The sequence below is a fragment of the Leuciscus leuciscus genome, assembly GCF_965113295.1.
Source record: "Leuciscus leuciscus genome assembly, chromosome: 4".
NCBI classification, from domain to species: Eukaryota; Metazoa; Chordata; class Actinopteri; order Cypriniformes; family Leuciscidae; genus Leuciscus; species Leuciscus leuciscus.
The window spans coordinates 49757445-49829533 of NC_138728.1; the positions used below are offsets into that span (position 1 = coordinate 49757445).

General features: G+C 40.3%; 2 protein-coding genes and 1 long non-coding RNA gene across 5 annotated transcripts; all 3 read right to left on the reverse strand.

Moving 5' to 3' along the window:
- Window positions 1-7587: 7587 nt before the first annotated feature.
- Window positions 7588-17013, reverse strand: LOC309497071. The gene is made up of 3 exons (XR_014205350.1): window positions 16974-17013; window positions 8354-8487; window positions 7588-7816 (listed from the first exon to the last, which is right to left on the reverse strand). It is a non-coding gene; the product is annotated as an uncharacterized lncRNA (long non-coding RNA).
- A 10685-nt stretch (window positions 17014-27698) lies between these two features.
- LOC309497049 (uncharacterized protein) lies at window positions 27699-53622 on the reverse strand. Of its 3 annotated transcripts, XR_014205319.1 has the most exons (5): window positions 53361-53622; window positions 52036-52139; window positions 51530-51649; window positions 50607-50700; window positions 27699-27844 (listed from the first exon to the last, which is right to left on the reverse strand). XR_014205319.1 is itself a non-coding variant. In XM_082167310.1 (4 exons), exons 1-4 carry the CDS (start codon window positions 53518-53520, stop codon window positions 50668-50670), a joined length of 417 nt encoding a protein of 138 aa, XP_082023436.1. In that variant the 5' UTR covers window positions 53521-53622; the 3' UTR covers window positions 49666-50667. The 3 variants fall into 3 exon arrangements, 1 of the variants encoding a protein (XP_082023436.1); XM_082167310.1 differs by lacking the exon at window positions 27699-27844 and having other exon boundaries at window positions 49666-50700; XR_014205320.1 differs by lacking the exons at window positions 50607-50700; window positions 51530-51649; window positions 52036-52139; window positions 53361-53622 and adding an exon at window positions 31748-32625.
- Window positions 53623-54601: 979 nt separating this feature from the next.
- LOC309496441 (uncharacterized protein) lies at window positions 54602-60364 on the reverse strand (the record flags this gene model as incomplete). Its single annotated transcript, XM_082166432.1, has 7 exons — window positions 59737-60364; window positions 58355-58546; window positions 56338-56454; window positions 55730-55951; window positions 55444-55538; window positions 55246-55296; window positions 54602-55003 (listed from the first exon to the last, which is right to left on the reverse strand). The coding sequence occupies exons 1-7, from the start codon at window positions 59840-59842 to the stop codon at window positions 54602-54604; spliced, it is 1185 nt and encodes a 394-aa protein (XP_082022558.1). The 5' UTR covers window positions 59843-60364.
- Between the last annotated feature and the right edge of the window lie 11725 nt (window positions 60365-72089).

Here is a 72089-nt window from a genome sequence, read left to right on the forward strand (position 1 = left end):
ATTTCCCAAATGTCACCAACAGAAATACAATTTTTTTTGTCTGAATTTGATGCATGAGTGAATCAGCTTCTAGTTTCGTTTGGCCACTTGTTTCGGAGAACTCCGCCAGCGTTTCTAAAATTACATCAAATAACGTCAGTACTTTGCCGATGGAGCCAGATTTTGAGCTCCACCTTGTATCTGTAGATCGTTCAAGTTCAAGACACCTTCTGTGAGGATAAAGCTCCTTCTGGATCTCTAAAAAACGGGCATGCCTGTGCGCACCAGTCATGAAAGTGTGCAAAGAGTTCACAGTATCAAAAAAAGTATTGACATGGCCAGATACCTTCGTTGCGGTGCAGAGAACTAAATTCAGCCTGTGCGAGTTGCAATGCACGTACAAGGCATTTGGAAAAGTACGCTTTAGAATCAAGTGCACCCCACCCTTGTTACCTGACATAACAGAAGCCCCATCAAAGCCAAAGCCAACGCAAAGAGATGGATCCAACTGTAATGGCTCAATGACTTGCAAAATCTTAGCAGAAATCCCATTAGCACTCATATCTCCCGTTTCAACGAATCCAACCGCTCTCTCTTTAACTTTGCCTGCATGAACGTATCTTACACACACAGCCACCAGCTCGCGTTTTGAAATGTCCTTGCATTCATCCGCCATAATTGCGTAGTAGGTGTATGGTGTCTCATGCAACTCAGACTTGATCTTTCGTAGAAGTAGCGAGGCTGCACATTCAAGTAACTCGTTCTGAATTTCTGCACTCATTAGTCTGGCGTTTTTTGGTATCTCCTGGAGACGATTTTGCACGTTTGGGTCATGCTTGGCAATTAAGCTAAACAGTTCCAAAAAATTGCCCTTATTTAAGGCCTCTTCATTTTCCCTGTGGCCACGTAAAGCAATGCCTTGTTTTGCACAGAACATAACAATGTCAATGACCACTTTGACGTGTTCGCGGTTTTTCTCCACAAACGTGCGGTCATCCCGAAAGAGCTGGTTTAAAACAGTACCATGGGTTTTACGGGTTGCTTTATATGACTCATATTTACAAATGGAAAGGGAATGAGATTTGCTGGCTTGGTGTCTGATGCATGACCTGCGGAGGTGTTTCCAGTCTGTGAATCCATCGCAGATGAATGCTTTTTCTGCGCATGGATCGGGAAAATGCCGACATGCTTTGCAAAACACAGCATTATTTGTTGAACTATATTCAAGCCATGTAAACTCATTGTACCATTTTGGGGAAAAGCAACGATTCTTTCCGGCAAACTCAGTGTAAGGAAATGTGGTCATCACTGGTTGTGAAGGCGGTTCATCAATTGCAGACAAATCATTGGGCATTATGCCGATCTGTGTCGTGGAAGTCTCACCGCTACACTCCTGTGATGAAATAGGCGTTTCTGTGTCCTGAGAAGCCTCAGGTGCCACTTCACTCGCTGTCGCAGAAGCAGACTCAGATGATGTAGATGACACATTTTCTCTTTCTCGCCGTGCTTTTTTGAAAAAGGCTAATATTGTACTTTGCGCGGCAGCTGCCATTGTCACCGAATATTAATGAACTCTCAAGCGAAGATGACAGCGTAAGTTACGCACAACACGTGACATAGGCTATCAAATCAAGTTTGAAAACAGCCGCATTTTACCGCGCAGCATTTTGATTGGTCAATCTATCAATCAGACTGACAAATCAACATTTTCTTATTTTAAGCAATCGGAAATCTGAGGGGGCCGGACATGTAAATGAGGGGGCCAAGGCCCACCCAGGCCCCCTCGTGGCTACGCCACTGCTTTGTGGTAAGCCACATCTCTCAACAGCTTCACTGAAGAAGGCAAGGGTAGTGGAGGCCTTGTTGTTATTGGCAACACCAAGATACATTATCTACAGGAATAATACAGAACAACTCATCATACACAAAATCAAACCTTTTAATTTTCTAGGTTTGATTAAGTTATATATACTCGTGCGCAATTTTTGTGAGCAAAAAGTAAACAAAAATAACGACTTTATTCAACTATTCATTTCGTTCTCTCTGGGCCTCGAGTTAGTTCACGTAGTAAAACAGCGCAGCGCTTCTGTGTTGTACATCACACGCATCACACATATGACCAGCGTCAGCCAATAGTGAGCCTACGTGTGACGTACAACACAGAAGCGCTGCGCTGTTTTACTACGTGAACTCACTCGAGGATTTCATCAAAAATATCTTAATTTGTGTTCCGAAGATGAACAAAAGTCTTACGGGGTTGGAACAACATGAGGGTGAGTAATTACTGACAGAATTTTCATTTTTTGGTGAACTAACCCTTTAAGTTCAAATCAAATACTTCCAAACTGCCCATACTACTTCTGAATAGGATGTCTAAGTTACTTCATAAATTGTATGAAAATTATGGAAATATATGGTTCAGATTGCACAAACCATATATGGCAATGGAGGCACCCTTATATGGTCAGTAATGGAGCTTGGATGTCATCTAGTGAAAAACTTTGGTACTGCGCCCAAACAAAATCTCACTGAAAGCAAATTTTTTTAAGATATCAACCTCAAATTTGTTCAGATGTTTGGCTTATTATTTTTTTAGTTTTAGAGTCAAACATATTTTGTAAAATATATATATTATTATAAAAATTATATTTTTACATTGTGTATTTTCCTATATTTTTTATTTATTTTTCACTTTCAAAATGTATTCCACTTCTACAATTATCTGCCAAATGTCTTCTTAAAAACAAGACCAAACATATGTCTATATTCCAAAGAATGCTTAAATTTCAACCATTTAAGTTAAGACAGGCTACTTTATTTTCATGTCTATGTGAAAAAGGGGGAGCAAGTTAAGGGGTTAAGTAATTGTTATGCTACTGTTAAGATATACTGCAAAAAAAGGCCTGCATCAAATAATTATCAGTACCTTCCTGGAGAAGCCATCAATTCCTCCGAATATCACCATATTGTACCTTAATAGAGAAAGTGAAAAAAAGTGTATAGACATCCATAACCTTACTTTTATATAGAACTAGCCCTGCAATAGATTTGTTTGAAAAACACAACCAACCTTATAAGTTTGTGGTTTGTGTCGATATGCATTAGTGATCTGGGGCCTGGGACAGAGTATGTCCTGCGTACCACACACCGCAACTCTGACATCCTTGATACAATCCCTGCAGTGTCAACTCTGTGCATTGATGCACGGACCCTCCGCCACTGAACTCGATGTCCCCGAGCCCGCAACAGTCCCAACATCATGCGATACTCAGCATGTGGGTTGCTGGAGTGAATGTCTGACACCAGGACGTCAAGTTCATCATCAGTTAAGTCACTGTACAGACCCCTCACAGATAATCCCCAATCACTCATACGTCTCTGCAGCGTCCACCTAGAAACCCCTACAAAATTGGCAATGCACTTCACAGATAGGCCCATACTAAGAAGCTCAGCCACATATTCCTCGGATATAATAACTCTGGGGCGGCCACTATTTCCCCTTTCCAGGGAAACTGTTATACATGTTTCCTTGTCATTTTGCTCAGAGACTAGGTGATGTAACTCCGTAAGGGCATCATACACTGCTTGAGGGATCTGAAGTTGGCTTGACACTGCGCTGAGTACAACAAGCTCCTGTGAACATACAAACTCCAAATAATCTAGATCCAGAGGGGCACGATCAAGGCAACTTGATAGTCGGATGTAGAGCCTGTCAAGTAAATGACTGAGTAGCATTTCCTAGAGAGAACAAAACTATATTAAAAAAACAATCCTTCTAGCATCTCAACAATGTTGGCTGCCTAAATAATACATATATGCCAATAAACAATTATTAAAACAAACATGACTGGACTATAATAATTTATAAGTTTTGCATAAGTCAAACCTGAAATAAAAATACTGGAATTATGTTATAGTCATGGCACAGAGAAACAATGATAAATATGACCAAACATTATTGCACTCAGTCTAGCTTAGTTTTTTGAGGAAGCGCCTGTTTCTAAGTGGTTAAGCATCTGTTGCAGGTCAGCTGATTTGTGACACTGCAGGGCACATGGGAGTGAACTAACTATTCTTAAACTATGTAAATAATGATTTTATATTTCATGGAACACCAATTTGCAGTAATTTTGGATTTAAAACATGCTTTAAATCGCATTGGCTTTATAGAATGTTAATTAACCTGCTCTGTGACTCACTGCAGCTTCCAATTATGCCTACTGGGCAAATAAAATACCTTTACTTTACTATGGTATTCCTATAAATGTTATCATCCACCAAAAACAAACCAAACCAAAAGAAAGAAAAACATTGCACACATTTGATATGATATGATACTGACCTGCGAAGACCCACTCTGTTCTGTCATTTTTCTATAAGGTAAAGCAGAAGAGAATATAAGGAATACATCGTTTAATGAGAGTATCTTTTATGAGACGATTTAATAGCAAACTTAACAGTACAGATACGTTAGGCTAGCATTAGCGTTAGTGTAACTTACATTTCGTGAAACAATAAAGGCTAACCCAACTAAGAAACAATGATGATTACCAACTTAGCCGACCAGAGCACATATTAAAACTACTTAAACAAATGTATAACGGTGAATGATTGCAGGGGGAAGATAAGAAGAAGAAAAAACATACCTTTATTGGTTCCTCACATCGCCACCGCGGGAAGATGGTCACGGTTTTTTTTCCGCAGTTATCATTTTGGTTGGGAGATGTATCAGCCTTTAGGTATGCCACAAGTGCTGTTCGGAGCAGTGATGGAGTACTCGAGTCCTGGACTCGGACTCGAGTCCCTATTCTCTGGACTCGAGTCCGACTCGAGATTCTATTCTCTGGACTCGTGACTTGACTTGGACTCTTGGACTGATGACTCGTGCTTGGACTCGGACTCGAGGATATATAAAATCGGACTTGAGCATTCATCAAATGAATGACGTTGGATGAAGTTTCTAACCAAATAGGTAATAACATTTTGATTTAAGATGTTACACTTTTCCTGTTTCGGGCTCCAAGACCGGCCGGGATCTCTTTTTTCCCGCATATAAGAACGAGCAGAGAGAAAGCCCCGGCCGCGTGCGCACTCACCATCTTCAAACAACACGAGCGCTCTCTTGCTCCCTCTCCCTCACGCATATTAATCAAAATGACGAAAATGTCTAATTATGTCAATTAATCCAAAAAAAGAAAATGGAACTGAAGCTGTTTATGCACTGGTTTCAGAACTAAGAGTAGCCTATATGCTAATACCCAGCAAACACAGAACGTTGGCGCAACGTACCCAACCTTCTAACAACGTTTTAACAACATGGCCAAAAGGTTGCTATAACTACGTTGTGTGGTGAAAGTTGTTACAGCGTTGTCACAATGTTGACATTAGCTGTGTCTGAAACCGCTCACTCGTTCACTCATTCACTAATCCTGGCTACATGGTGAATGGCAGTTGAGTGCACTACATCAGCAAAGAGTGAACGAAAATGAGTGAGCGAATTCGTATCGTGTATTTTATATTGTGTGCGTGTGTGAAAGCGGTTAACGATAACGGCTGGTGTTACCACGGCTCGCGGGTGCAGATCTGGCGGTCCGCGGCATTCTGCTCACCGGCCCACGGGCAGGTTGCTGACGAATGCCTCAACAATTTCCCACTTGTGGTCCATGCTCATTTTATTCATGAAGTTATAGTTAATCCTTAATTTTAATAACATTTAATGTATTTTCTTAATATCCACAACAAGTGAAAATTAAAAAGTGATGGTCAGCAAACCAGAAAGTGCACCACGCCACCGGTCTGATGCATGGACCGGTGCATGGTCTGCTCTTGGACCACCATCATATTCAGTTTATTAACTTGCCATGAATTATTACACAAATGTTCATGAGTGAGTGAGACTGCTGAACACTGTGTCGCAGGAAGAAGGATCTGAAGTGCCGGTGTTTCGGCAATAAAAACCCGCCGAACTGATCCGAAACCATGCAGCCCAATTTTTATCCACCCGCCCAAATTTTTGCCCGCAAAATAGATAGCAAAACCGCCCAATTTGCAGCCCTGACTGTGTAGCCTAGACTAGAGCACACGGCAGAAAGGGTAGGGAGGGAGCGAGAGACCTTGCGTGCATGTGCATGTGAGCTCATTTTTTGAGATATCAACCTAAAATGTGGATTTTTTGGAATTGGATTGTGGAACACAACTTGTTCAGATTTTTTGCTTTTATTTTCTTGCAGTTATAGAGTAAAATATATTTTGTAATATATATATAGGCTATTTTATATAAAATATAAATAATTATATTTTTAAATTAGTACATTTAAATGAACTCAAACTTATATAACTTTTGTTCTGTTTCACTTTCATAATTTATTTCACTTAAACAATAATTTGGCAAATGTCTTCTTTAAAACAAGACCAACCATAGGTCTATATTCCAAAGCATTCTTGAATTACAACCATTTAAAGGAACCGTATGTAAGAAATGTATTTCAATTAATAATAAAATGGCCCTGATATGTCACTAGACATTAAGAAATCATGTTCATTTCAAATACTTATATCACTGACAACAGTAGTCCGGCCAGGATTTTGTCATTTAAAAAGTGAAGTTGCAGCCCTCAACTGATGTTGATGTTGTCATGTTGTGTTTTGACCTGATGCTCCACCCTCCACCTATCTACCAATCACGAAGCCAGTAGTGTTTCGGCATCCGGGTTGCCAGCTCTGCTCTAGTTACCACAGCTGCAGCTACAAACGTGTCGGATAAAAAATATCTAACATTACGAAACCTAAAAGACCTCGTTATGAATCCGAAATACGTCGTGACAAAGTCCGAAATAATAAAGTCCGGGGGACTGTTTCTGGGGGACGAGTCTGAGGGAAGAACAGGAGACAAATGTAAGAAGAATGCAGAAGACAAAAGGTAGGTAAAATAAAAAGTGAACCCCCAGAAACAGTCTCTGCAATAATAATCTCTGCAATAATAATTAATAAAGGCTGGTTTAAAGTACTTCTTCCTGCCTCTAATATAATTGCTGACATAATAACAACCCATTGTGACATATGACCTGGACATGTTCTTGACAGTTTCTGTGAAATTCACCCTTTAAGTGATTTGTAAATTAATTTAATTATTTTACCCCATTTCAACTTTCTTTCCCTTTTACTATTTGGTTGTTCCATCATTCCAGCACTTTTTCTCCTCTCCTCTCCTATTTCCATTTTCTTTAATGAATTATTAAGAAATATTAATTAAATATTATTCAGATGGCAATAAAATCACAGACTAGCCCCTCTAAATGATGAAAATGCCTTACAACCCCATGAGAAACAATTACCGGCCAACTAAGGCTTTAGATGTTTTTGGTCCATGGATGATGTCAGCGCAACGCATTAGATGTGGCCTGCATGAGCGTGAGAGCTGTGATATTTTTTATCATAATTACTGATATAATGTTATCGTCCAGATACGAAACTTACACACTAAGGTGTCTACACACTGTAGCACTCATCCCACCTGCCACACACACACACACACACACACACACACACACACACACTCACCCGAAGTTGGCCGCCATTGTGCTTATTGAAAGATTTACAGATTGCACCAGGTTCTCCAGCTGCTCATGGTAGCCCCCCACATCTTCCAGCAGGACCTGCAGAACACTGCGGGGGAACCCAATGAGTCCATTGTTGAAGACATGCTGGCCCCGATTAGCTCGATTGTAAGAACCAGTCAGCTTGTGACTAGAATTAATGGCATTTAGGGCCTCCTGGGCGTTGTTTCTGAGCCGAGCCTCAAGCTGAGATTTGGATTCAATAATCCTACAGGTCGGTCCTGTCAGAAAACAGAGCGTGACATGCAAACGCTCACACAGCAATTTATTAGGTACTGGTTCTGTATTTAAAGCTGCAGTCCATTACGTTTGGTTCTCTGGCGGTTCATAACCAAAACTGCATGTGTCATGTGTAAGAACATTGTAGCCGGAGCTGCTTCTCTCTGTTTATGTCTATGACGAGTCACGCAGGTACTGGGATACTCCGCAGGGACGCCGACCTGAACCAGTATAAAATAGTCTGAATATAATAACTTATTATAGATGTACAGTAGTGATTCAGGATAGGATAAAAACACGGTTTGGAAAATGGATTCATGATGTACTCACTCATTATATACATTTTGTAAATTTTAAACACAAAAAGGTTTTGGACTGCAGCTTTAATGTGTGCGTAGAACAAAACTAAGATTGTGAGATGGGAGAATTGGTAGGTAGTTCCTTTAGTTCAGAGCACATTCACACACACACACATTTTTATATTAGTGTTCCTCACTCTTAGTGTATGTTTGTGAGATTTGTGTATTGGTGTATCTCACCCTTATGCAGAATCTCAATATGGGGCTGGGGGTGGGGGGTTATGATTAATACAACTCCGAAAGCTGCCAAAATCGGCATTAAAAAAGGGTGCGCCATGGTGTCAGTCAGATCCTTTTCTGGTCAGCAAGTTTATCTGTGTAAAAAACATAATATTTCACCAAATAGACCAAGAAATGTGCATTCATATTTTTGACTGAAGAATAGTGTTGATGATAGCAGGGGCATTTCTAGAGTCTGATCACTACTGGGTCATAGGCCCCCCAAGAATGTTCCAGAAGTACGTATAAATTTGTACGTACAATTGTTAAACAATAATAATCTATTTAAGCAATTGTTTTTCATACATTTTTATGTGTCTTATGGTGCTCCTGCCCCTTAAGGCAGTGCGCTGGGAAAAGAAAAAAACGGAGAGAAGAGAAGCGAGTTGTATGCTAGTTAGGCGGCTGTTCATGCCAAGGGGGTAATCCAGCACCCGGAAAGCGTACCTTCCCTGGGGGCCGCCATTGGTTAGCAAGCCATCACCTGCTGTTAGCATTCCATTGACTCCCATTCATTTTGGTGTCACTTTGACAGCAAATAACTTTGCATCTGAGGCGTTTAAAGACTCTATTTATCCATTGTTTATTTCTAAAGAAACACAACAATGTATAAAAGGCTCCATTACCTTGTATCTTACGTTATGGCCCCGTAGAAGCAGTTTTTGTAAAAATAGGCTAAAGATTGCGTCATAACCACGCGACTCTCTGTCGCTCAGTAGAGAAATAATCGTATAGACAGGAGCAGAAGCTCGCAGGCAATCGGGGGGGACGTGGAGGCATAAAGTCCGATAAAGTTTGAGTCTGCGCAGTACGCTCAGCCATCAGGAAGTGAGTGCTTCTAACTGTCTTCACTTTTCTCCTTTGAAAGTCTACGGGGTCGCTGTGTCCATTTATTACTGTCTATGGTTCATGCTGTTATGCCGATGCTTCTGATTAAAAAAGAAACGTGAATTACCACCATTGTAACCCGTGTTTTATTTATGTTACCCACGGTGAAGAGACAGGAGTTATCGCCGATACGGCATCAAGAAATAAGGGTTACAGACTGGTGGCAGCGGTTTCACATTTACATTTACATTTAGTCATTTAGCAGACGCTTTTGTCCAAAGCGACTTACAAATTGGGACTAAATTAAGCAAGTCATCGTGAAGAGGCAAAAAACAACGCCAGAAGTGCTCAAAATACGAAGTTCAGGCATTATTCAGAGTAGCATAAGCCCGATAAGCGAGAATTTACAGGAAAATATATATATAAATTTTTTATTTATTTTATTTTTATTTATTTTCTTATGAGGTTAAGTCCAAATTATGATGAGTCCGCCATTGCTATGGAAAGATTTAGAAGGTTCATAGCAGGTCTTGACCATGTTCTCCAAGCAAAATGTCATGAGCATGGCGCTGTAGCAAATTAGCTCTATGAAATATTAATAATCAATAATAACTGGTTATAATTGATTATGAATATTTGGATCAGTTAATATAATTAACTTACTGTCGTAAATTAATATTACAATCAATTAACCTGTTTGTCCCGTGAACACTCAGGATTAATTGTTTATTAACTCTAAGAAATGTACATTTCCGGGGCATGGGAAATGTCTTTCTTAATTTACAGCACTACTAAGAGCAGTAGCAAAGATCTTAAATGATTATTGACTCCAGTTATGAGCTTGAGACACGGACAACTTTACGTGTGACATGAACAAGATTTTATTAGTCTAAACACTTAAACTACTCTAACATACACACACATACATGCATACAGTTTACCAAGGGAAAGAGAGCTGAAGCAGAATACAGGAAAGCAAGAAATTATAGCATTGTTTGAAATTCAGCAGATCAACAGCCTTGAGCAAACCATCAGTTTAGTTCTAACACGCCACTGTCACCGTCCCGTATACGGGACGCCTAAGTTTACGTCACTATATTACAATTAAATCATAATTTAATCATGACAAACTATATATTGTTGGAAAAGTCTAAGACTCCTTAATAGATATTTCAGCACTGTTTTTTGTTACAATTTATGCAGGAACAGTAATAGATGAATTTATGACAAGAGCGCACCTCAAAAAATCTACATCATAACAGGAGTTCTGGCGTTTGTCACAAAAAGTCGACGCACACACTTTTAATAATTGAAACTTTGGTTTTCTTGCTAAAAGTTCATAATAAAACATTTAATCTAGTATTTGTCAATAAAAAAATATAAAATAATATTATCTTCTAAAAAGTATAACATGTATATTATCCTCTAAAATATTATATTATATATTTTTATCGCCTTTTTTATTACATTACATATTTTAGTAGTTATCATAAATTAGGTATCATTTGAAAGCTTACGATCTCAGAATTCATCCTGTGAAAACTGTTTTGAAATTGGACATTGTGTTACCATAGAAACGGTACTCTAAATTATTTTATCAGGCTCCTCCCCTTTTGGGCATCATTATGTTTCATAATTTATGCTAAAAATATTTTCTAATCTTGACAAAACACATATTGTCAGAAAGGTCTGAGTCTCAAGGTTCCATATTTTGTGACAGAAGTGATATTTGGACAGAAATGTATTCATTTGTTATGTTAGAATGCATACAGTTAAATTCAATGGAATTCAATGACACCCGGTGGCTATTTTTGGTAATACGCCTAAACAAAATCTCATGGGAACTTCAATTTTTGTGATATCAACTTCAAATTTGGAACACAACTTGGTTAGATATATGGCTTTCATTTTATAGTAATTTTTTTGTAAAACATATTTTGTAAAATATATATTTTATATAAAAGAAAAATATTAAATAAATTATATTTGATTTAATGTAAATTTAAACTTTCATAACTTTTTCATACTTAAATTTTTCTGGAGCTGTGTGAGCCAATGAGAAGATTTCCCTTTGGAGGGAAATTTTTACGACCCATTGTCCCTTTGAACATGCAATTTGATTGGATGTTTAACACAAGAATCTTTAAGATGCTTATAATACTAATGCGTCACAAAGTTAGCAGAATGTAATGTAAATTAACAAAACGGGGATGAAGATTGGAGTTTATAGATACCAAAAATGCCACACATTTGATTTGGTTAACCATATTATCCAAAGTCTGAAATATTAACCCAATAGAGTTTACAAGAATACAAAAGACAACCACATTAAAGGAAAATCATGAGATCGGAAAATTAGATACATGTTTACACATTTCTCAAATGGTTATATATAGAATATATAGAATTAACAGGGTTTATTTCTCCTTCTCAGTGAGAATTAAGTAAGAGTCGCAGCTTTCTGGACATTCTTTTGGATCGTAAAATCCTCTTATCAGTCTCAGTGTGTCCTGTAACAAGACACCGCGTTCTGCCAGTGTGTTAGCTTAATTTGGGATGTTAGTTTTTGGGGGAAGTTTCACAGGCATTTGTTGGGAGAGTGAGTTTGCTGGATTATTCATTAAATAAATGAATAATTTGTGTGTGTCTGATTGGTCCAGACGTTACAGCGCTACTAGCCTAGAAGAAGCATTGGCTATTGCTTGTAAGTGGGAACGAGCACAGGAAGGTCTCAGGCTTGCACTCCTTTCCCATCTCAGTCAAAAGACCAGCCTGACACTAAATTCATCAGCAACTTCACCCAGTGGTGAATTGCTTTCTGCGATGGTGTCCGCAAAGACTGCGTCATCTGGGGACATTTCATCAGAAATCATGACTGCAATAAAGCAACTAACTGCTGATGTTAAGATTTTCAGGATGGAAGTCGGTCACTTAAAAAGACAATATGATCACAGTTTTCAACATGCTTCCTCCAGTCAGAAAGACTACTCACCTGAACATGGTAGAGATAAACATTGTTACTCCCCGGTCTCATCCCAAAGGAGATATCCATCCTTACCTGCATTATCTCCACATCGTCGAGATGACCCGTATTCCTCCATCCATCGAGATGGTGACAGACAGCGAGGCTATAGAGATCACCACTTGAGCCCATCTCCACATTATAAAGAACGCCACGTCAGCCTGTCTCCACATCATCGAAATTGTCACGCCAGCCTACCTCCACATTATTGTGCTCAACATGCCAGCCCTACTTCTCATCGTCATAGCCAACGTGTCAGCCCGACATCTGATCATCGCTTACATCACACCTCTCATCATCAGGATCGTCATGTGACAGAATTGCCCTCCAACAAGTTTTCTGGTGAGAGATATGGCCCACGATCTTCTAGTGACCATCTACCCTCGTCTGGTGATCATCATGTCAGTTTCGACGATGGGGATGTTGATCTGTAGGGAAACATCTGGTAGCAGGTACTATGGGCCAAGTATCTGCTGAGTCTATGAGCGGGCCCAAACAAACTGAACAGGTAACTTCTGTTACTCCCACACCTTATGTTTTTGCTATCATTGAGAACATTGCTGTACAAGCATTTGTAGACACAGGCTCAGAAATATCCTTGATCAGTGAAACACCGAGAATGTCGATTCCCTCTCTCGTGAAAAATCAGTGACTGATGACTATCTAGACACTCTTGGTATGTTGCCTATTACTATTAGGGTGGGTGAGGAAGTGTTCTCCCATAATGTCCAGGTGGTAAGAAATGCTACACCGACTATACAGCATATAGTCCCTATTAGGAGTAGTGCTGTGACTCTAGAGCCCATTATGATCCCTGCCAGGTCATTGTTAGAATTTTAGACCCTGAAATACAGACAATGCTTTTGTAGCACGTACATTAACCTCTGTAAAAGCAGGTGTGACTTGTGTTCGAGCTATGAATCCGACAAGTGAGGATTTTCATGTTCCCTGTGGCACGAGGCTTCCATTCTTTACTCTCTCAACCAGGTGAAGAATACACAATGTTGGAACCCACAGTAGCTCAGATACAGACTCAGATTGATCCCTGCCCAAACCCCAAGGTAGACCTCGGTCAATCTGCATTTGAAAGAGAACAACAGATTCAACTATTCAATTCAATTCAATTCAAATTTATTTGTATAGCGCTTTTCACAATACATATTGTTTCAAAGCAGCTTTACAGAAAGTGCATTTCAGAAATGTACATAGAAAAAAACAGTTAGTTAATCATGTATTAATTTAGGGCATAACATATCGCCGGCGTGGAGTCGTCTCTTCACAGGCGTGGAGTCGTCTCTTCACAGGCTTCGAGTCGTCTCTGCACGGGTGTTGGGGCATCTGAAGTTTCCATGAGAGGCTAGGGACTATGATTTTCAAATATGCAGATATCTTCAGTGCAAATGATTATGACTATGGTCGTACAGATTTAGTCAAGCACACCATCCGTACTGGGGATGCGCAGCCCATTAAGAAGAGGGCTTATAGAACATTGCCACACATATGAGCTGAGATAGACAGGCAAGTTCAGCAGCTCCTTTCTCATGATGTCATCGAAGAAAGCTGTAGTCCCTTGGCTTCCCCTGTCGTCTTAGTAAAAAAGAAAGATGGCAGTTACAGGTTCTGCATTGATTTCAGGAAGCTTAACACAGTCACTGTAAAAAACTCGTATCCCTTACCCCGACCATCAGACGCTCTAGACAGCTTGTCAGGTGCATGTTGGTTTAGTACAATAGATTTGTCAAATGGATATTGGCAAGTTGACCTAGACTCTAATGATAGGGAGAAAGCAGCATTCAATACAGGCAGTGCTTTATATCAATTCAAGGTTATGCCGATGGGTCTCTCCTCCAACTTTCCAACGACTGATGGAGCTGGTGCTTCGTGGACTTAATTGGAAAGTCTGTCTTGTTTACCTTGATCATGTATTGGTGTTCAGTCGGACTTAGCGTTGCGGGTTAGTATTACAAGTATTACATGGTTTACCTTTTGCTGCTGCATATCTTGACGGTATTGTCATTTACAGTAACTCCTGGGAGGAACATGTGCAGCATCTCAGAAAAGTCTTGCAGCGTCTTCAGAATGCCGGCCTAACTTTCAACCCCACCAAGTGTGCTGTAGCTAAACAAGAGTCTGAATACCTTGGCTATGTCATTGGCCAGGGTGTTGTGCGACCGCAGGTGAAGAAAGTTCAAGCCTTGGAGAAGTGTGTGGTGCTCCAGACACGTAAGGACCTGCAATCTTTTTTGGATATGGCTGGATTTTACCATCGCTTTGTTCCTAACTTCTCCAGCAGGGCTGCTCCACTAATGGACATGGTGAGGGCACGTTGCCCGAACCAACTGCAGTGGACTGAGGAGAGATTGAAAGCCTTCCGGGAGCTTTGACAACTAGCGCTGTGCTACACAATCCTGACTCTAGTCGACCTTTCATTGTACAGACTGATGCCTCTGAGAGGGGAGTAGAAGTCGTCCTATTGCAAGGGCCACCAGAGAGCCGACAGCCAGTGGCTTACATCAGTCGCAAACTGTTTCCGAGAGAAGTACGTTATTCTGCTGTTCCCGCAGCCACTCGTTGTCCTTTCGGAGCCCAGAGCAAGAAGGCTCTAGATGCTCGAGACGTTGGTCCACCTCCGTGAGCCCTGACTCAAGGGATCCAATGCACTGATCGTGAGCTGCGACCATGGAGTGAATGTTTTCTAAATACAAAGTTCTGGCATGAAACTCTAGATAGTGCAGGCTAATAGGTCCTTTTACTCACCTATTCATAATCACATCGTTATCTATAGGGCGCAGCTGATTGGTTACTGCTACAGAATCAGTAGCCAATGAGCACTCTGCTTAACCTTCAAATACTTGGGTAGCATTAGCAAAAAAATCTGATCATAAAAGGATCATACATTTTTTTTTATTTAACTTAAAATTTATTTTTTACAGAATGAATGGTCACAAGTGGCTGCTTTCTTCCTGGAAGGAAGAGGAGCTAACTGAGCATGTGTAATATGAATATCATCTCAAACTCAGCGATCATCCAGGGGGGGCGTGAGATAACTTAAAGGGCTGGTATAATGCCCTTTTCACGAGATGTAAAATAAGTCTCTGATGTCCCCAGAGTGTGTATGTGAAGTTTTAGCTCAAAATACCCCACAGATATTTTTATATAGCATGTTAAAATTGTCACTTTTTTAGGGTGAGCAAAAACGCACCGTTTTGTGTCGGTTCCTTTAAATGCAAATGAGCTGCTGCTCCCGGCACAGAGGGCGGAGCTTCAACAGCTTGCACTCACACAGACAGGCACTGACAATTTCTAAAACCTTTAGCCTTTTATGTTCAAACCGGAGTTAGACAATGATGGAGAGTAGGGCTTTGACTTTTGCCCAAAAATCATATTCGAAGTTCGTTTGTTTATTAATATTAATAATAGCCTTGCTAATGAGCTCGCGATTCACAACTTCACCAGGCGTGAAAAAGCCTCGGAATCTGAATTGAAAACAACGTTTACAAGCAAACACATTTACAAAAAAGAATGCCCATAACAGGTTAGAATATTAAAGGATGCCTAATATTCGTTCGAATATCATAATTTTTTTAAATATTCGAATTATATTCGAATAACGAAGTTCGGAGTCAAAGCCCTAATGGAGAGACTAAAGAAGAAGTGACAACATGTAGAAGCAACAGGACATTTCTGAATGGTTAGTTGATGAATTTATGTAGCTTATGTGTAGTTATCTTCTAGTCATTGATTAGCATTTTCTGTTATGATAATCTGTTAATCGTGTTCCGGGGCGGGGTTTATGTAAATATTAGCGTTAGTGATGTCACTAACCCGGGAGGAAGCTCGTGTAGTTGTTGTAGTCCTTAAAAAACCATGTGCTTTGAACTTTGAGAGTTGTAACTTTGCAGATGTTGGTTGTGCTCAAACAGCAGCATACACACTAACTAAAGTTAGAATAGTGAAATCATAATCAACCACCCCTTTAATAATTTGAATGGATCCTTATAGCTATATGCAGTCGATTGGCATCTCCCTGTGGTCTTGTTTGGAATGGCAGGCTGACGTGCTTATTTGTTCAAGTTACTGAATAACTGAGCTAGTAAGTAAAGAATGACTGCAGGGACATTTTTGCAAAGTATGTTTGCAAAAAAGAAGGTTTAAATCTATATTGAATTTAAAAAATAATAACATGGAGTTGAAAAGTAATTAGTAACTAGAATACAAATGATATTGTGAATAAAAAAGGTTGGGGGTAGGCTTGCGGTATTTATTCGGAGAGAAGGGGGGGCCTTGGAGAAAATAAGTCATGTTGCAACCGTCCCCACTGCCCTATTTTCACTGAAGGAACATAAACAGACTACTGGGTCTCAAATGTAATATCTAAAATTCTTGTTTGTCGAACTGTTCTATAATCTCTATCAGAATTGAAATATATTCGTGGATATCTGCACTCTTGAGTGAAGTTGCATAATCAGGAATTGATTTTAGGACCAGGGGCCACTCGCCCCCATTAATTTCAGACCCTGATGTGCGTCAGTCAAGATCCAAGAGGAATGAAATAATAGATTATAATCCCGTTTCGAGAAAGAAAACAACGTAAAATTAAAACTTTAATAAGAATAAAGGTTTGTAGCACACAACAATTAACAGTCAATTTCATTACTGAAGGTTAAAAATCACTCCCTTCTTTATAAAAAATCACATAGTATTAATAAATACAGTTAAGCTGGTAGTTACCTCTTCTCAGCAGTGTCGTGTCGTCTGACTGCAAATCGAGGATTACAAGGCAAAAAGTGAAGAGAGGAGGAGCACAGTGAGGGGGGCGAGTAAACAGTGCTCCAGTAAAATGGGTTTAGTGATGCCCCTTTTGACATTTATTTTTCATCTTCTCTGTAGTTTTAATTTACACCAGAAGTTTTCATTTACACCAGAAGTTTGAATCCAGAAAATGGAAAAGTGCATTGCACAGTGAATATACTGTAATCCTACGGAAAAAACAAACCGCTAAAAACGCAAAGCGTCATCACGCAAAGCGTTCCCATAGCGTCATTTCTCGACGCAACGCTCGTTCCCTCTTCAGGGAACCGAGGTTACAGTCGTAACCGAGGCGTTCCCTTTCAAGGGAACTCCCGTTGCGTCGAGAAATGACGCTATGGGAACGTCTATACCAACGCCTCCATAGCTACAAATGTCTGTCCTGTGTGAAATCCGTAGAGCAGCACTAGGAAGACAAAACATGAGACCCTGGAGCAGAGTCTAGATCCAGAGAGTAAAACCTGACGAAAGTGTGCGGTGAGGACCAGCCTGCCGCATCACAGACGTCCTGTAATGAAACTCCTGAAATAAGGGCCTTAGAGGCCGCCATACTCCTCGTCGAGTGCGACCGGATAGCCAAAGGAGAAGGCTGCCCAGCCGCCTCATAAGCAAGTGAGATAGCCTCGACCACCCACTTGCTCATCCTTTGCTTAGACACCGGGCCCCCTTTGTTAGGGGACCCAAAGCACACAAATAATTGATCACTTTTACGCCACAGGGCAGCTCTGTGGACGTAAGCGTCTAACGCCCGCACAGGGCAAAGCAAATTATTAGCCTCCTGGTCAGCATTTTGAAAGGGAGGAGGACAGAAGGCCTGCAGAACAACAGGTCTGACCACATTAGTGGGGACCTTGGGGATATAACCCGGTCTCGGATGAAGGAACGCTTTAACCATACCCGGAGCAAACTCTAAGCATGACGGAGCAACCGACAATGCTTGAAGATCCCCTATTCTCTTGAGAGAAGAAATAGCCAGAAGGAAAAGAGCTTTCAGAGTAAGAAACTTCTCAGGAACCTCCTCAATGGGCTCAAAGGGGGCCTGGGATAAGCCTTGTAGCACAAAGGACAAATCCCAAGGTGGCACCCTAGAGCGAACTGCAGGCCTCAGCCTCCAAGTGCCACGAAGGAAACGAGATACCAAGGGGTCTTTCCCCACAGACATTCCACCCAAAGGAATGTGGTAAGCACCTATGGCCGCCACATAGACCTTTAAAGTGGCAGGGTCAGACCTGCAGTGAACCGTTCCTGCAGGAACTCCAGCACTGTACCAATTGGGCAGTGGACTGGGTCCAACCGACGGTCACTACACCAAGAAGTGAATACTCTCCACTTCAGGGCATAAAGTTTCCTCGTGGAGGGAGCTCTGGACTGTAGAATGGTCTCAACAACCTCGGTTGAGAGACCTGACTCTATGAGCTGGGCCCCCTCAGAGGCCAAGCCCACAGGTTCCACAGTTCTGGCCGAGGGTGAAATATCGAGCCCTCTGCCTGGGACAGAAGGTCCCTCCTGACGGGTAACTCCAGAGGATGCCCGTCGAGGAGGGACACAAGATCGGGAAACCATACTCTGCCCGGCCAGCGCGGGGCTATAAGAAGTAGATGGACCCGGTCCCTGCGAACTCTTTCCAGAACTCCCGGGAGCAGAGCAACTGGGGGAAAGGCGTACAGACGTAGCCTCGGCCACGTCTGTACCATAGCATCCAGTCCCAGAGGAGCTGGATGCGTGAGGGAGAACCAAAGTGGACAGTGAGACGTCTCTCGAGACGCAAACAGATCCACTTGTGCTTGGCCAAACTCCCTCCATATCAGCTCCACCACCTCGGGGTGGAGCCTCCATTCCCCGGGCCTCGGCCCCTGCCTCGACAGAGTGTCTGCTCCTATATTCTGTACCCCGGGGATGTAGGCTGCCCTGAGAGACAGCAACTTCCCCTGGGACCACAAGAGGATATGGCGTGCCAAGTTGGATAACGGGCGCGAACGCAAACCCCCTTGGTGGTTGATATAGGCGACTACCGATGTGTTGTCCGTATGTACTAGCACATGGTGCCCCCTGAGATCTGTGATAAAGCTCCTCAGAGCCCGGAAGACAGCTAACATCTCTAGGCGATTGATATGCCAGGAACGATGATGGTCTTCCCACAGACCTTGAGACGAGCGACCCTCCAGGATCGCTCCCCAGCCCGTGAGGGAAGCATCCGTCGTTAGCAATTTGCGACGACAAGGAGCTCCCAACACTGGGCCCTGGGACAGGAACCAAGGCTTCTTCCACATAACCAAGGCACGTAGGCATCGCCGCGTGACCTTGATTGTGCGAAATGGGTTGCCCCTCGGGGAAAACCCCCTGGTCCTGAGCCACCACTGCAGGGGCCTCATGTGTAGCAGTCCAAAAGGTATCACGTTGGAAGCTGCTGCCATGAGACCCAACAGTCTCTGGAACTGTTTGACAGTGAGTAGCTGGCCTAGCTTTACACTTTTCACAGCTGCAAGGATGGAATCTATCCGTGGCGGTGACAGGCGCGCCTGCATCGACACAGAATCCCAAACCACGCCTAGAAAAGTGGTCCTCTGTAGTGGAGAAAGCACACTCTTCTTGGCGTTCAGCCGTAACCCCAACTCTTTCATGTGGGCGAGAACAACATCTCGATGTTGAACCGCCATCTGATGCGAATGAGCTAAAATCAACCAATCGTCGATGTAGTTCATAATGCGAATACCCTGGAGGCGCAGTGGCGCCAGAGCTGCATCCATGCATTTGGTGAAAGTGCGGGGTGATAAAGCTAGGCCGAATGGAAGAACTCGATATTGGTATGCTTTGCCCCCGAAAGCAAACCTCAGGAACTTCCAATGACACGGACGGATGGATATATGGAAATATGCGTCCTTGAGGTCTATCGTGACAAACCAGTCCTCGGACCTGATCTGTGGCACGATCTGCCTCAATGTTAACATTTTGAACTTGAGCTGCATGACTGACTCGTTCAGAACTCGAAGATCTAAAATGGGACGCAATCCCCCGTCCTTTTTTGGAACTATGAAGTACCGGCTGTAAAACCCGGTTTCCCTGCTGGAGGGAGGTACATATTCTATGGCCCCTTTCTCTAACAGAGTGTTCACTTCCTGTTCCATAACCAGAACCTGCTCGGGGCCCACCACTGTGGGCAGGACCCCCATAAACCGAGGTGGGCGTTTCTTGAATTGTATCTGATACCCTTTTTCCACGGTCTGCAGGACCCAACGAGAAACATTTGACAGTAGCTTCCACGCTGTCAAAGATTCTACTAGAGGTACCAGCCTCTCGAGACTGGTTTCTGGATTTTGTTGCTGTTGAGTAGTCGGTTCGACGCCCTGTAACGGCGAACCGGCAGGGAACGACCGAACAGACTGCTCTAGCACCCTCCTCGGAGGGGGCGGGCATCCCGAGGCCACTACGTTTCCGGGTGGACCTTGAGATATGTGCTCGCCGGAGACCGCTGCGCCCTGTAACACCAGAGGTGGCAGGGTTGGCAGAACGGTCCCCTGAGGGTACCGAAGAGAGACGGGCACCGTAAAAAGAGGTGTTAACCGCTCTGCTTCGGGGGGAACTACCCTCATTTGTCCTGGGTCCTCGGACGTCAGGACTTCTTCCCAGCAGCCTTCTTGGCAGTAATAACGGTCCTCAGATCCGTTTTACCCCTCGAAGACTGCTGGGTTTGAGTGCGCCCTCCGTGTCCCCGAGGTTTTTGTGGGGGAGCACGGGAGGAAACGCTCTGCTTCTGAGTGGCACGGTGCTCAGCGCTCTTTTTAGAGGAGTGAGGCTGCTCCCGCTCAGCAGCCTCATAGAAAGAACGGCGGGGGAGGAGTTTTTGCAATGCAGCTGCCTGTTTAGCAGCTTCCTGAGATTTAGCTACCGCACTGTTTACTGCATCGCCAAATAAACCCACAGTGGAAACCGGAGCATCTAAGAGAACATGCTTTTCTTTCTCTTTTATATCACTCAGATTGAGCCACAGATGCCTCTCAGTGGCCACCAGGGCTGCCATAGACCGCCCGATTGATTTAGCGGTCTCCTTGGTGGCCCTGAGAGACAAATCTGTGGCTCTGCGTAGTTCAGCCACTGTATCGGGACCAATTCCCCCGCCCTCCTCTAAATCCCCCAATAATTCTGCCTGATAGGCTTGCATAATGGACATCGTATGCAGACACGCTGCTGCTTGACCAGCGGCTGCATAAGATTTATGAACCAGAGATGAAGTATATTTTACTGGCTTAGAGGGAAGTGAAGGAGCTTTCAGGGAAGATGCCGTTGCTGGAGAGAGATAGCTCGCAAGCGTCTCCTCCACCTTCGGCATCTCCCCATAACCATAATCTTTATAATTCTGAATAGATGAATAGTGAGATGTTTGTGGTGCATACACTCTGTATGAAACCGGTTTTCCCCACGATCTCGACACCTCGGTGTGGAGATCGGGGAAAAACGGAAGGCTTCTTCGCTGAGGCTGAGCACGAGATGGCAGGAAGCGTTCGTCGAGCTTACTTTTCGAACGAACGTCCTGCCTATCCTCTGGCCACTCAATAGATAGTCTGTCAACTGCCCTAGTAATAACATCGAGCAGTTCCTCAAACGCATGAGACTGAGGTGGCGAATCCTCAGACTCAGCTTCAACACTCACAACATCCAACTCCTCAGAGCTGGACAATTGCAGTATTGGTGCCTCTATCAGGGGGGAAGAAACCGCAGCGCGTGCTTCCGCACCCTGATGAGAGGCACTGGATCTGTCAGATTGATGCTGAGATAAGGCAGAGCCCGTCTCAACATCCACTGACAGATCCATTTGCGAACCCCAGGTCTGAGATCGCCGCCGAGCCTCAGCCGCGGCGGGACCCGAGCCCTGGGGAACGTGGTCGGGATTGAACCGAGCCAAACGGGATCGGAGCGTACGCAATGGAAGCGCACAGCAATGCTCACAGTCACCACCCTCGAGTGCTGACTGGGCATGCTCCTCTCCCAAACAAACAACACAAAGAGTGTGTGTGTCACCTCCCGTTAAATAACGCGGGCAGGGATGGACACACACTCGATACTGCTGCTTGCTCGCCATAACTGAATCAATATATATATATATAAAGACAGACAACACCAAATAACAAGGACAGATTTCAACACAGAGCGCAACTGAAGACTCAGAAAGCTTTCGTTTTCTGTTTTGGGCCGGCTTTTATAGTTTCCTGGTACGTGACGTCACCCGCCTCTGACGTTCCGCCACACCATTGGACTGATTTTACATGTGCTTCAAGACGTCATCACGCAAAGCGTTCCCATAGCGTCATTTCTCGACGCAACGGGAGTTCCCTTGAAAGGGAACCAGTATTAGATGATTGGCTTCTAGCTGCTTTTATGAGGTTTTGAAACTAAAATCATCTGACAGACCAGCTAGAACCAGCAGCTCTGTCAGGCTGGAAACCAGCTACTTCCAGCTTAAACCAGCTAAGTCCAGCAACCAGCAAATAAACAAGAGGTCAAACTCCCTGTAGGTGAATATAAGCAAATACAGAATGTAAAACTAACTGTACCCCCCTCTATGACCCTCGGCATATTACATAACACAATTGCATGAAACAAACGATCCATTTTATTCTGCTTCTTCTGTCATAATACTAAAAAAGTTCTGCCAGATCTGTATTGACAGAGATCAGTGTTGCATATATTCAGTAGTTTGTAATGATAAATGTAACGGTTGACACAAGTTTAAAAAAAAACTTAACTCATGCAGTCTAGCACAGAGAGAGACTTTCAGACTTTATATACCCTGACAGAATTCACAAAATATAGCCTACAGTGTATCCTATCTGCATCACGGACCACGGGTGAAACAAGTTTTTAACTTTATTCCTTGAGATATGTGTTGCTATACTTCTACTGTTTGTCAAATAAATCAAGACTAACAGACCCACCTTGTTACACGTCCTCTGAGAGCAGGGTTGCCAGGTCTCTGTGACAAAACCAGTCCAAGACTTAATCTTTTTTTAATTTTTTAATTTTTTTTACTTTATTTCGTTTTCTATTATGACATTTGTTTTTAATAAACAAAGGTCCAAAAAGGAAGCAATAGTAGAGTATACCGAATGTATGAAAATAAGGGAACTCTAGTTACAGAGAAATATCCCTGATACAAAATACCACCTCTGAAGAATCAATCTCTTTGCCACAATCATAAATAAAGAAATAGAAATAGTCTTTCCGATTTACTAAAAGAAGGTACAAAAATAACCCCAAAAATGCCAATCATTGGATCTGGAACAATCTCTTTTTTTTTAATACACTTTTTAAAGTAGGTCATAAATATCAGTCCAGTACTTGTGAAGGTTACAACATGTACCCTCCTCAGCCTGGCATGAATTAACCTGGCCCTGAAGCGTGTAGAGATTTGAACTGGATTAAGTTGTGTCTAGTAGAGTATATTTTCTGAAGACATTCCTCCCATTGTGCATCCTCAATAGTGACCTAAATCCCTCTCCCATTTTTCCTAATGGTAGCTGTGTCACAATCCACCAGATCGATTAATACATTATAGAAATATGACATGACTGATTGACTGAAATATGACTGATTTGCAGATATCTAAAAAAGTTTGAATTTTGTTGCTCGAACTTTGATTCGGAAAAAAATGGCTTTTATATAAAGTGAGCCGAAACAGCCGATATACCCTTCTGTTTCCAAAGTGAAAACCCATATCATTAAGTGTGGGAATAAAGGAGTGATTCTGGCATATAGGGCTATCGAGATATAGGAGCTTTCATATACATTATTACATTAATTTTGCTTCTGAAACAAATGTTAAGATATTTGTACTGGAAAACAAGACAAAATCACTGAGTAAGAAAATAAATTTGAGTGTCTTTCTAAGATGCATAAATTAACCAAAGCTTTTAATTCTAACATACAAATGTGTTTTATACCTTGTAGTGGTACATATGATACATGCACTTTCACATTTGGTAGCAATTCAGGTTTAGCGATTATTTTAAGTGCCTATACTAAAATACATCTTATAATCTATTTTTTAAATTCTTACTTGTTTACATTGTCATTTCCATAATTTGCGTATAATTACACCCTTCTGTAACAGTGACATATAATCGTGTCATACCTGTTATGATAACTGTACGCCTCGATCTCTGAAATCAACACCACTCAAAAACCGAACGGTGCCGTTTCACCAATGAACCAGGTTACTCTAATACTAATACAATGTTTACTTATTTAACAGTAGTTGAATGTTGTAAATAATGTTGAAAAGGTCAACAGATCTGACCAGAGCCTCTTAAACACTGATCACGGATCAGTACATGCCTTAAATAACATTCTGTGTGCTTATATCGTCTCTCCTACCTCAACACAGTCTCACAGATCTGTCAAGACTGACAGCAGAGGTGAAATATTCAGCATATTCAATATCTTTCAGATCAAAATGACATGCAACAGACATAAAAAAATAAAAAATGAATGTTCATTTTTCAGCATTTTTGTTTTCTTTTTTTTCCAAATGTATTATTTCACAGTAGACCTAGACTACTAGAATGTCTTAACTTGTAGTATGCAACCCTTTCAGAGGTCAGGGTTCACCTGTCTAAATGATGTGTATTTTGCCTTCACTGCACATCATGTGTGATTATGGGAGAGTAAACTGCCTTGAATTTACAGAGAGGTCCGACTGTCAAAACTATCATCTGTGCCTGTGGTTCTTAACTCAGTTGAAAGACATGTTTTAGATATACTTTAATGCCATATATCTAAGAGACCACGTTGCAGCCAAAATCTTAGTGTTTATTTGACTTTGTATACAGTATGGCATAGCTGAACTGTTTTGCCGGGATATATGGCACGAAGATTGAACAGGATTTTATTTTGTGTTTCTGTAAAAGTAATCAGAATGCATTCCAAATGTGTGACCTAAAATATGCATTAATTGTCATGCTAATGAAAAAAATACATTGTGCCTTGAGCTCATGTTCTAATCCAGAATAAATTATGCTGACTGGACCAATGAGTCTGTTTCTTTTCGGAAATATATTAGGCAGAAATTAATGTTTATCATATATGCAATGCACTTACATAAATGACGTTGGTGCTGTGTGTGTGTGTGTGTGTGTGTGTGTGTGTGTGTGTGTGTGTGTGTGTGTGTGTGTGTGTGTGTGTGTGTGTGTGTGTGTGTGTGTGGCATTAGACCGGATCTGTACGTTGCAGGTGGGATAGATGGCCAGTTCATCACAGAGATCACACACACTGATATATTGAGAAGTCATCTAGTATAAAAAAATGTCTTGCTTTAATAAAGCAAAAGGTAAAATGTTCAGTTTTACTTCGGCATAATCAATTGCACAGTTTATCTCCATGTGGCTCAACTTATCCTCTTCCTAGGCTCAATTTGATGTTAAAATGTTAGATCGGATGGATTTCCACATCAACACACAACACTTACAAAGAAAATACATCATACATTAAAAACATACAACAACAATCGTGTACCAGTCATTTATTTTGGTGAATAATTTTGATGGAAACAGGATCCATAAGATGATTAGGAAGACTGGTTCTGGTTCTGGTTCTGGTTCTGGTTCTGGTTCCAGTTACTGATGAATAGAGAACAAGAGTTATGTGAGAAATTGTCCTTTACTTTGAAGGTCATTCACTAGTGAGTTAATAGACTAAGAAGAATAGTCCATTAAAATACCGGTTAATAACATTATTTTTTAGGTTTTTTTTCTTTCTTTTTTTTTTTTTTTGCCTATAGGCTAGCCTACTCTAATAATAAATAAGTACACCATTTTCTTTACTCAAAAAACTCAAATAGAGTCTTAAGGCCCGTTCTGAACGATAATTACAAAGATAACTTTAAAGATAACTATATTAGTGTCCACACCGGCAGACGGTATCGTTCTGTTTATTATGTTTATTAAATGCCCGAGTTCTTTAAAGCAGGGTGGATTCTGATTGGCTGTTACTGTTTTTATTGTTCATCAGCTGGAAAAAAATGCTCTGAAAGTGATTCAAACGATATCATTTCTCAGTGCTTCTAGGTTATAGGTGTGTTGTGGACTCTGCTATTCTCTTATATCGAGAACGATTTTTAGAACTATATCTTTATCGCTATCTGTATAGTTATCGTATAGGTCTACCTTGGTGTGAACGGGCCATAAGTCTGATGTTTGCCATATAGTCATAGCCAATACACCAACAACATCATCTTTTATAACACAAGATTTTGGCCAAATGTAATGATAGGAAAAAACGTCAGTTAAACAGTTTAAAGTAAGATATTTTAAAACATTTGCTGCATGGTTAAAAACATGCTACTAATATAAAATTGCGTTTTTGAGAGGAGGGTATTGAGATGGGCTTTAAGTCATGTATGCTATAATTAGCATTTTATTATTACAATGTAAAATACCGGTAAAGCAAAATGTTTACAAACATTATAATATTTCGTGTATGCCTATTTATTCCTTTAATATAGCCTATAGGCCTATAATGTTATTCTGTTTTTCTCCGTTCACACAAGCGCCCATAGCATACGAAAAAGTTTATTCAAGTGTGTTATTAGTAGGCCTATACTGCTTTTAAAATTAAAATAAGAGAGCATACTTGACTTTTCAGAAATATACTTTTGCACTTAAGTAGGCTATACTTGACTTATACTGACAGAAAGTATATTTGGACTATGTACTCAATCTTTTGATCGAGATATAAAGGTATGATTAAAGGTATTCTAGTATACAGCTATGAAAACCCTTTCACAATATTCTAATTTTGAATTTGGGGTTTTCATAAGCTGTAAGCCATAATCATCAAAATTATAACAAATAAAGGCTTGAAATATCTCACTTTGCATGTAATGAGTCTATATATTAGTTTCACCTTTTAAGTTGAATTGCTGATATAAATTAACTTTTGCACGATATTTATATTTTATATTTATTCATTTAGCTGACGCTTTTATCCAAAGCGACTTACAATTGCTATATATGTCAGAGGTCGCACGCCTCTGGAGCAACTAGGGGTTAAGTGTCTTGCTCAGGGACACATTGGTGTCTCACAGCGGATTCGAACCCGGGTCTCTCACACCAAAGGCATGTGTCTTATCCATTGCGCCACCACCATTCACCACGCTGTATATTTAGCTACCTCTAATGGCAGCATATAGGCTATACCTATTATGACTTGACAACTGAGCGTCAACGTTGAATGCGTCAACGTTACATTTGCATAAGCAGTAGGCTATACCCTAGCCTACTATTTGATTGCCAAATTGAAATATTAAACAGAGCAATACAATTACGTTATTAACCGGTTAATACACATAATAGGCCTACACGTTTCTGTACAGAATGATTAAACTTTCTGTTTTTTTGTCTAACCTTTCCCAGCTCCATTTCTTTATCATGCGAAAGACACGGATCTTGTCTGACGCTTTTTGGAAGATCTGCAGGATATTCTGGAACATTTCTTTCAATGCATCTCTGACCTTATTGTATTTATCACGGTTATTTTGGTTTTGGTTCAGCCAGCGATCTCGGGCCATTGGGTCCACATACACCTCATGGTTCACCATCTCTCTGGCGATGGAGTTAATCCGCCGAAGAGTCTCCTGGATCCTGTATCAGTGCCTAACTGCACACTCTTTCACATGGTACAGAGGAGGCCAGGGTACAAAGAAACTGTAATGCCAATGTATAAAGGTGGGGGTAGATTTGTTTCTGCATTCTCCAGTATTCTCCAGTATTCAAGTGGATCTTCAGCTCTCTGTATGTTTGTCTCTGTAAGTCACCAAAAGTGCAAAGATTTTACAAAAACAAAAAGACACAACAACAACAAAACATAATAGCCTAAGTAGTGAAAAATACATTTTGGTTATTTAAATGTAATATATTGATTAACTTTCAAAGTACAGCACTCTCCTCACAAACCCATCAACCAGACTGAGGCAACAATGACTCCTTAAATACGATCTGGAGTTCGAGCCTTCTGACACCCAAAGCGAAACGCGCACGTGATTGGACAGAAAGTGAGGCTTCGTTTGTCGTCGATCACGTGACTCTAGTAAACCAATACACACCCCTATACAAGGCTTCACTAGTGCTTGTGTGATACGCGCATCGAAGCTTCAGTGTCATACGTAACATCACTACTGGATGAGCTTCTGCAAGCATATGGAGAGTATGAACACATATTATTATTATTATTTTTCAAATATCGGCTGCAGCAGCGAAGGACAGAGAGTTAGCTAGGGAGAAAATAGCTGCTCAATGCGTAAGTTTACATTTTAATTACTGTTCTACAGTGATGGGTGTAATTAATTACCAAGTAATCTAAATACTGTCATTTAATTAAAGGGATTACTCTTAATTCTTCTGTAATTTAAAGTAAAATCTGATGTAATTGCATTAGACTATAGAACAATTCTGTATATTTAACACATTTTTCAAAGGTATATTTTTAATGTAACCTTCTCCCTCTACACACTTTGGTCAATTCAAGAAAAGTTATTGCAATTGTATATTAATTTGAAAGCATTAAAAGTGCAGATTCTTGTCTCCTTGTATTGTTCAAGTGGTTGAGGTTGATATGGGATTTAGTAATTAGTATTAAGTAGACCAATACTTTCTAAAGATAGTCATTATTACATTAATCACTGTTGAAGATGTCATTTGTAGTTAGTAATTCATAACTATTTTAGAGTAACTTACCCAACTGTTATAATATCAGAGGTGAAACTGGAAGAACAGAATGTTATTCAACCTTATTTTAATTTTCATGTAGGTGCAATCCTGCAGGTGTTAAAAGAACATGGCAGCAGCTGAAAATTAAATATAAAAACATAATTCAATCAGGTAAGGCTTGAGCATATCATGGGTGTACCTGACTTTACAAAAATTTGACATATTAAATAGCCTAACTAAATAGCATCCAGTGTCTAGCAGTGCAGCAGCATTTTTGGCTGAGGGAATTCCTGGAGGGACTTCATCAGAGCCAATCACTCCCGAAGATCCAAGGGCCTTCATAACATGTAAGAGGTTTACATGTGTGTTATTTCTTATATAGGCTATTTTTGATATTTCCATTTATTTTACTTTGGGTTGGGTTTTTTGTTGGTCCCAACAGATTCTGATGGTAATATCTGTCTTTTGGAGCCTCCTGTCCCAACAGAACCCCAGGCAGTTGTAAGTCGCCTACTCAATACACCAGAAATTATGACAAATAGTGTTATAAAGTGTACTCGACCAAATGCTCATCTTCACAGGACGATGGGGATAAAGAGTTTCTGCTGCCACAGAAAGGCCTACAGAGGTAATGTTAATATTATGTGTCTACACATCAAACAATCTACACATTCACATTTCTTCACATTTTTATGTGGAGTAGCCTATAGAATCTAAGTTTAAATCTAAGTATAAACGGGTATTCTCATCTCTCCCCCGGAGTGTGGAAGAACAGCAGGAGCACGGTCCATCAACTGCTGGTGCACAGATGAACACAGTTCAGTGATTTTCTGTAAATGCCACAGTTTAATTCTGTAGAATTTGTTTAGAACTATATTATGTAACTCTAATCTACTACTGTATTTTCAGTTGGCAGTAGGGGTGGGCGATATGGCAAAAATATCATATCACGATTTTTTTCAGGAAAATCACGATTCACGATTTTATCACGATCCTTTTTTATGTTGGTTTTACTATTTTGTGACTGAGCATTACAGCCAAACTAATGTCCATATTTTAAAAACAAAGCCTTAGGTAACAAAATATAAAATAAAAAAGAATGGCAGACGGGGCAAAGATAAAAATATTTGTCATTATTAGGGCCCAAGCCCTGAAAGGGCGAAGGCCCTATTGTTTCCGTAAGGATTTTTTTTTTGTTTTTGTTTTTTTGTTGTTGTTGCCTTTTTGTCACTTTTGGGGCCCTTAACATGCTCAAAAACTCTTGAAATTTTGCACACACGTCAGAACCTGCCGGACTGAAGCATTGTCACTTTCAAAATGCTTTGAAATCACTCTCTTATTTTTACTCGATTTGCTTCAAACTTTATGTCTATAATGTAGACACACGGCAGATGTAGACCTGTGAAAGGATTATTGATATCTTAGATACTGTTGCTATGGCAATGCATCAAACTTTAATATTCTTTTTTGATGCATACATTAACTGATCTTGATGAAACTTCAGCAGTGTGTTCGTGGTAAGAGGCCGATCACATGTATGTAACTATTGTGAGTCAAAGTTATAGCGCCACCAACTGGCAGCAGGAAGTGTGTCACTTTCTAAATGCTTTTGACAAAAGTGAGGGGGTTAATTTTATGTACAGTCACAAAAATCAGTACACATATTGGTCTCATCGAGCCGGACAATTTTCTAATTTACAGTAATTAGATCCTAGCAACAGGAAGTCAGATATTTTGGTTTGAATGTGGGTTTCTTTGCAAAATCAGCCTCTGAATTTTTACCCACTCCTCTTAAGTGGTTTATTTTATTCCCACCAAACTTTTTCAACATGATGAAAATGCATTAAAGATGCTAAATTGTAAACAGATAATAAATATCTCAAACGGTTTTGCTATGGCGAGGGATTAAAGTAAAGTCAAAAAAGGAAACACTAAAAACCTCCTATCTTCTAAAAATGTAATTATACACCATTTATTTCTATATAAAATTATACAAATATCAGAACTAAACCCATTTTATTCTTTTTTTTTTCAATTTAAGAATTGTTTAAGTTTAAAAACATCCAGAATGTTTTTTTAGTCCAAAAAATAAATAAATTGTCATTCATAGTGCTATACTGCCCTCTTGTGTTCAAAGTCAGGTAGGCCTATTGTATCTATATAAAAATATACTAGGTATGTGACGGTGAGGAATATTTTACCACCGGTTAATCAACGTGTGACACCGCTGGGGGCTTTTGAATTGCTAACTTAAAAAACGAAAGTAAAATATGTTCGTCCGCACTGACATGGATAATGGTGCAGAGCGAGCGTTTTCAATGAATTCCTATGGAATTAGTAATGAACTAAAAAACGTTCGCTCTTCTCTGCCCGTTCCTCGCCGTGGACGCACACCACATATATATATATATATATATATATATATATATATATATACACACACACATATATATATATATATTTTTTTACATACACACATATATATATTTTTTTACATACATACACATATATATATTTTTTTTACATACATATATATATATATATATATATATATATATAAATATAGCCGCGAGCAGCGATGGAGGGCCCAAGCCGGTGACACCGCCACCCCGGTGGCTTTAGTGTACGGTGGCGGTGCGGTGCCACCGGCTTGGGCCCGCAATCGCTACTCGCAGCTATATTTTTCTTTGTTATTAAATATTAAGATCAAAGACACACATTACACATACACAACTTAATATACAAATTAAACAAACAGTGCTTTATGTTTTTAGCTACAGTATTTAACAGTAGCATTGAAGAAAGTAATTAAGTGAACAAATATGAAAATAAAACAAAACATAATAAACTTTTACATAAACACTGAAATTAGGTAATTGGTGGTCTTTATCTTTAGGCTGTATTTAATTCACATTTGTGTGCCATTGTTTTGTGAATCTCGTGTCAATTTAGAAACCTTTCAAAAAATCTGTTTCAGATGATAAGAGCCCTGTTGCGTACACAGGGTGTGCTTGTTACTCGGTCCAGGGTGCGTGAGATGTTGACACGGGTGAATCCTACTGCTGCTGCAAGGAGATGGAGCCGGACAGTTGCTTCTCGTTACGCGTTCCTGGAACAGATTCGGACAGTTCTTGCTCTTTAGTCGCTCTCTCTGCCATGCAAGACTTTACTAAGATGTTCTTTAAATTATAGAGCTGTAATTACCAATCATAAAAGCTACAGAAACACCTCACACAGAACAGAACAGACACATTTTGATTACATAATCTTTTCCACATCTAAGATTTTTCTGGATTGTTCTATATGAACAAACAAACAGAAGAATGTCTCGGAGAACATAAATAGTTTGACTCTTAGGTTCAGGATCATATGAACTATTTTATAGGGTTCTTTTGAAATGACATATTCTTGGTGTGACTTTTAGGTCTTAAGGGTTCTTGTGCATTAAAGTAAACGTGATGATCTATAGGTTCTTTATGCACCAGTACATCCATGGAACATCAGGCTCTAAAAAGTCTGGAAGTACTCATTTTAAGAGAGGAAATACTCGCTGTTGTTGAAGAAATAAAAATGCAGCTTACCTTGTGTGTGCTCGTACCAACAGATCTTCGGAAAACTTTCGTCTGAAGTCCAGTGTTGTTTCTTAGCTGGTCTCCTCCCCTTCTCTCATCTCCTCCACTCACTCACTCACTCTCTCCATAGACTCCCACGTTTGGGAAAAACGGTCCAAGAAGGAATGTGAGCTCGGTTAGAGGAGGAGTTTCCTTCACAGCTCCACAGCTTTGGGTTAGTTAAAAATGGGCTTGAGTTTGTGTCCGCCCAAACCCAGAGAAAGTCTGTTACATAATTACACAACACTCAATGCAATAATGTTCTGATATGATATTTCCTGTTGGATGAAACACAGACCACCCAGACAAACATCAGTTCTCACCCAAATCCCCTGTGAAGGGTTTCAATCTTTCCGCTCAACCAAACTGAACTATTTTTATCTTGTTCTGTACATTTGTGGTTTTATTTATTTTATTTAGTATAAACAGGCTAAATACTCTAATAAGAGGAAAGGAACATTTAGTAATTTAATACAATATTTTATGCATCTTCACGTGCTCTTAATATCTGGGTCATTCCATAAAAAATTATGTTGTCTTTTTCCAATTTTGTGTCCTTCATGAACATAAAAAAAACAATGAAAAACTAACGCCAGCTTTTATGTGTTGTTAGCATAGCCTATAAATGTCTTTTGTCAATGAGGATGCATTATTTTAAAATAATAGTGTATATAATTATATATATACATGTAAGGCTCGCTATATTTGTCCAATTGCCGGTTCGCCAATACACGGGGAAGGTTTCACGCGTACTGTCCTCACTCATGCAAAGTATTGGTTGGTTAAATTTGTAATACATTAATCATATGTATTTACTCGTTACTTCATCTGACTCCATAAATGAAAGGTTTTAATAACATCTGTGCCTCACTAAAGGTGAGCAAATGTATGACAAAATCAGTTAGAATAATCACATGTAACAATTTAATATTTCAGATATCAGAGATCAATTCCACAATCAATTCAAATATCTAGAACATGGTTATACATGTTGCCTACCTGAGATAGAGAGAGAGAGAGAAAGGGAAAGAGAGAGAGAGAGAGAGACCACCTATTCCATTCGTACCCAGCAAAGAAGACCCAGAGAGCCCGAGCACACCTTCCTTTATCCTCCTGACCAGGTGACATGGGGGATGGGGGAGACCACCCTCAAATGGCTTAACCAGTTTCCTCCTGACCAGGTGACATGAGGGGTGGGGGAGACCACCCTCAAATGGCCTAACCAGTTTTCTCTAAACTTCTATAAACCTTCTTACCTTTTATTTTATCTATCTGGATATGAGATATCTGTACCACTCACTTTGAGACATTTCAAATGACACCAAAAACATAACAGTCAATGTTAAATATTCACATTAAACCATGTTCTTATGTGAGTTCCTAGTTTCTGAGAGGAAGTCAGGTTGTATGGGGAGGTCAAATGTTAATTAGCCAGCAGCAGAGCCATAGAGAGAAAGAGTTGCGACACTCCCATAGACCTCCGTTGTAAAAAATGGCGGCGCTTTTAACCGCCTACTTCCGGGATTTGAAGATCGGATTAGTTCCAAACACTGTCATTTGGGCGTTGGACACCATTCACTTACATTGCTGCGTGTCGAGTTGTTCCAGAGGTAAGTTTCTGAAATATCGACCTCTTTTGAATTGTCAACTGTCTATATTGTATCAGAGGCCCTTTGCGATGTTTATACTGGTCTTCATTTGTACATGCACAGCGTAATTATTTATATTTTATGTTGGTTGTTTCAACCAATTTTCAAGCTCTGCCTGCTAGCTAGCGCGACTTCGTCAGCTGTGACAGTAAGAGTTCGGTAATGAATCGCTACCACCTTTATAGCAACTTTTATTTAAAGCTGCAGTCGGCAAGTCTGGCAGATTGGGTCGATTAGCCAAAATTTTGAATGTTTACAACTCTCATGCCCCTCCCCACTACCAGCGAGCACCCTCCCATCGAGGTCGTGCTTGTCAGTGCGTCAATGTGCGTGTGTACCTGATTTTCTGTGAACGCGTCCGTCTCTTCAGCATCTATCAACACCATGGACTCGGAGGTAGGCTGCCCTGGCTAATCTATCCATAGATAGCAATAACCGAGGAATTGGAAGCTTGTTAGTAGATTTTCTCTCTGCCATCACGCTTCATGCAATCTCCAGGCGAACTTCAGGCGTGGCGTGCGCGAGTGAGGGGGGATCTGTGGCGTGTGCACGACCTGTGATTGACAGTCAGATCTCACACCCCCCTGTGCTGATTGGACCCGATGATCCGGGAGCGGTGGATTTTTGCAAAACAAATAACACGCTCCAGGTGGAGTTAGAAGCTCTGGTTTTTTTCTAAAACCATCTTATTTATGTTTTTCTGTCGGATTATAGTGTCAATTTCACTGAATATGATCAAAAAAATGTTGCCGACGGCAGCTTTAATTACATTTTTTGGGATATACTAACTTTTCATTATGTTTTGTTGTCTTGAGGGAAGCGGCTTGTGAGAACAATGCTGGACCTCTAGGATTGTTATGGCCATCACCTGGTCTGTTTCATGGATCACCTGCCCCTGGTTTTTGTTTTTCTTGTTCACACACAAGCACACATTTTTGTTGTCTGTCATTGTTTAATAAAAAATATTTTATTTGAAAACCTTCATTTGTATAAGCCATGCTTAATTGATGTCTCAATAGCTGTAACAGAAGTTACAAGTGTTTTGTTAGTTACTTGGATTGAGTTACAGCTACCCTTACTCTTAGCCTACTCTGTACACTAACCCAGAGCCATAGAGAAAAATCTTCACTCTGCACTTACCTATATACCCAAACATAAAAGCGTAAATTCGTTTTTAATCTGTTATAGTTTTGATTATATGTGTATGGCTTAATCTTAAAATTATATTCTTAGTCTTAACATGATCATGTTTCACGTTGTGGTCCTGGGGGTGGCCACTTTCATCAGAAGAAGTGAGCTAGCTTCTAAGCGAATTCTGAACAGACCGCCACGGCAGACCTAAGCAAAATCACAGGAATCAATAGCCTAATACGCCCAGTTGTGCTAAAATAAATATCATGAGACGTCCATCATCAGATGAATGATATGGAAAAGTTAAGTTAGAGCCGCTAAAGCCAGTGCTACTACCCATGCGAACATGAACACTAAGCTTTTCCCTCCAAAAATATAGCCTAAAACTTATCTCCAAATGCAAAACTGACATTAACAAAATGCAATAATGCAATAACAGCTGAAAAAGTACTTGGGTGTGTGTTTTATTTTATATTTACCGTTCAATAATGCAATCGCTGCTGTCTGTCCAATAGAAGAACATGACAGCCAGCGTATGTTTTGGAACTATTGGGGCTTACATGAACCACGTGACAGCCATAGCGGCGACATCAAAGAGTGTCGCAACTCTATCTCTCTATGGCTCTGGCCAGCAGGGCCCTTTTGTCCCATAAATCAGGCCTCAACCAGTATTTTCAGTCTTACATACATATACATTATTATACATATATTATACATATATTATATATACATATAATGTATGTTATATGTATATATAATATACATTATATATATATACACATTACATATACATTAATATATACAAAATATATATACAGTGGGGCACATAATCCTGCTCGTTTGTCAAGTCAAGTCACTTTTATTTATATAGCGCTTTTTACTATACAGATAGTATCAAAGCAGCTTCACATTGATAACATGAAAATAATACAACAAAGTTTGTTTCTAGAAGAAAATTGCATCGTCGTCCACCCTTAATAAGGCAGATCAATAATATTGTTGAATATTAAATGTCCCCAACTAAGCAAGCCGAAAGCCAAGGCAACAGTGGCAAGGAACCAAAACTCCATCAGGTCATTGAATGGAGAAAAAAACCTTGGGAGAACCCAGGCTCAGTCGGGGGCCAGTTCTCCTCTGGCCAACGAGCGAACAGTGTATGATTATGATCCAGGCAGCATTACAGGTCAGAAGTCAGATTGGTTGTGTCGATGAGGCCTTCACAGGGCTGATGAGGCTGGCACTTCAGGGATGTGTCATGGTTAGGGTCCAGGTGGAGATCCACCATCTGATCTGGATACGACCGGGATCCACCTCACTTCAGGAAACGGAGAGACTGGTTGACACTTCAGGACTGCGTTGTCGTCGTGTCCAGGCGCTGGTCCTTCATCAGATCTGGATACGGCCTGGATCCGGTGGACTGCGTTAAACCTCGGTATAAACAGAGAGACTAATATTAGCGTTTCTTCTTATGATGTAACGAGTACATCAGGATTTATGGGAAGTGTTCCCGGTTCCGGCTGGCCTAATCTATGCAGCATAATAGAATTATAAAAGTCTATAATGTGTATGCTAGGTCAAAGAGATGTGTTTTTAATCTAGCTTTGAACTGACAGAGTGTGTCTGCTTCCCGGACAATGTTAGGAAGACTGTTCCAAAGTTTTGTTGCTAAATAGGAAAAGGATCTACCGCCAGCAGTCCATTTTGATATTCTAGGTATTATCAACTGGACGGAATTTTGAGATTGCAATAGACGTGAAGGACTATAATGCGTTAAGAGCTCGCTCAAGTACTGCAGAGCTAAACCATTTAGTGCTTTGTAAGTAATCAGCAATATTTTAAAATGTATATACAGTAAAATAATACAGTTATTATTATCACAATAATTATTACAATACAATTATTCAAATTCTTAGTGTTAAGCATGATAATATGGTAGCATATCACACTGAAGTAGGCTGATTTAAAATGAACATTTATTTAAAATAAAAGTTCTTCTTTTGGCAGAATTACATTTCCTTAATAGGCTAATCAGAGGCTTTACTCCCTTCAAACATAAATTGTCAATGTTTCATTACATCACTGTTTGAAAACACTCAGAATAATTTTTTGTTCAGTTCATTGTTCATTTCAAATTCTTAAATTTAATCAATCTATTAAATTAAAATTATAAGACACTAGGCTGTTACCAATCAAATTAAATAATTTACACTGAAAAATTAAAACTGTATTAAATGAGACTTTGAGAGTGTAAATATTTTTTCAATATACAAATAAGGAATGTTGAAAAGAATGATAGGCTACTTTGAAACTAAACCGCCAGTATGAGCAAAGAGTATAGAAGTACCAAGAGGCGAAACTCCGTTGCAGTTTTGACAACAATCGCTAGATGGCGCTGCTGTTGCGCTGTCGCCATTTTGGACTGAACCAACGGCTTTACCGTTAGTACAACTACCATATACAGCATTAACATTATGTCTGGAAATAATTGGAAACAAAGAAAACAGTGTTCTGCCATCGACTGCAACAACTACCAGTGTACAACCAATCAACTAGCATTTCATAGATTCCCCAAAGATCCAGAGAGGTAAAGTAGAAAAGGTTTTTATTAACGTTAAAGTGAGCTAACGTCAACGATAACGTGCTGTAACGTTAATGTAAGCTATCCCATAACCGCAGTAACAGTTTGCTAACGTTATGTATTTGGTCGAAATTGAGTCAAGACTCGAAATGGGCTTTTTAAATCGCATATTTTTTCTTTATTAATTAATTGTTATCACTAAATTAACCCTTTAACTGTCGAGTCCTGATATGTTTTCCTTGATTGGTTTTCCCTGAAGAAAATTACGTTGTTGAAAACGAAAGTAAAAGAGCGATGCTCCTTCATTGCATTTTACCGTGATGAGAGTTCCATGTCTTTATTAAGAAACTTCTTAAAAGGAAAGGAAAGGAAAGGAAAGGAGAGGAACTTCCTGCTCAGCTTGGACCCTCTTGCTAACTGCTCCGCGCTTTGCTCTATCGCTTTTACATTTTATCTCTCCCATATTTTCATATTTTATTTCCTTTTATCACCTAATTTTAACTTCAGCAAATCAGCACAGTGCTCAAACGACAAAGTTTGGATTATTACAAAAACGCAGAATTCTTTTACCCGACCAGCTTACATTCCGGGGAAAGGAAAACACAACTGCCTACACTCATAAGGATAAGAGAGAAAATGCCTCTTCTGGTTCAAGAATCTACTTGCTGCACTAACTTCTTGAAACAAAGTTACGTACGGGACCACCAAACCAGACGGAACATACAACAGAGCTTCGTCATGGACACCCTCAGCATATAGCCGGTGAGTCCCATGAAACTAGTGCTCCTCAACAGGTAGAGAAACAAGCCGATCGACTTACAAATCGATGGCACAAACAGGGAGCGAGACCCAAAGGCACTCGAGACATCAGATTGTCACGAGCCTCACATATTACCGCAGTAGCATCCTCTACCCCAGATACAACTCTGACAAGGATAGCAAACACTGGTCTCCTACCACCGCCTATACATCTTGAGAACAGATTTCAAGTACTAATGAATGTAAATGAGGAATCCCCAAACGTGATGAATGTGATCGAACACAGACTGAATCAGCCTGTAGCTAACACTGATGCTAACTGGCGCTCAAGGTCGAGCAGACAGCGGCACTCAGCTCAGAGCGCAGCCGAGCCCAGGACTCTGATAGTGGGAGACTCCATAATCAGAAACATTAGCGGCAGGGATACAACTACATGCTGCCTTCCACAAGCAACAACTTCTGATATAAACAGGGAACTTCAGAACATTCTGATGAAACAGAAGACTGCAAATCGACTCACCATTCATGTGGGGAAGAATGATATTCATAAAGAGCAGTCAGAACTCCTTAAGAAGGATTTCAATGAACTTTTTGAAACACTTAAAAGACTGAAAGTTCAAACATTCATCAGTGGACCACTCCCAGCAAGAGGAACAAACAGGTTTTCACGGTTGCTTGGGCTTAATACTAGGGATGTCCCGATACCACTTTTTCACTTCCGATACGATACCGATGCCGCAGCTTTGGCTATTTGCCGATACCGATATCAATCCGATATTTTTATTTTATTCTTGAACTAATACTACTACTAATAAAATATATGGAAGCACTTTGCTCAATTAGCCACATAAAAACATCTCACTCAAATGGAGAACAAATACTTCTCCAGTATATAGTCCACAACAACAGCTGATAATGAAAGACTGCCACACTTTATTCAAAAGACCTTGAGATATGTTTGGTAACCTGAATGAATTTAAAATTAATTTGCTATATTTTAGATCAATATATTTGTTTCCTTCAAATTTTTATTAACTTTAACTTTATTCTAATCTGAATTATAAATAATTTATTTCTGTATAAAATAATACTACTTTTAAAAACACATTTGATTTTCTTTTTTAATCAATGTAGAATGTGTAAATTAAAAATAAACAGATTAGTGCTCTGTTTTAGGACAAGAAATGAAAACCAATGCAATATGATGAATGTCCAAAAGATGAGATCATTTTTGCTTTTAAACAGCGTGTGTGTGTCTGTGTGTGTGTGATTTTGGTTGGGTGACAGTTACAGTTTGACAAGAGTTTACAGTTTGACAAAAGCACAATGTTGTGTTTTACACAAATATAAGTAGGCTAAACACTTTTTGCCGTTTTAATGATGTCCTGTATGAAAATGACGGAGTATGTTTTTATGTTTCCACTGTTCGATGGCGCCCGTGCCTCTCTCTCTCTGACACACACACACACACACACACACACACATTCCAGCATTGCAATCTTGACATCGCAGCCTGTTCATTTTGCTGCATTCACACCAAACGCGAATAGAGCGTCAAATTCGCGTCTAGTTCGATGATTGAACAGTTTGAATCCATTCGCGCGTCCAAAGCGAATAGGACGCGCCGCGCGCGTATAATGATAAAGCGAGCATTTGAAGCGATATAGACGCGCGTTCAGAGCTAAGGCAGGGCTACAGATTAGGTGTCCCTAAAGAACCCGCATATGTCTATACGCGAGTTTATTTTTATACCGTGTATTCTATGTGTAAATCCATGCACCCCTAATAGGTATTGGATCATAGGTATCGGATCATTTTTTTTCTCCCCTCCGATATCCGATCTAGCGTTTTGGGCCAGTATCGGCACGATACCGATGCCGTGGATCGGATCGGGACATCCCTACTTAATACATGGCTGCAAAAAACCTGCAATATAAAAGGAGTGAACTTCATTGACAACTTCAATCTTTTCTGGAGTCAGAGACAACTGTTTCATCGGGATGGCCCTCACCCAAACAAACTTAGTTCAAGAGTGTTAAAGGACAATATCTACTTCTCCCTCAATCATCCTTCTGCAGTGTGTGCCAATCTGAACGGCACACACACACCTGGACACAGTATGAATGACCACGGGACTTCACTTCAGCAGCAAAATGGACATGCGGTTGACATATCACACAAGGACAATGATAACACCACTCCGCCACAACAACCTCTGCTCACGGACACAATCTCAGCTGAGCCCTGCCCACAGAGCTCACCACAGACAGACACATTAGAACTGCTCCAAGATTCAGCACCCAAGGACGACTTCGTTTTTCGGTTCGGTTTGAATATCGTTATACCCCTACCTGCCACTGAAGCTAGATCTGTGTCTGTCAAGAAGAGATGCTTAAATGAGAACACTAGTGTACTATTTATGAAGGCAAAAGTGTGTTAAACATACCAAGCTTAACACCAAGCATATCTGCAGACTCTGTTGATTTTCTCCTTGATTCTTTTAACTCAAAAGTTAAAAATGTAATTGATGATATTGCTCCTGTTAAAGTCAGGAAGAAGACCTTTTATTAACGTTGAACATATTGAGCAAAAGAAAAATTAGTGCCCCGTTTATCGGAACGAAACTGAACGATACAGCTCACGTACAGCGGCCTATAAATAATGTGCACGCGAGTTTTATTTATTTTTATACCGTGTATTCTCTGTGTAAATCCATGCACCAAACGTACGTTCAGTACGAATACATGTACCGTTTGCACTGCTGTTGAGTTTCTCCAAGGTGCTTTTTGTCTGCCACTCTTCTTCCTGACTTTAACAGGAGCAATATCATCAATTACATTTTTAACTTTTCAGTTAAAAGAATCAAGGAGAAAATCAACAGAGTCAGCAGATATGCTTGGTGTTAAGCTTGGTATGTTTAACACACTTTTGCCTTCATAAATAGTACACTAGTGTTCTCATTTAAGCATCTCTTCTTGACAGACACAGATCTAGCTTCAGTGGCAGGTAGGGGTATAACGATATTCAAACCGAACCGAAAAACGAAGTCGTCCTTGGGTGCTGAATCTTGGAGCAGTTCTAATGTGTCTGTCTGTGGTGAGCTCTGTGGGCAGGGCTCAGCTGAGATTGTGTCCGTGAGCAGAGGTTGTTGTGGCGGAGTGGTGTTATCATTGTCCTTGTGTGATATGTCAACCGCATGTCCATTTTGCTGCTGAAGTGAAGTCCCGTGGTCATTCATACTGTGTCCAGGTGTGTGTGTGCCGTTCAGATTGGCACACACTGCAGAAGGATGATTGAGGGAGAAGTAGATATTGTCCTTTAACACTCTTGAACTAAGTTTGTTTGGGTGAGGGCCATCCCGATGAAACAGTTGTCTCTGACTCCAGAAAAGATTGAAGTTGTCAATGAAGTTCACTCCTTTTATATTGCAGGTTTTTTGCAGCCATGTATTAAGTAGGGATGTCCCGATCCGATCCACGGCATCGGTATCGTGCCGATACTGGCCCAAAACGCTAGATCGGATATCGGAGGGGAGAAAAAAAATTATCCGATACCTATGATCCAATACCTATTAGAGGTGCATGGATTTACACATAGAATACACGGTATAAAAATAAACTCGCGTATAGACATATGCGGGTTCTTTAGGGACACCTAATCTGTAGCCCTGCCTTAGCTCTGAACGCGCGTCTATATCGCTTCAAATGCTCGCTTTATCATTATACGCGCGCGGCGCGTCCTATTCGCTTTGGACGCGCGAATGGATTCAAACTGTTCAATCATCGAACTAGACGCGAATTTGACGCTCTATTCGCGTTTGGTGTGAATGCAGCAAAATGAAGAGGCTGCGATGTCAAGATTGCAATGCTGGAATGTGTGTGTGTGTGTGTGTGTCAGAGAGAGAGAGGCACGGGCGCCATCGAACAGTGGAAACATAAAAACATACTCCGTCATTTTCATACAGGACATCATTAAAACTGCAAAAAGTGTTTAGCCTACTTATATTTGTGTAAAACACAACATTGTGCTTTTGTCAAACTGTAAACTCTTGTCAAACTGTAACTGTCACTCAACCAAAATCACACACACACACACAGACACACACACACGCTGTTTAAAAGCAAAAATGATCTCATCTTTTGGACATTCATCATATTGCATTGGTTTTCATTTCTTGTCCTAAAACAGAGCACTAATCTGTTTATTTTTAATTTACACATTCTACATTGATTAAAAAAGAAAATCAAATGTGTTTTTAAAAGTAGTATTATCTTATACAGAAATAAATTATTTATAATTCAGATTAGAATAAAGTTAAAGTTAATTAAAATTTTAAGAATAAAATAAAAATATCGGATTGATATCGGTATCAGCAAATAGCCAAAGCTGCGGCATCGGTATCGTATCGGAAGTGAAAAAGTGGTATCGGGACATCCCTAGTAGTTACTATGTCTGATTTCAAAGAAATTGATGGCAAAATTTTGGAAGAAACCGTACAGCACCTTAAAACATCAACATGCGCCCTTGACACACTTCCCACATCTTTTTTCAAAAGTGTGTTAAACAGTTTAGAAGCAGATCTTTTAGAAGTGGTAAGTGCCTCACTTCTCTCTGGGAGTTTTCCAAACTCCCTGAAAACGCCTCGGTTACGACTGTAACCTCGGTTCCCTGAAGAGGGAACGAGCGTTGCGTCGAGAAAATGACGCTGTGGGAACGCTTTGCGTGATGACGTCTTGAAGCACATGTAAAATCAGTCCAATGGTGTGGCGGAACGTCAGAGGCGGGTGACGTCACGTACCAGGAAGCTATAAAAGCCGGCCCGAAACAGAAAACGAAAGCTTCGTAAAGTCTGAAGTCGCGCTGACAGGCATGAAGGAGATATGGCAAGGCGACGCAACGCTCGTTCCCTCTTCAGGGAACCGAGGTTACAGTCGTAACCGAGGCGTTCCCTTTCAAGGGAACTCCCGTTGCGTCGAGAAAATGACGCTGTGGGAACGTCTATACCAACGCCTCCATAGCTACAAATGTCTGTCCTGTGTGAAATCCGAAGAGCAGCACTAGGAAGACAAGACATGAGACCCTGGAGCAGAGTCTAGATCCAGAGAGTAAAACCTGACGAAAGTGTGCGGTGAGGACCAGCCTGCCGCATCACAGACGTCCTGTAAAGAAACTCCTGAAATAAGGGCCTTAGAGGCCGCCATACTCCTAGTAGAGAGCGACCGGACAGCCAAAGGAGAAGGCTGTCCAGCCGCCTCATAAGCCAGTGAGATAGTCTCAACCACCCACTTGCTCATCCTTTGCTTAGACACTGGACCTCCCTTGTTAGGGGAGCAAAAGTCACTTTTACGCCACAGGGCAGCTCTGTGGACATACGCGTCTAACGCCCGAACAGGGCAAAGCAAATTATTCGCCTCCTGGTCCGATTTCGAAAGGGAGGAGGACCTCCAAGTGCCACGAAGGAAACGAGATACCAAGGGGTCTTTCCCCACAGACATTCCACCCAAAGGACTGTGGTAAGCACCTATGGCCGCCACATAGACCTTTAAAGTGGACGGGGTCAGACCTGCAGTGAACCGTTCCTGCAGGAACTCCAGCACTGTACCAATTGGGCAGTGGACTGGGTCCAACCGACGGTCACTACACCAAGAAGTGAATACTCTCCACTTCAGGGCATAAAGTTCCCTCGTGGAGGGAGCTCTGGACTGTAGAATGGTCTCAACAACCTCGGTTGAGAGACCTGACTCTATGAGCTGGGCCCCCTCAGAGGCCAAGCCCACAGGTTCCACAGTTCTGGCCGAGGGTGAAATATCGAGCCCTCTGCCTGGGACAGAAGGTCCCTCCTGACGGGTAACTCCAGAGGATGCCCGTCGAGGAGGGACACAAGATCGGGAAACCCGGTCCCTGCGAACTCTTTCCAGAACTCCCGGGAGCAGAGCAACTGGGGAAAGGCGTACAGACGTAGCCTCGGCCACGTCTGTACCATAGCATCCAGTCCCAGAGGAGCTGGATGCGTGAAGGAGAACCAAAGTGGACAGTGAGACGTCTCTCGAGACGCAAACAGATCCACTTAAAATTTCCATATCAGCTCCACCCCCTCGGGGGTGGAGCCACCATTCCCCGGGCCTCGGCCCCTGTCTCGACAGAGTGTCTGCTCCTATATTCTGGACCCCGGGGATGTAGGCTGCCTTGAGTGACAGCAACTTCCCCTGGGACCACAAGAGGATATGGCATGCCAGCGCAAACCCCCTTGATATAGGCGACTACCGACGTGTTGTCCGTATGTACTACACATGGTGTCCCCTGAGACCTGTGATAAAGCTCCTCAGAGCCCGGAAGACAGCTAACATCTCTAGGCTATAGAATGCCAGGAACGATGATGGTCTTCCCACAGACCTTGAGATGAGCGACCCACAGGATCGCTCCCCAACCCGTGAGGGAAGCATCCGTCGTTAGCAGTTTGCGACGACAAGGAGCTCCCAGCACTGGGCCCTGGGACAGGAACCAAGGTTTCTTCCACATAACCAAGGCACGTAGGCATCACCGCGTGACCTTGATTGTGCGAAATGGGTTGCCCCTCGGGGAAAAACCCTCTGGTCCTGAGCCACCACTGCAGGGGCCTCATGAGCAGCAGTCCAAAAGGTATCCCGTTGGAAGCTGCTGCCATGAGACCCAACAGTCTCTGAAACTGTTTGACAGTGAGTAGCTGGCCTAGCTTTACACTTCTCACAGCTGCCAGGATGGAATCGAAGCGTGGCGATGACAGGCGCGCCTGCATCGACACTGAATCCCAAACCACGCCTAAAAAAGTGGTCCTCTAAAATGGAGAAAGCACACTCTTCTTGGCGTTCAGCCGTAACCCCAACTCTTTCATATGGGCGAGAACAACATCTCGATGTTGAACCGCCATCTAATGCGACTGAGCTAAAATCAATCAATCGTCGATGTAGTTCGTGATGCGAATACCCCGGAGGCGCAGAGGCGCCAGAGCTGCATCCACGCATTTGGTGAAAGTGCGGGGTGATAAAGCAAGGCCGAATGGAAGAACTCGATATTGGTATGCTTTGCCCCCGAAAGCAAACCTCAGAAACTTCCAATGACACGGACGGATGGAAATATGCGTCCTTGAGGTCTATCGTGACAAACCAGTCCTCGGACCTGATCTGTGGCACGATTTGTCTCAAGGTTAACATTTTGAACTTGAGCTGCATGTACTCGTACAGAACTCGAAGATCTAAAATGGGACGCACTCCCCCGTCCTTTTTTGGAACTATGAAGTACCGGTTGTAAAACCCGGTTTCCCTGTTGGAGGGGGGTACATATTCTATGGCCCCTTTCTCTAACAGAGTGTTTACTTCCTGTTCCATAACCAGAACCTGCTCGGGGCCCACCACTGTGGGCAGGACCCCCATAAACCGCGGTGGGCGTTAATAGAATTGTATCTAATACCCTTTTTCCACGGTCTGCAGGACCCAACGAGAAACATTTGACAGTAGCTTCCACGCTGTCAAAGATTCTACTAGAGGTACCAGTCTCTCGAGACTGGTTTCTGGATTTTGTTGCTGTTGAGTAGTCGGTTCGTCGCCCTGTAACGGCGCACCGGCAGGGAACGACCAAACAGACTGCTCCAGCACCCTCCTCAGAGGGGGCGGGCATCCCGAGGCCACTACGTTTCCGGGTGGACCTTGAGATATGTGCTCGCCGGAGACCGCTGCGCCCTGTAACACCGGAGGCGGCAGGGTTGGCAGAACGGTCCCCTGAGGGCACCGAAGAGAGACGGCACCGTATTTTTCTCCTGCTGTTGAGTAGTCGGTTCGTCGCCCTGTAACGGCGCACCGGCAGGGAACGACCAAACAGACTGCTCTAGCACCCTCCTCAGAGGGGGCGGGCATCCCGAGGCCACTACGTTTCCGGGTGGACCTTGAGATATGTGCTCGCCGGAGACCGCTGCGCCCTGTAACACCAGAGGTGGCAGGGTTGGCAGAACGGTCCCCTGAGGGCACCGAAGAGAGACGGGCACCGTGAAAAGAGGTGTTAACCGCTCTGCTTCGGGGGGACTACCCTCATTCGTCCTGAGCCCTCAGACATCAGGACTTTTCCCCAGCAGCCTTCTTGGCGGTAATAACGGTCCGCAGATCCGTTTTACCCCTCGAAGACTGCTGGGTTTGAGAGCGCCCTCCGTGTCCCCGAGATTTTTGTGGGGGAGCACGAGAGGACACACTCTGTTTTTGAGTGGCACGATGTTCAGCGCTCTTTTTAGAGGAGTGAGGCTGCTCCCGCTCAGCAGCCTCAATGAAAGAACGGCGGGGGAGAAGTTTTTGTAATGCAGCTGCCTGTTTAGCAGCTTCCTGAGATTTAGCTACCGCACTGTTTACTGCATCACCAAATAAACCAACAGTGGAAACCGGAGCATCTAAGAGAACGAGCTTTTCTTTCTCTTTTATATCGCTCAAATTGAGCCACAGATGCCTCTCAGTGGCCACCAGGGCTGCCATAGACCGCCCGATTGATTTAGCGGTCTCCTTGGTGGCCCTGAGAGACAGATCTGTGGCTCTGCGTAGTTCAGCCACTGTGTCAGGACCAATTCCCCCGCCCTCCTCTAAATCCCCCAATAATTCTGCCTGATAGGCTTGCATAATAGACATCGTATGCAGACACGCTGCAGCTTGACCAGCGGCTGCATACGATTTATGAACCAGAGATGATGTGAATTTTACTGGCTTAGAGGGAAGTGAAGGAGCTTTCAGGGAAGATGCCGTTGCTGGAGAGAGATAGCTCGCAAGCGTCTCCTCCACCTTCGGCATCTCCCCATAACCATATTCTTTATATTTGTGAATGTAAGAATAGTGGGATGTTTGTGGTGCATACACTCTGTATGAAACCGGTTTTCCCCACGATTTCGACACCTCGGTGTGGAGATCGGGGAAAAACGGAAGGCTTCTTCGCTGAGGCTGTGTACGAGATGGCAGGAAGCGTTCGTCGAGCTTACTTTTCGAACGAACGTCCTGCCTATCCTCTGGCCACTCAATAGATAGTCTGTCAACTGCTCTAGTAATAACATCGAGCAGTTCCTCAAACGCATGAGACTGAGGTGGCGAATCCTCAGACTCAGCTTCAATACTCACAACATCCAACTCCTCAGAGCTGGACAGTTGCAGTATTGGTGCCTCTATCGGGGGGGAAGAAACCGCAATGCGTGCTTCCACACCCTGATGAGAGGCACTGGATCTGTCAGATTGATGCTGAGATAAGGCAGAGCCCGTCTCAACATCCACTGACAGATCCATTTGCGAACCCCAGGTCTGAGATCGCCGCCGAGCCTCAGCCGCGGCGGGACCCGAGCCCTGGGGAACGCGATCGGGATTGAACCGAGCCAAGCGGGATCGGAGCGTGCGCAATGGAAGCGCGTCGCAATGCACACAGTCACCACCCTCGAGTGCTGACTGGGCATGCTCCTCACCCAAACAAACAACACAAAGAGTGTGAGTATCACCTCCCGTTAAATAACGCGGGCAGGGATGGACACACACTCTAAACTGCTGCTTGCTCGCCATACTGAATATATATATATAATATAGACAGACAACACCAAATAACAAGGACAGATTCAACACAGAGCGCAACTGAAGACTCAGAAAGCTTTCGTTTTCTGTTTCGGGCCGGCTTTTATAGCTTCCTGGTACGTGACGTCACCCGCCTCTGACGTTCCGCCACACCATTGGACTGATTTTACATGTGCTTCAAGACGTCATCACGCAAAGCGTTCCCACAGCGTCATTTTCTCGACGCAACGGGAGTTCCCTTGAAAGGGAACTGCAGTTGTCAAGCCCCTCCTGAAAAAGAGCAATCTGGATAAGACCATATTAAGCAACTATAGACCGATCTCAAATCTTCCTTTCATAGGCAAGATCATTGAAAAAGTTGTCTTAAATCAGCTGAACAAATTCGAATGGATACTTTGACAATTTTCAATCTGGTTTCCGACCGCACCACAGCACAGAGACAGCGCTCATAAAGATAATAAACGATATTCGCTTAAAGGGATAGTTCACTTTGAAATTAATTTTTGGTATGTTTTAGCTTACCTCAAGGGCATCCAAGATGTAGGTGTCTTTTTTTCCGCAGTAGTTTCAATTTTGATATTTTTAGGTCAAACCGTTCTTGTCTGTCAGTCATATAATGCAGGTCTATGGTCATTATCTCAAAGAGCATGTAAGTACACATTGATGGCCTAAGACACGAAACGAGCGGTTTGTGTGAGAAAACGAACAGTATTTATATCGTTTTTACCTCTTATACACAGCCATGTCGAAGTGATCTGATCTGACGTGTACGCAGACTGGTGCATAGATATATACACACTAGATGTCGCCTTGTCTACAGCAGTTCATTGGAACGAATGTCTTTAAGGCGACATCTAGTGTATATATCTATGCACCAGTCTGCGTACACGTCAGATCAGATCACTTCGACATGGCTGTGTATAAGAGGTAAAAACGATATAAATACTGTTCGTTTTCTCACACAAACCGCTCGTTTCGTGTCTTAGGCCATCAATGTGTACTTACGATGGGGAATTGTTTAATTTGGACGACGGGGAATTGTTTTAATTTGGACTCTGTGCATGCTCTTTGAGATAATGACCATAGACCTGCATTATATGACTGACAGACAAGAACGGTTTGACCTAAAAATAAAAAAATTTAAACAAAAAAAAACTTTCTTCAATTAAACAAAGACAAAACTGAAGTCATTACGTTTGGAAACAAAGATGAAGTTCTCAAGGTGAACGCATACCTTCACTCTAGGGGTCAAACAACTAAAAATCAAGTCAGGAATCTTGGTGTGACACTAGAGTCAGACCTTAGTTTCAGTAGTCATGTCAAAGCAATAACTAAATCAGCATACTATCATCTAAAAAATATTGCAAGAATTAGATGCTTTGTTTCCAGACAAGACTTAGAGAAACTTGTGCATGCTTTCATCACCAGCAGGGTGGATTATTGTAATGGACTCCTCACTGGCCTTCCCAAAAAGACCATAAGACAGTTGCAGCTCATACAGAACGCTGCCGCCAGGATTCTGAGCAGAACCAGAAAATATGAACATATCATATATCATATGTTTAGCTATGCATTTACTGAATGAGCACTGTGCCGCTGTTCGTCCGACTGTTTGTACTGTCCTGTATTTTATTTTATTTTTCTAAACTGTTTTAATTATTCTTATTTCTTTTAATTATTTTAATTTCTCCTATGTAAAGCACTTTGAATTGCCATTGTGTATGAAATGTGCTATATAAATAAACTTGCCTTGCCTTGCCTAATGTAATCGTTTGGTTTTAGCCAGGTTTCTGTCAAACACAGCACATCTAGATTATAGTCTGTAATCATATCATTAACAATAAGTGCTTTTGAAGTAAGGGATCGAATATTCAGCAACCTGAGCTTTATCATTTGTTCATCAGTATTATATTTGTTTTTTATTTGATGAACATCAATGAAATTTTTACCCTTGAATGGGTTTAGGAGTTTTTTTGTATGTCCTAATTTGGGGAACAGACACAGTCTCTATATGATGATATCTAGGTGAAAGAGGCTCTTTGTGATGGGATTTATCTGACCTTGGTGACGTGAGACAGCTAGCAGACGGTCGGTTTAGCCAGTCTGTCTGCTTCCTGACCTGAGGCCCAGATTGTCAAGTTTGAGCTCTAAGACTATGTGCCATATTACTAGAGAGAAGAGCAGCACCATCCCAGGAGGGATGAATACCATCTCTTTTCAACAGGTCAGGTCTGCCCCAAAAACGTTCTATATTATTTCATCACACCCTCTGGGCACTACGAATAGCGGGTTATGCCTTTTTGCCTGTCCAACGCTCCAGCGGTATTCCAGGGCTACATGAATGAGGTATTTTGGGAGTTCCTCAATCGATTTGTGGTGGTATACATCGATGACATCCTCATTTACTCCCGAGACCTCTCTGAACATCGACACCACATCACTTAGGTCCTTGAGAAACTGCGAGCTCACCAACTTTATCTCAAAACTGGAGAAGTGCGAGTTCCACACCACCTCTGTTCAGTTCCTGGGATATATCATCGACCAACACGGTACAATCTCTGTTCTACTTACCTGCGATACTCATCTTCAGTCTGTGTTCCTGTTTACCATCTGCCATCACCGCTGATCTCATTCATCTTCCGTTCTCCAGCCTGGTCACCTCCATCTGCAAAAGACATTCTGTTATTTCTCCAGCTGAGTTCATTATTCAATTCCACATTGCCTATATCAACTCAATTATACATCTGATGGTTCCGTGCTTCTGTTCCAAATAAATTACTGTTTATTCTAATCACCTGTCTGATTCATCTCTAAACCTGACACCCTGCTTCAACACATTTCTAACTTCTAGCTTGAAGAGAATGACTTACAGTCATAAAACCAACTGTAAAATGTTCAAGTAGGTGTCAGGCATGATGCAAACTTTTCAGATAGGCCTAGTTGATATTAAAATAAATATGAGAACATACAGTAGACCTACTGAAAAATAGCAATATTTACACATGATTTGACAGTTTATTTGATTAAATATCAAAAATCTAAAAGGTGTGCGTCATGCCCAAAATAAAATGGACCGAAAATTGCATGTCGAATATTATAGGTTGTATTTTTAAACGGAATGAATATTTTGGAAGTGAAATCTGAAAGGTGAATATGGATTGTTGGATTTTTGTTAATGAAAACGTGTGTGAAATGTTTTAAATTGAAATATTCACAGCTTAAATATACAACCATGTTGAATTTCAGCCCATAAAAATGCAAGCAGGGTTAATAAATGCAAGTAGTGCAATTCAACAAGCTTTTTTGTTTAAAAAACATTTGTCATTTATTTTACTTCCATACACAAATGTTATATTACCATGTGAACAATTAATATGGATGAGGTGTAGATGGATACACTGTGCAGAAACATCTACACCAGTAGTGAAGAATCAGTGTTCCAACAGTGTGCACTTACAAACTTTAAACACACAACTTGCATCTGACAAACTTACCTGTGTCCTTGGTCGGTGCCATGATTGAAGCACACCGGTGCACGACAGTGGGGTTGGCACAGTTTTCAGCCCCATGGTGCAGTAATGAGCCGTTTGAAACAGAAGTGCTACCACATGGTTGCATAAAGCCATTCCAGCAGCACACGAGCAGGAGCATCCATTTAATTCCACAGGTTTAACGGCATGCAGCACAATTTAGAAATGGAGAACACAAGTTTGGATGTTTAGGCAATACAGTAAGAAGCATTTACTTGATACTAGGAACATTACTGTGAAACTAGTTTGAACAAAATTAAGGCAACAGCAGCAGGACAACAAAAAAGGTACATCTGCAACAGCAGAAGAACTGAACAAATGCACCTGAACCTGTGTAACGTTAGGAAAATCTGATGAAATCCAGCAGGGATCAGAAAGATTAGGCTACTATCTACATGATGTCCTGTTGATAAAAGACTACAGGAAACCAGTAAAGCAAATTGATGAGTAGGGACTAGAGCATGATTTCGGACTCCTGACAATGTAACCTGCAGTGTATGTGGCTCTTCATTCTTTCGCATAGAACGGTAGCAGCTTGCCTGCACTACCACTTCCTCACTCACTAAATCTGACACTGCAGTAAAAAGGGGAAATATTATCACATCATACTGAAAAAGGATTCAATATTTAATGTTAACCACATACAATTAACCTTAAAGGGATAGTTCACTTTGAAATTAATTTTTGGTATGTTTTAGCTTACCTCAAGGGCATCCAAGATGTAGGTGTCTTTTTTTCCGCAGTAGTTTCAATTTTGATATTTTTAGGTCAAACCGTTCTTGTCTGTCAGTCATATAATGCAGGTCTATGGTCATTATCTCAAAGAGCATGCACAGAGTCCAAATTAAAACAATTCCCCGTCGTCCAAATTAAACAATTCCCCATCGTAAGTACACATTGATGGCCTAAGACACGAAACGAGCGGTTTGTGTGAGAAAACGAACAGTATTTATATCGTTTTTACCTCTTATACGCTGCCATGTCGAAGTGATCTGATCTGACGTGTACGCAGACTGGTGCATAGATATATACACACTAGATGTCGTCTTGTCTACGGCAGTTCATTGGAACGAATGTCTTTAAGGCGACATCTAGTGTATATATCTATGCACCAGTCTGCGTACACGTCAGATCAGATCACTTCGACATGGCAGCGTATAAGAGGTAAAAACGATATAAATACTGTTCGTTTTCTCACACAAACCGCTCGTTTCGTGTCTTAGGCCATCAATGTGTACTTACGATGGGGAATTGTTTAATTTGGACGACGGGGAATTGTTTTAATTTGGACTCTGTGCTTGTGTTTTGAGACAGTGACCATCGACCTGCATTATATGACTGACAGACAAGAACGGTTTGACCTAAAAATATAAAAATGTAAACTACTGCGAAAAAAAAGACACCTACATCTTGGATGCCCTTGAGGTAAGCTAAAACATACCAAAAATTAATTTCAAAGTGAACTATCCCTTTAACCTGTGATTCTTAAACAGCCACAATGGCATTTCGGAACATTAATGTAGCCAAAGTGACCATCCAAACTTCGCGCCATTAACGTTAGCTAGAGCCATTTGGGCTCCTCAGGCAAAAGTTTAATAATCACTGACACTGACATACACAAGTGAAAGCCAAAATATCTTAATAGCATTAATAATCAGTCACATTGTTCTAACTATTCAATAGGATACCTTTTTTTGGCTGTATTTGAACCTATCTAACAAGCTGACGATTAGCTTATTAAACATAACAAGCTAGCAATCAGCGAGAACTCGCCAACAGAATTCGAGCCACTTACCTCTATAATTAAAGATAAAATTCTCGTAGAAGAACTTGTATCCTTTCTCCAGCTTGGAAGATTTTACCTTGGAGTGTTCATTCACGAGTCGCACCACATCGTCTTGACCAACTTTTGGGAGATGCGAGAGCGAAGTAGTCCAGCGATAACAGGCAGCCATGGTGAACGCAATAACCGGAAGACGCAGTACACTGCTTCACGGCTACTTCCGGCGTTCTATTGTTTTGTGATAAAGGCCTATTCAAGAGATACAAATGTTAAATAAAATATAAACACGTTAAACAAAATAAACGTTCTTTCTCAGACGTGGACAGGCTCTGAGTTTCTGTCAGGTTGGTGTTGGACTTCTGGCTTCGGGTCAAGTCTCGATCTCAGAGCTCTCAGCAAGTATGTTATTTCCTATCCAAAACAAAGAGTATATGAACAAGTCGACTCATGAATGTTTTTTTAGAGCTAGAACAGAATTGAATTCTGTTTGGTTTACTGATTCTGTTATTTTCCTGTTTACTACAGGACTGCCGCTTTAAAACAATCTGTATAGTATCAAGCGCTATATAAATGAAGGTGATTTGACTATAACAAGAACATTACAATGAACACAAATTTGAAAATCTCACTACAAATAATCCAGAATTTAATCCTACTCTGCCTGTTACACTTCCTCACACCTGAAACTGATTGAGTCAATCTCCTCAACTTCTCCAATCCAACAATATCCAACCATGGATGTTGTAACATCTGCTCTAAACTGGGGCGTTTAGATGGATCCGGGTCTAGACACTGTCTAATCAGATCCCTGCAGTCTGTACACATTTTAATAAGGAGAGAACTGGTTAGTCATGACCATGTGACCTGGCATTTTTGAAAACTGCTCTCGCTATACGTTGAGCTATATATAAAAATTCTGACACACTACAACCTTTTACTTTCTGTACAAATCGTTTGCTTTATGTGTGTGTATCAATGTTATCATCATTATTCACTCACATTCGGATAAGTTGGGGTTTTCAAATGTAACTTTGGCTTGTGTGATTTCCGTTGCACTATGAAAAGGAAGACATTCGTTCGACAACTCGTACAGCAACACTCCTAGAGACCAGACATTTGCTGGGACGGCGTGGAATCGAGGTTCTGTCAAGACTTCAGGTGGGCAGTATCCCGGAGCTCCTGTAAGAAAGACATTTGCACATTGTTGAGCTTTTTTTTTAAAGCATCATCAAATAATTAGTAAGTCACTACCTTCAGGTTTCCACACTCCCAAAATGCTCACCCCTGTATGTGTTGCTCTCGTAGCCATTCCAATTTAATAGCTGACCGCAGCCAAAGTCTATCAGCTTGAGCCCGGATTCCGTCAACAGGAAATTCTTCGCATGAATGTCACTATGGAAAACACCATGTTTGTAGCAGACTCTCACTGCCATCACAGCCTGTACCATGATGACCCGTGAAAACATGTCAGACCAAGGTCTAAGAGATATTTCGTCCTTCAAGGTCTCGCAGGGTTCCGGATACTCCATAACCAGAGTGAATTTTCTAGGATGTTCAAACCAGTCGTATAGTTGTATGATGAAGGGGCTTATGGGTTCTCGCCTCATCATCAGCATCAGCGCCACTTCTGTAACGAGAGGTTCGGGATTCCCAGGCTAGAGAGAAGAAGCAGACAGAAGGTTAGCTGGCTAAAAATCTGAAGAAAACATTATTTTGAAATGTTCTATTCTTTGATCTTTTTAGATGCGTTCAAAAGAGCCTTTTCAGCTCAAAGTTATTTGGTGCCTCTTGGCTTATTTGTTGATCACATTTATACCTAATGCTTCCTACGGGTGTATTAACTACAGTAATCTGCACTTAAACAACTCAACACACATTCAGGTTTTGGCCAACTTACAATATTAAGATAGCAATTGTTGTCAATCTTGCTTATCCGCTTGATGGCAACCTGCACAAAAAAAAGACCCAGTTTCAATAACAGTAACAGTATTCAAGCATCTGGCCTTGTACTAAGTATTAAACCATCTGTAAATTGTTTTAAATGTGTTTTGATGCATGCAAGAGCAAAATGTTTGTACAATTCAGTAAGATTTACCTTTTTGCCATCCAATTTGCGTGTTCCGTGGAACACCTTGCCAAATCCTCCGGATCCAATTTTCTTTTCCACGTTATAGAGAGACTCAAAGGACTCTGAAAAACAAACAGAAAAATATGAGACAATTATTAGCTTGCTAGATTCATTGTTTTATTTAAAAAATATCAGTGCTGGTCAAGCAACAGTAAATGTGAGCGGACATGTTAAAAACTTGACTCAGTTATGCATGAAATAGCAAAATCTCTTTCTGTAGACTTTGCACTGCCCAGCCTTATTTCAATCTCACCTGTTGAGCTCTTGTTCACTGGAGAAGCCTCCACGGCACCCTGAGCAGTTCGGCCAGTTGATGTCTCTGTTGGCTCGACAGGAACTTGACCCGGCAGCGGAGAACACAGAAACTCTTCGAGGCTGTCAGACCTGGACAAAACCTGTTCTTCATCAGGGAGGAACCAAGCTAAAAATGACGTGACGTCCGAAGAAGAACATGTGGAAACAGTTGTCCAGAGGCCTGAGGATGGAACATTTCAGACATCAAAAACTGTTTTTGTTTTATTTATTTTTTTATAATATTAATTATCAATGTCAGTGGTCACATCAAATTGTTACTTTGGTCCCTTTAAGACATTCTATAAGTCTATAAGTAACATTGCACCTACATGTCTACTAACTCTCATTAGAGGTTAGAATAAGTTGACATGTAGTTGAAAAGTTACTTATAGTCAGTAGAATGTCTGTTGCTAGATCCATTGTTTTATTTAAAAAATGTCAGCGCTGGTGGAGAAAATAATATTATAATAGGGGAAATAATTTTAATATTCTGTAAAAACAAGCCTTATTTTGAGTGGAAAACAAGATAATACTGTTTAAAATAATGTTGGAGAAATAATGATTTACCATTATTTGGCTTGACGCCGGAGTGATCTGGAGCAGGTGACGATGGTTCAGGAGCTGGATCTGCTGGAGGAATAAAAGGCTCCACAACAGGGCTCTTCCTATGTTCTGTAACTTTTTCTGAAATGAAGAAAAAACAAATGAAAACAACTATTAGACCCATCTCTGACGTCAAATTAAGCAATGATATAATGACATAACTTACATTTTACTATTCAAATCTTATCTGTAATGTTACAAATCTAAATTAATGGGAATTGTCCACGCTATCCACCCGACTTCTGTTTAATGCCTGCATAAATGTCCCAACATATTATTTCACAATATTAATAGTCATTTTATTTCACTATTATCACGATTACGAGGGTGGAGCCTGGTGATTCCAATTCAACGATAAAGTTATTTTTCTTATTTTATCTGATCTTTTATTAAAAACAAAACATACATTTCCAGGCTTCATTTGGCTTTCATTTCATTTGGCTCACTTTACTGAACATGAAGAGAAAATTAGCGCGGACTCATGGTGCATGAACATACACAATGTCTGATTCCTGGACCAATTATGCCTACTGTAAATATACAAATATGTAAATATAACCTTTTAAATTTTAAAAATAAAATATAGCACAGAAATATATCAAATAGAAATAAAATTATCCATTTAAAGAATCTTAAAAGACTTCAATCTTTTGATTTCTGATCTGCTGCAAATCAGCTACAAGAAGTTACTTTACGTGATGTCAGAGGATCAGAATTAAAGCCTAGTAGAAAAGTAGAAAATAACAGATGGCAGAAATCTATCTATAAATTACAGAAACGTCTGTGTGTCTGTCTGTCTGTCTGTGTGTGTGTGTGAAAATGTAAAATTTTCTGGTTGCTAGACTCCAGTTGCTACTGTTAAAAGCAAATATCTTGTGGTTCATTTTCGTGTGTTTGTTTCTGGTTCAATAGATGGGGACAAGAAAAGAACAATTACTAAAAATGCACACAAAAACTGATTTTGCACCTGCGCCGTTTACTTCTGTATATTATATCTATTTATAAATTACGGGAACGTCTTTCTGTCTGTGTGTGTGTGTGTGTGTGTGTGTGTGTGTGTGTGTGTTTTATTCGCATATCTCTCGAACCGTTATTCCTATGGATTTCAAACTTGACAGGTGTCTCGCTACGGGCATGAGTAAAGTGCAGTGCCAAGTTTGACATTGTTTGGATTAGAAATGCAAAAAATATGGGTAAATATATATCGGTAAAAGAAGCACACACTGGCTTTTGCCGCTCTAGCCACTCTGGCTTTTGACCCTCACAGAGAGGGTCGAAGAAAGCAGTGGAGCTTAAGTAGCTTGGAGTTCCCTGTGTAGCCTGCTCCCTAAATCATGTAGTTCAATGTTCCACATTTATTGCATGTCATTATGTCAGTATCAGTATTTGCTTTCAACCATGCACAAATAAAAATGTCACTGAACTTTTGCTGTGCAATTGTAACAATGAGCACTCAAACACACCAAACCAACAATTACTAAAAACACACACAAAAACTGATTTTGCACACAAAAACTTTTGCACGGGCATTTTGCACTAGTCTACCTATAAATTACAGAAACGTCTGTCTGTCTGTGTGTCTGTCTGTGTCTGTTATTCGCATATCTCTCAAACCGTTAGTCCGATGGATTTCAAACTTGACAGGTGTCTCGCTACTGGCACGAGTAAGTGCAGTGCCAAGTTTGACGTTGTTGATTGGAAATGCTAAAGATATCGGTAAATATATCGGTCAAAGAAGCCCCAAGAAGGTTGTGGTTTAAAAATAAACATTCTGATATGTCAGCTACACTGTTTACTTCTGAATATTATATTTTATTCACGGCCATCATTTGTAGTAACCTAGCCTGCTCCCTGAATTCAATGCGTTCACAGTCTCTTTCACGGGCACCAAACCAACAATTACACTAAAAACACACACAAAAACTGATTTTGCATGGGCATTTTGCACTAGTATCATGAAACAAAGGTAATAATGACTCACTGTCATCCAGATCACAACTGGAGGGCTCTGGCACAGGCGGCAGTTTAGGAACGACAGGATCTGCATGCTGTGTTTTCTTAATCTTGGATGGACCTGGCACACACAGATCTTCACAGACCTGTCCTGGCAGGCACATCATCATGTCATGATCCACAGGATTTGTGTCCGGCGTTTGCTCCATCTTGGAGGGACCTGGCATAAAAGAAGATGTGTATTTATCTCAAAATATCTTAAAGGACAGTTGAGTATTGCAATAAGGGACATATAATCATCACTCATCTTAAAATGGTGTGATTTTCAGCAGTTTTGAAAGGATGACCACAAAGCTTGTCTCGTATTTATTGAAAATGTTCTTAGTTTTTTGTTATGTCACACCATAAGAAACACTTACAGTACAGTTTAGTAAAACTTTTTTTATTTTTTTTATTGACCAAGTTAGTGATGTTTCTCAAATATCAGACTTCACTACATAAATATGTTTTTTTGTGTTTCATTTTCTTTTTTTTTACTGCATATTTGAGGAGCCAACAGGAGTAGAGAAGAAAAAATGAAGACTAACACCAGAAACATCAGGCTGAAATGGCCATGAATCAGGGTGGTTATAACTGGAGACTCACCATCTGTGTCTGGATGAACCTGTGATTCCTGCTCAGCCACAAAAGGATGCACTTTGGTTTTGGTTTGGATGGACTTTCTCAGAGCCTTCCATCCTCTCCAGAAGATGTTCTTCCCTTTTGCCTGTTTTTCTGCAAACAACAAATATTGATTAGAAACGTTTGTTTTATTAGCACAGATTACAGCTCAATGATTCACTAGTTCATGTTCCAAGAACACTAGAGAAATGGGCTAGTTGCATATGGGCGCCATTTAGATTTCCGATCTAGCGAGTTTGTGCAGACACCAGTGCAGAGAGACTACTATAAATATACAAATATGTAAATATCGCAAATTTTAAAAATTAAATATAGCACAGAAATAATAGAAATATAAATATCCATTTAAAGAATCTTAAAAGACTTCAATCTTTTGATTTCAATCTTCACTCATCTTAAAATGGTGTGATTTTCAGCAGTTTTGAAAGGATGACAACAAAGCCTGTCTCGTATTTATTGAAAATGTTCTTAGTTTTTTGTTATGTCACACCATAAGAAACATTTACAGTACAGTTTAGTAAAAATGTTTTTTAAAAAACTGACCAAGTTAGTGATGTTTCTCAAATATCAGACTTTACTACATAAATATGTTTTTTTGTGTGTTTAATTTTTTTTTTTTACTGCATATTTGAGGAGCCAACCGGAGTAGAGACGGAAAAATGAAGACTAACACCAGAAACATCAGGCTGAAATGGCCATGAATCAGGGTGGTTATAACTGGAGACTCACCATCTGTGTCTGGATAAACCTGTGATTCCTGCTCAGCCACAAAAGGATGCACTTTGGTTTTGGTTTGGATGGACTGTTTCAGAGCCTTCCATCCTCTCTTGAACATGTTCTTCCTTTTTGCCTGTTTTTCTGCAAACAACAAATATTGATTAGAAACGTCTGTTTTATTAGCACAGATTACAGCTCAATGATTCACTAGTTCATGTTCCAAGAACACTAGAGAAATGGGCTAGTTGCATATGACCGCCATGTTGGGATTTCCGATCTAACAAATTTGTGCAGATGCAAAAAATCTTTAAAAAATGTTGAAGAACAGCATAATTTTGTCTATTTAACTGAACATGACTTTAAAGTCCTGACTTGTATTATCTTAGAGCTATTTCCATATGGACATTTCTTTGTTGTGTCACAGTTTGAGTCACAGTTTTTCCTGGCAGATTAAAGGATATTTTGCGATTGTAACTGTAGGCTCGCGCTCGGTCGGCCCAAAGTCCGGCATCCGACCAGCGCGGAAGGTCTCTTCGTGTTACTGTCTTTTCTCGAGGCAAAGTATTTTTTGATTAAATGCAATACATTTTCTCATTTGTATTTTCTCGTTATTTCATCTGACTCAATAAATGAAAAGGTTTTAATGATATCTGTGCATCATTAAATGTGAGCGAATGTTTGACTATTCCTTTTAACTCTTTAATGAAAATAATGTCAAAGTCAGTCAGAATAATCAAATGTAACAATTTATTATGTCAGGTAAATGTATCATGCCAATTTCATAATCAATTCAAAGATAATCGATACAAAACATCAAATGCTCTGGATTAAAGAGAAGAGATGCAAACCCAACGTTATACATGAAGCTGAGAGTCTTACTCTTCAGGCTAATCTGAAGTACAGAAAGGCCCCGAACCCTTTGCTACATTCCATTATATAGACACAACCTCTTTCACATGGAAACATGTGCTAACAATGGAAATTTGCATTCAGAGGTTGCACTTTTTGGGGGTAGGAGACCATTTGCCAGGAGACCACCTTTCTTATGTGCCAGTAATCCCTAAATTCTTAAAAACCTTATTACCTTTTGTTTTACTTATTTGGAAATTAGGCATTTGTACCAGTCGCACTTATGACATTTCAAATGATACTAAGTATGTATAATACTCGATGATAATCATTCACATTAAACTATATATTTTCTTGGGTGAATTCAGGTGATCTGAGTATGAGAGAGAGGGGGTGAGGGATGAGGGAATGAAATGTAGATTAGGATGCCTCGGAGGTGAGACTTTTAATGGTGAGTTCAAATGGTAATTTCCAGCAAAATCCTATCAATACAATTATAGTGTATAGTGAGGCGGTTGTTATAGCAAAATAACAGCCCCTTCAGGCAGATTCAGGCGCTATAACAACCGCCTCGCCAGTCGCCATACATTACCCCGGCCTTACTTAAGTATGTGTTAGTTCTGAATGATGTATATTAACTCAGTACCTGTTGGGTGGTCCTCCAAAGGGACTCTCAGGTCCAGTGGGCAGTTTGGAGACATGATATGATATCAGATTGACACTGTCTCGGCCTGTTGTTTACAGTTGTAGACTGCGTTTGTACTCTTCGTCCGCTAGTGACTCTACTGAACTACTGTTATGATCACCTGAACTGAAGATTCCGTCAAAGTAACTCAATTTATATTGTATATATATTAAATGACACCGTATTCTGTCAGATTCTGAATCTCAACGAGCTGTGTAGACTCTATTTGACTGATTCTGATAATCGCTGCTGACCTGAACAACTCAGTGACGTCATAGGGATCTCGCGCAGCCTGTGACGCCACAGCTGCTGCTGCTTTTTTGGAAAAAAATAAATGTAATAATTTACTCGCCCTCATATAGTTCCAAACCTGTAAGACTTTCAGTCATCTTAAGAAAAGAAATTCAGATATTTTAAACTAAATCAGAGAGATGTATGGGAAGCCCTTTTAACATTTAAACGCTTAGTTTGACTATCCGGAATTAACATTGTAGATATCAACAACGTCTTTCTGACTAGTCGTAATTACATTTTGGATAGTTGGAATTGTCATTCAAGATATCTGTAACGTAATTGTGACTTGTGTCATTCAAGATATCTGTAATTCAGTTTTGACTAGGCAGAATGAAAGTTAAAGATATCTCAAACGTCATTATGACTACCCTTACGAAAAAGAAGTTTATTCAAGTGTTCTATTAGTATACTTCTTTTAAACTAAAAATAAGAAAGTATACTTTCAGTCTACTTTTTATATACTTCTCAGAAATATACTTAATTACACTTAAGTGTACTTGACTTATACTGAGAGAAAAGTCCAAGTATATTTGGCCTATACTTGTACTCAATCTTTTGATCGAGATATACTTAAAATTTGAATTATTAAAAGTATACTTGGCTTGTAGTTGTGTTAACTCTTTTGATTGAGTAGCCTATTAAATATACTTTTTTTTTTTACATCGTTTTTCATATACAGTCTTATGAAACTTTGTTTGAAAATATTGATTAAAATATTGATATAAAACAGATATGTTTCTAATTCTGCGTATCTGAATTTTTGTGTCGGCTAGTCCACTGGTAGTGTACATATTTACTTTAACTTTTCCCCACCATTGACTGAATTTTCCAGCTATCCATGTTTTCACTGGTATACGGTAGGGGGCGCTATGACACATCTTCTAGTACAGAATCTCTGGATCAAAACACAGGAGAAGAAGAAGCTGAAACAAGTGATAGACGATTGCTCACTCAAATGTAAAATAATGTAATATCAAACATTAAACAGCTTGTAAATCAAAACTTAATGTTTCCAAATGAAATGAAGTGTAGACTTAACCCATGAAGAGAAAACGACTGTGAAGCTTTGGGGGTGTTGGACTCGATCTCCACCTGTGTTTTGATCATCGTTCTGGATCTGATCAAGGCCTAGTCTTTGACAAAAATGTGATTTCCTCAACTATTTTGTTTAAAATGTTGCCTTTATGAAACTTACTGACATTCAAGTGTTGATAAAAAAGGATGCATGAAGCTAATAAAATGTTTTTAAAATTAAAGTAGAGTTAAAGGTATTTTTCAAGTATAAAAAAATAACATTTGAACATAGTAGTATAGGCCTACTGCAACTGCAAAAATTGTATATAAATAGTAAACTATAAGTATAATGTTAAGTTCACTTAAAGAAACCTTGTAGAATAAAACTACTAAACTAGTAGTTTACTGAGAGTACACTAAAAGAGTAAAAATAATATATAAATGGTAAACTATAAGTATGATGTTAAGTTCACTTAAAGAAAACTTGTAGTATGAAACTACTAAACTAGTAGTTTACTGAGAGTACATTAAAATAAAACTTGTAGTATAAAACTACTAAACTACTAGTTTACTGAGAGTATACTTCAAAGTTGCTACAAGTATTAAAATAGTAAACTACTAGTATACTCATAAGTTCACTTGCAGTACAAATGAGAAACATAATTATGAACTAGTTGTAAACTTAAAGTTTACTACTGTTACACTTATAGTACACTTAAACATATACTTTTATATACTTCAAGTGGGCCAATTTAGTCCCAAGCGGTATTAAAATAGTACACTTACAAGTTTACTACTAGTACATATTGACATTAGTATACTTACTACATAAAGTATACTTAAAAATATACTTGAACATTACTCAAGTGTACTTCATAAAATGAACTTGAAGTATACTTTTTTTTCGTAAGGGTAGTGCAAATTATTGTGCATGACCTTGCTCTATTTTAGATATCCATAAAAACGTAATTTCCACTCCCCGCCATAATCAAAGAAGAAGTGGGTTAATTTCCTTATCTCTATGACTGGCTCTCTCAACAGACATTTACATCGATGGTCTGGCGTTATAATTAATTTTTATGTTTGCATAGATAAAGTATACATTCATTATTATACATAATTAATGTATACATATATACATTATTATTATTTATTTACTTACATTTTTCATGTTAATGTAAATGACAAATATGACACAACAGGATTTTGGTGGCTTTTAATCTGTCAATTATCATTAAATTGCATATATGAGCTATAAAAACCTGATCAATGAAATATACATTCATACCTGATGTATGAAATCTGATACTCAAAACACTCATTACAAGAGCTCCAGAACGTCCGTTGGGTCCTTACGATACTCAAATAGTGTAGGAAAACAGTATAACCATTTTGCAGGCAGTCAGTTAGCTTTGTTTACTTCCGGAATGACAAGGTAAACAGCTAGCAGACTCCCGGCAAAAACACAAACCATGAAACGATCTTTTACCTAACTGGAAGGCTAGTAACTAAGAAATAAAAAGCCTGTTCCAGTTGCATCATGTTAAAACAAAATTTATATCCTCACACAAATGAATTATGTTTAGAAACAATTCTTTATATTTATTGATTTACTGTAGGCTATGTATCCATGTGCTTATTTATGCAGTCATTAATGTATTGGTCTTACACCACTGTTATGTCCACTGGTCACGGCAATAAATACTATATTTTTGCAATTCCACAAGTCTCTCCATTTCCAGTGTAGCCTACTGGCCTATTCATATAGGGCCAGAGCACCGATGGGGTGAGGACCCTCTAGGAATTGCTCTGTTTATTATTATTAACTATATGCAATTTCAGTGCATGTATAAGAATTGGTATGCTGATATAAATTACAAAAAAATTACTTTTTCTTTTTGTAGGGAGAAAAGGCCGACCAGCCATTGATGTTACCAGAGAACACATTGAATTTCTGCTGAAGCAAGGCCATACAATTGCAAAAACTGCTGAAATACTGGGATGCTCCTCATCATTTCTGTACAAGAAGTCAAAGTTGATGGGTATACCTGTTAGAAGTATGCTGTCTGCAATAGATGATGGTGAACTAGAACAACATGTGAGGCAACTTCAGAGCCAATATCCTAATTCTGGAAATGAGGTAATTGGTGGTCTTTATCTTTAGGCTGTATTTAATTCACATTTGTGTGCCATTGTTTTGTGAATCTCGTGTCAATTTAGAAACCTTTCAAAAAATCTGTTTCAGATGATAAGAGCCCTGTTGCGCACACAGGGTGTGCTTGTTACTCGGTCCAGGGTGCGTGAGATGTTGACACGGGTGAATCCTACTGCTGCTGCAAGGAGATGGAGCCGGACAGTTGCTTCTCGTTACGCGTTCCTGGAACAGATTCGGACAGTTCTTGCTCTTTAGTCGCTCTCTCTGCCATGCAAGACTTTACTAAGATGTTCTTTAAATTATAGAGCTGTAATTACCAATCATAAAAGCTACAGAAACACCTCACACAGAACAGAACAGACACATTTTGATTACATAATCTTTTCCACATCTAAGATTTTTCTGGATTGTTCTATATGAACAAACAAACAGAAGAATGTCTCGGAGAACATAAATAGTTTGACTCTTAGGTTCAGGATCATATGAACTATTTTATAGGGTTCTTTTGAAATGACATATTCTTGGTGTGACTTTTAGGTCTTAAGGGTTCTTGTGCATTAACAAAGTAAACGTGATGATCTATAGGTTCTTTATGCACCAGTACATCCATGGAACATCAGGCTCTAAAAAGTCTGGAAGTACTCATTTTAAGAGAGGAAATACTCGTACTTTTATATTATATTCAAATTCAATCAATAGAAATATTGTTGTGGATGCGATGTTTTTGAACACTTCCTGTGGCGTGTTGTGTTTTAATGTTTTAACCACAAAGATAATTGCTTATCATGATAATACCAGATTGTCTGAGAAAATAGTTTCGTACAAATAATGCCCAAGGCCTATCTGTTTCCATTAAAAATATAAGTCAATTAAAAATACAATTCGGCCAGTGGAAAAGATTGAGAAAACTTTCTCTGAAATGTATTTTACACTATTTGATTTATGTATTCAAAAACAAGGCAAGGATAGGCAAACAACTTGATTTTTATTAATGTAATGTGTCTTGTACCGTTAAACGTTATCACGTGGATGAATAATAATATGCAAATGATATGCAGATGAGGATCTGCATAGTAAAACTAGGCGTTGTAAGCTCCATATATGGTTATTTCGGGGTGGAGACGCATATGCGCACAATCTTCCGCTGACTGGGATTTATAAAGTGAATTCTGCGCAGTTTCTGGCGTACGAACGGTTTTATAAGTCTGAATATTTTTTTGCGTACGCCATTTTTGCCTTTCGGGCGCACGTACACTTTTAGTAAGGTTCCTACGCACAGTTTTATAAATGAGACCCCTGGTCTGTTTCATGGATCACCTGCCCCTGGTTTTTGATTTTCTTGTTCACACACAAGCACACATTTTTGTTGTCTGTCATTGTTTAATAAAAAATATTTTATTTGAAAACCTTCATTTGTATCAGCCATGCTTAATTGATGTCTCAATAGCTGTAACAGAAGTTACAAGTGTTTTGTTAGTTAATTGCTTAAGTTACTTGGATTGAGTTACAGCTACCCTTACTCTTAGCCTACTCTGTACACTAACCCAGAGCCATAGAGAAAAATCTTCACTCTGCACTTACCTATATACCCAAACATAAAAGCGTAAATTCGTTTTTAATCTGTTATAGTTTTGATTATATGTGTATGGCTTAATCTTAAAATTATATTCTTAGTCTTAACATGATCATGTTTCACGTTGTGGTCCTGGGGGTGGCCACTTTCATCAGAAGAAGTGAGCTAGCTTCTAAGCGAATTCTGAACGGACCGCCACGGCAGACCTAAGCAAAATCACAGGAATCAATAGCCTAATACGCCCAGTTGTGCTAAAATAAATATCATGAGACGTCCATCATCAGATGAATGATATGGAAAAGTTAAGTTAGAGCCGCTAAAGCCAGTGCTACTACCCATGCGAACATGAACACTAAGCTTTTCCCTCCAAAAATATAGCCTAAAACTTATCTCCAAATGCAAAACTGACATTAACAAAATGCAATAATGCAATAACAGCTGAAAAAGTACTTGGGTGTGTGTTTTATTTTATATTTACCGTTCAATAATGCAATCGCTGCTGTCTGTCCAATAGAAGAACATGACAGCCAGCGTATGTTTTGGAACTATTGGGGCTTACATGAACCACGTGACAGCCATAGCGGCGACATCAAAGAGTGTCGCAACTCTATCTCTCTATGGCTCTGGCCAGCAGGGCCCTTTTGTCCCATAAATCAGGCCTCAACCAGTATTTTCAGTCTTACATACATATACATTATTATACATATATTATACATATATTATATATACATATAATGTATGTTATATGTATATATAATATACATTATATACACATTACATATACATTAATATATACAAAATATATATACAGTGGGGCACATAATCCTGCTCGTTTGTCAAGTCAAGTCACTTTTATTTATATAGCGCTTTTTACTATACAGATAGTATCAAAGCAGCTTCACATTGATAACATGAAAATAATACAACAAAGTTTGTTTCTAGAAGAAAATTGCATCGTCGTCCACCCTTAATAAGGCAGATCAATAATATTGTTGAATATTAAATGTCCCCAACTAAGCAAGCCGAAAGCCAAGGCAACAGTGGCAAGGAACCAAAACTCCATCAGGTCATTGAATGGAGAAAAAAACCTTGGGAGAACCCAGGCTCAGTCGGGGGCCAGTTCTCCTCTGGCCAACGAGCGAACAGTGTATGATTATGATCCAGGCAGCATTACAGGTCAGAAGTCAGATTGGTTGTGTCGATGAGGCCTTCACAGGGCTGATGAGGCTGGCACTTCAGGGATGTGTCATGGTTAGGGTCCAGGTGGAGATCCACCATCTGATCTGGATACGACCGGGATCCACCTCACTTCAGGAAACGGAGAGACTGGTTGACACTTCAGGACTGCGTTGTCGTCGTGTCCAGGCGCTGGTCCTTCATCAGATCTGGATACGGCCTGGATCCGGTGGACTGCGGTAAACCTCGGTATAAACAGAGAGACTAATATTAGCGTAGACGCCATTCTTCTTATGATGTAACGAGTACATCAGGATTTATGGGAAGTGTTCCCGGTTCCGGCTGGCCTAATCTATGCAGCATAATAGAATTATAAAAGTCTATAATGTGTATGCTAGGTCAAAGAGATGTGTTTTTAATCTAGCTTTGAACTGACAGAGTGTGTCTGCTTCCCGGACAATGTTAGGAAGACTGTTCCAAAGTTTTGTTGCTAAATAGGAAAAGGATCTACCGCCAGCAGTCCATTTTGATATTCTAGGTATTATCAACTGGACGGAATTTTGAGATTGCAATAGACGTGAAGGACTATAATGCGTTAAGAGCTCGCTCAAGTACTGCAGAGCTAAACCATTTAGTGCTTTGTAAGTAATCAGCAATATTTTAAAATGTATATACAGTAAAATAATACAGTTATTATTATCACAATAATTATCACAATACAATTATTCAAATTCTTAGTGTTAAGCATGATAATATGGTAGCATATCACACTGAAGTAGGCTGATTTAAAATGAACATTTATTTAAAATAAAAGTTCTTCTTTTGGCAGAATTACATTTCCTTAATAGGCTAATCAGAGGCTTTACTCCCTTCAAACATAAATTGTCAATGTTTCATTACATCACTGTTTGAAAACACTCAGAATAATTTTTTGTTCAGTTCATTGTTCATTTCAAATTCTTAAATTTAATCAATCTATTAAATTAAAATTATAAGACACTAGGCTGTTACCAATCAAATTAAATAATTTACACTGAAAAATTAAAACTGTATTAAATGAGACTTTGAGAGTGTAAATATTTTTTCAATATACAAATAAGGAATGTTGAAAAGAATGATAGGCTACTTTGAAACTAAACCGCCAGTATGAGCAAAGAGTATAGAAGTACCAAGAGGCGAAACTCCGTTGCAGTTTTGACAACAATCGCTAGATGGCGCTGCTGTCGCGCTGTCGCCATTTTGGACTGAACCAACGGCTTTACCGTTAGTACAACTACCATATACAGCATTAACATTATGTCTGGAAATAATTGGAAACAAAGAAAACAGTGTTCTGCCATCGACTGCAACAACTACCAGTGTACAACCAATCAACTAGCATTTCATAGATTCCCCAAAGATCCAGAGAGGTAAAGTAGAAAAGGTTTTTATTAACGTTAAAGTGAGCTAACGTCAACGATAACGTGCTGTAACGTTAATGTAAGCTATCCCATAACCGCAGTAACAGTTTGCTAACGTTATGTATTTGGTCGAAATTGAGTCAAGACTCGAAATGGGCTTTTTAAATCGCATATTTTTTCTTTATTAATTAATTGTTATCACTAAATTAACCCTTTAACTGTCGAGCCCTGATATGTTTTCCTTGATTGGTTTTCCCTGAAGAAAATTACGTTGTTGAAAACGAAAGTAAAAGAGCGATGCTCGTTCATTGCATTTTACCGTGATGAGAGTTCCATGTCTTTATTAAGAAACTTCTTAAAAGGAAAGGAAAGGAAAGGAAAGGAGAGGAACTTCCTGCTCAGCTTGGACCCTCTTGCTAACTGCTCCGCGCTTTGCTCTATCGCTTTTACATTTTATCTCTCCCATATTTTCATATTTTATTTCCTTTTATCACCTAATTTTAACTTCAGCAAATCAGCACAGTGCTCAAACGACAAAGTTTGGATTATTACAAAAACGCAGAATTCTTTTACCCGACCAGCTTACATTCCGGGGAAAGGAAAACACAACTGCCTACACTCATAAGGATAAGAGAGAAAATGCCTCTTCTGGTTCAAGAATCTACTTGCTGCACTAACTTCTTGAAACAAAGTTACGTACGGGACCACCAAACCAGACGGAACATACAACAGAGCTTCGTCATGGACACCCTCAGCATATAGCCGGTGAGTCCCATGAAACTAGTGCTCCTCAACAGGTAGAGAAACAAGCCGATCGACTTACAAATCGATGGCACAAACAGGGAGCGAGACCCAAAGGCACTCGAGACATCAGATTGTCACGAGCCTCACATATTACCGCAGTAGCATCCTCTACCCCAGATACAACTCTGACAAGGATAGCAAACACTGGTCTCCTACCACCGCCTATACATCTTGAGAACAGATTTCAAGTACTAATGAATGTAAATGAGGAATCCCCAAACGTGATGAATGTGATCGAACACAGACTGAATCAGCCTGTAGCTAACACTGATGCTAACTGGCGCTCAAGGTCGAGCAGACAGCGGCACTCAGCTCAGAGCGCAGCCGAGCCCAGGACTCTGATAGTGGGAGACTCCATAATCAGAAACATTAGCGGCAGGGATACAACTACATGCTGCCTTCCACAAGCAACAACTTCTGATATAAACAGGGAACTTCAGAACATTCTGATGAAACATAAGACTGCAAATCGACTCATCATTCATGTGGGGAAGAATGATATTCATAAAGAGCAGTCAGAACTCCTTAAGAAGGATTTCAATGAACTTTTTGAAACACTTAAAAGACTGAAAGTTCAAACATTCATCAGTGGACCACTCCCAGCAAGAGGAACAAACAGGTTTTCACGGTTGCTTGGGCTTAATACTAGGGATGTCCCGATACCACTTTTTCACTTCCGATACGATACCGATGCCGCAGCTTTGGCTATTTGCCGATACCGATATCAATCCGATATTTTTATTTTATTCTTGAACTAATACTACTAATAATAAAATATATGGAAGCACTTTGCTCAATTAGCCACATAAAAACATCTCACTCAAATGGAGAACAAATACTTCTCCAGTATATAGTCCACAACAACAGCTGATAATGAAAGACTGCCACACTTTATTCAAAAGACCTTGAGATATGTTTGGTAACCTGAATGAATTTAAAATTAATTTGCTATATTTTAGATCAATATATTTGTTTCCTTCAAATTTTTATTAACTTTAACTTTATTCTAATCTGAATTATAAATCATTTATTTCTGTATAAAATAATACTACTTTTAAAAACACATTTGATTTTCTTTTTTAATCAATGTAGAATGTGTAAATTAAAAATAAACAGATTAGTGCTCTGTTTTAGGACAAGAAATGAAAACCAATGCAATATGATGAATGTCCAAAAGATGAGATCATTTTTGCTTTTAAACAGCGTGTGTGTGTCTGTGTGTGTGTGATTTTGGTTGGGTGACAGTTACAGTTTGACAAAAGCACAATGTTGTGTTTTACACAAATATAAGTAGGCTAAACACTTTTTGCCGTTTTAATGATGTCCTGTATGAAAATGACGGAGTATGTTTTTATGTTTCCACTGTTCGATGGCGCCCGTGCCTCTCTCTCTCTGACACACACACACACACACACACATTCCAGCATTGCAATCTTGACATCGCAGCCTGTTCATTTTGCTGCATTCACACCAAACGCGAATAGAGCGTCAAATTCGCGTCTAGTTCGATGATTGAACAGTTTGAATCCATTCGCGCGTCCAAAGCGAATAGGACGCGCCGCGCGCGTATAATGATAAAGCGAGCATTTGAAGCGATATAGACGCACGTTCAGAGCTAAGGCAGGGCTACAGATTAGGTGTCCCTAAAGAACCCGCATATGTCTATACGCGAGTTTATTTTTATACCGTGTATTCTATGTGTAAATCCATGCACCCCTAATAGGTATTGGATCATAGGTATCGGATCATTTTTTTTCTCCCCTCCGATATCCGATCTAGCGTTTTGGGCCAGTATCGGCACGATACCGATGCCGTGGATCGGATCGGGACATCCCTACTTAATACATGGCTGCAAAAAACCTGCAATATAAAAGGAGTGAACTTCATTGACAACTTCAATCTTTTCTGGAGTCAGAGACAACTGTTTCATCGGGATGGCCATCACCCAAACCAACTTAGTTCAAGAGTGTTAAAGGACAATATCTACTTCTCCCTCAATCATCCTTCTGCAGTGTGTGCCAATCTGAACGGCACACACACACCTGGACACAGTATGAATGACCACGGGACTTCACTTCAGCAGCAAAATGGACATGCGGTTGACATATCACACAAGGACAATGATAACACCACTCCGCCACAACAACCTCTGCTCACGGACACAATCTCAGCTGAGCCCTGCCCACAGAGCTCACCACAGACAGACACATTAGAACTGCTCCAAGATTCAGCACCCAAGGACGACTTCGTTTTTCGGTTCGGTTTGAATATCGTTATACCCCTACCTGCCACTGAAGCTAGATCTGTGTCTGTCAAGAAGAGATGCTTAAATGAGAACACTAGTGTACTATTTATGAAGGCAAAAGTGTGTTAAACATACCAAGCTTAACACCAAGCATATCTGCAGACTCTGTT

Coding starts and splice junctions, on each gene's coding strand:
- LOC309497049 (XM_082167310.1), bottom strand. CDS start 53,520: ATGGCTGCCTGTTATCGCTGGACTACTTCGCTCTCGCATCTCCCAAAA. Junction 52,140..53,360: donor TTTTATCTTTAATTATAGAG/GTAAGTGGCTCG, acceptor TTTTTACTGCAG/TGTCAGATTTAGTGAGTGAG. Junction 50,701..51,529: donor GGCACCGACCAAGGACACAG/GTAAGTTTGTCA, acceptor TGTCTTTTGCAG/ATGGAGGTGACCAGGCTGGA.